Raw genomic sequence first — 67,322 nt, 5'->3', positions numbered from 1 at the left:
GTACGAATTACTGTAGAAAGAAGGATGTATCCAAAAGAGGTAATGTTATAAATCTTCCGCGGATAACATTATACAACAAAGGAGATCTTGATATGCCATTCGTATTAAAACATTAACAGTTTCCCGTTAGAACAACTTTTGCATAGACAATTAACAAATCTCAGAGCCAGACATTCGAAAAAGTCAGTTTATTTAATAATCATGGGCAGTTATACACTGCATTGTCATGATGAAAGTCCAAACACAGAATCAAAATTCAATGCAATACTGATGAAAATTTAATTCCAAAAATTGTTTTTACTGAAGTTTTACAGTAAAAGTGCAAGTTTAAAAAGTATTTGTGTGTTAATTTCAAAGCCAAACAGAACAAAATTGTATTATGTAACGAATAACTCTAACGCAACATGAAACATAATTTACTTTTAATTATTACGTTTAACTATTTTTTTACTATGGTAAATTACTCTCTGTAATGTAAAATAGTTAGTTCTATAATGGATATGTACCAATTCCCATGAAAATAAAAATCTGTTTAAATTGTACAGGCAGAGCCACAAAGAGGCTATCATGTAGCGCAGGCCCGGGGGTTGCCGAGCGAAGCGAGCAGGAGGAAAAGCCTCCTAGTAATCAACATATATACGGGATTTCATTTTTTTGAGTTTGGGGGTTACAATTCTCAGGAGGAAACTGGCTTGATGATGGTGGGACTTTGACTGTAGTATCTGACAACCCTGGTCACGAATTTGATGACTTTAGACTTGACTCAAAAAAATCAAAAAAGACTTGAAACTCAACTTGGACTTGCACAGCAATGACTTCAATTTGAACTTTGACTTCCACCTCATGACTTGAGAAGACTCAAGATCCTTTCCAAATAAGTTTGTGTGCCAGTATTTCAATGAAGGCAGAGAGAAGGAGATGGAAACATATGCTCCCCTGTTTATATGATTTAACTACAAAAATTATAGTTAAGAACTGCAATATGCAAAACATGTGGGATAAACATTTTGGATAAATATGCAACAGCCTCAAACTTAATTCGATATTTTAGGCTACAAAAATAATGCTAAGTTTGATTTATATTGTAATTTAAAAAATATATATACATACATATGCTCTATTATCTTTTATATTGTTGGTTAATTGTTGTGCAAGTTTAATTGCTTTATTGATTCTAACCTAAATGTATTAGTTATTACATCTTTCACTTGTGGCAATCAACTTTTGTTACCTGTCCTACTACACTTGCTGAACAAACAGGCCCAGGCCTAATGATACTCAGTTATGTTTACCTCTGTTATAAGTCACTTTGGATAAAAGCACCTGCCAAGCAAATAAATGTAAATATAATTAGCATTAGCGAGCTAGGGGTAAGTCACAGATAAACTTAAGCAATTCCAGCTATTTAATTTTTCTATATTTTAGTTTGTGTCTACTGCATGCTCAAACAAGACTGTGTGGCTGCTCAGGAATGGCAACACAGAGAGCTTGTTGACTTCTCTCAAACCAAGAAGGTTGACTTTATTAAAAAAAAGATAAACCGATATGCCAGACGTGGCCAGTCTCAATAACATGATGCATAGATAAACAAGCTTCGGCTGTGGAGTGGCGTTTTATACTCAGGAATTTTTTTGTTAAGCCATGCGCTGCAAGTTTGATTTTATTAATGTTAATTCAGCAAAATCACATATGCCGTATGCGAGCCCACATTGCGTGTACTGAATGTCAAAGCAGTAGTGTGCAATTTGTGATGTGTTATGAAAAAAGATAAACAGATATACCTGATATGTTCAGTCTCAATAACATGACAATGTGGCAACTCATTCAAAAAAGAATTTGTCAGAAAATAGATCAAGTCCAAAAAATAAATGCACAATAAGCTGAATAGGGGGAAGGATATATAAACAACCTATGTAAGTGTCTCTCCCTTTCTATGCATGCGATTCTTCTTGTGCCAGAAAACAAGGAGTAGAGCTCAGATACATTAAGTGCTAAGGATATGAGCAACCATGGAGCACCACATGGAATAATCCTGTCTTGTTTTCTCTTCACTGTATAGACCTCTGACTATAAATATAACAGCAGGTCATGTCAGTTGCAGAAATTATAAGATGATTCTGTACTTATAGGGTGTATTGATAAAGGGCATGAGATGAGACAGAGGAGAGCAGTCAGGTTGAGAACTTTGTTTCCTCGTGCAAAAAAGAATTGTCTGCACCTTAACATTACCAAATTAACCGCACTAAAGAGCCTGTATGTCTGGTCACTATTCAAGTAGTGGATATAGAGGTGGTCCTCTCCAACAAGTACTTGTGGGTACACATCAATGACAGGTTGAACTGGTCTCAGAACACATAAGAACTATAGAAAAAAGGGCAGAGCAGACTCTTCTTCCTTAGGAGACAGAGTTCCTTTAATGTGGGATTGACATCCTTCACATCTTCTACAACTCTGTGATGGCCGGCATGGTGTGCTGGGCTGGAGAGTTCACTTCAAGAGAGGCCCACCAGATTAACAAGCTAATTAAAAGGGCAGACTCAGTTATGGGACACACTCTGGACCCCCAGTGGTCGTAGCAAAGGAGAGAATTAAAACAAAACCAAGTGCCATTATGAACAATGCTGCACATCCTCTCTTTGACACACCAACACTGAGAACTTCCAGCCAATGACTTATTTAGTAGAAGTGTGTGAAAAGACGGGGGCTGCTTCATACCAACAGCAATACGCCTGCATAGTGCCCTACTGTGACCGCCAAGTCAGAAGTTTTCTTTCTTTTTAGTCATTCTGGTTCAGACCATAATGTGTTTGTGTGTATATTTATGTATTTATTCATTGAAAGCGCATCTGTAAAATGCTAAATCCCCCCTGGGAACAAATAAAGATCTGTGTATCTATCTATCTAAATCATTTTCAGAGGTTGTGTCCTTTAGGACATCGGGGGTGAAACATGTCAAATGTCCATTATAATCGAGAATATTTAGACTTTAATCATTTAAACTGAAGCACACATTTCAATATTTCAATATCTGACGTAACTTTTCTTGTTTATTGTGCACTTCTACCACATGAAATAAATCATTACATTTGTTATGAACACCCTGAATGAGGGCGACCTACTCTCGTTTGGGCTGTATTTATGTATTGCTGTAAAATGATTTTTCATTCTTTCTTTTCCCAGTCTCAAGGTATTTGAACTGCTATAGACTGACCGATAGAAATATGCACAAGTATAATGCATTCCGTAGTTATACGAAAAATAAGACAACATACCTGAACATTTACGCGAAACACACAGAGTAAAGCCGTCTGAATTTAATTAATTGGTCAATCTCTTGTTAGGCAAGTGAAAAAAGAGCGTAGGAACCATAAAACAATTGTCGTATGTTGCCGGAGGAAGCATTATCTGTGCAACACTAATGGCATGTGTGACTCTTGCCCGCCCTTGGGAGTATCAAAGATGGCGGCGTCTTTGTTGCACTGTGCGCGACGAGCCTCAGTTTTGAAGATTCGATGTGTCTTTCGAGTAAGGCATGGAGACTAATGAAATGTCGTCGTCATGTATGTTAGCGTCCCAAGGGAACGCACTGTCATATAACTTTGGTTTAACTAAAATGCGTTTTTTTTGGTCAAACGATACGCAAAGAAATTGCGCTTATTATTACACGTTAGACGTCACTGATAACAGTTTTGTGGACAGTCGTGCTTTTCTCAGACAGTTTTAAAGGCTGCCGCCCTCTCATTACTTTTTGTACCCAATGAGCAAATAGCATGAGAGACTGACTGGTTGAGCCTCCAGTCGGATCCGCGCGTCTGCGTAGTGGGCGTTGTAGGTTTTGATTTCTTCGTCGATTAGATAGATAGATAGATAGATAGATAGACAGTCTTCGGCTCTGGAGTGGTGTTTTGTACTCAGGATTTTCTGTTAGGCCACGCGCTGCAAGTTCGATTTTATTAATGTTAATTCAGCGAAATCGTATATGACGTATGCGAGTCCGCTTGCATGTAATGAATGTCAAAGCAGTAGTATGCAATTTGTGATGAGTTCTGAGGCATCGCATTTATATTATGATTAATGATTCCTGTATTGACGACAGTGGACTGTTAAAACCAACAGAATTCAAATTGTAACAATTTTGGCACTGCTATCTTCTGCCGAAATTACTGTATTAGGTGAGAAGTTGCAGCTATTTAACTGTTACTGTCACTAGAGCGCCATCTAGGGATATGTTATTCGTACTGATCAAGGCCATAGTATTTTTCTTTTTTGCTATTGTTACGTAGGACAAGGATTGGCTCCAGCAGACCCCCGTGACCCTGTTAGGATATAGCGGGTTGGATTACGGATCGATAGATTGACACGTTTATATGTTTGTAAGGTCATAACTGTCACGCGTTGAGAGTACTCAGTGAAACATTTACTTGCGTGTACTAGTTAACGTATATCATGACACAAGCCTTTGGCGCCATGATTAGTGAGTAGTAAATGCCTTACCTCAAAACCTCTGTCTTCATCATCTGAAAAACCCCGGAGCAAATTATTAGGTACACTTTATTAATACTGGGAAGGGCATCCTCTTGTTCTCAAAACAGCTTAACTTCTTTGTGGCATGGATTCAACAAAATTCCTTTATGATTCTGGTCCAAGTTGACATGATTGATTCGTGTAATTTCTGCAGACTTGTCAGCTGCACATTCATGCTGCGAATCTCCCATCCTACCACATCTCAAAAGCTTGCTGTTGGATTAAGATCTGGTGACTGGCGAACACTGAATTCATTGTCATGTTCATGAATCCAGTTTGAGGCGATTTTTGCATTGTGACATGGTGTATTATCATACTGGAAGTTGCCATTAGGAGATGTGTAAACTGAGGTCACAAAGGGATGCACAGAGGGTTGCCAGATACCATAATAGCCAAAGGAGGACACCAAAGGCAGGACAGTAGGACATGTTGAAAGTTTCAGTCGTGGGATATCCTAACAATGGAGGGTAGGGTTTAGGGTCCCCCTTATGCTTTTGTGCACAAATACATACATTATATCTGTGAGGTGTGGGGTTTATGGTGATGTCTCTCTTGGAGTTTCTAGCGCTGATAGAATGTAAAGTGTTGATGTGAAAATGCCTGCCAGACGGAGGACATGAGGCCAGAACGGAGGAAATGTCATCCATTTGTCAAAAGTCTGAAAGCCCTATATACACATGGTCAGCAACAATACTAAAATAAGCTGTGACATTCAAAAGATGATGGATTGATTTGTATTAACCAACCAAAAGTGTGCCAAAAAAATATTCCCCACACTATTACACTACCACCACCAGCCCAGAGAGTCGACACAAGGCAGGTTGAGTGCATGGATTCATACTGTTGTTGGCAACTTCTGACCCTATCATCTGTGTACTTCAGCAGAAATTGAGATTCATCAGACCAGGGTACATTTTTCCAGCCTTCAACCGTCTCTGCATAAAAAGCATAAAGGAGTTAAACCAGACGTGGTCTTCTGATGTAGCCCATCTACCTCAAGGTTCAATGTGTTGTGTATTCTGAGATGCTTTTCTGCTCACCACATTTGTATGATGTGATTATCTGAATTACCATAGCCTTTCTGTCAGCTTGAACCAGTGTGTCCACTCTCCTCTGACCAACAAGGTATTTCCGTCCACAGAACTGCCACTCACTGGATGTTTCTTTGCACCTTTCTGAGAAAACTATAGTCTAGGGACTGTTGTGTGTGAAAAGCCTGTCTGGCACCAGCTTATCATGTCATGGTTGAAATCACAGAGATCACATTTTCCCCATTCTAGTGTTTGATTTGAACATGAACTGAAGCTCCTTTCTTATATTTGCATGCTTTTGTGCATTGTTCTGCTTCCACAAGAATGCATGGACAAGCAGCTGTACCGAGGTTCCTAATACTTTGCTCAGTGAGTATATTTGTGTTGAATTGATTTGCTTTACTTTTCTGAATAAGCACACATTAAAAAAAACGACAGTCTGAAAATTTCACTTTTGACCCCACGTCAGCAAGCCTTTAATATGAAAGTTAAGAAAACATACTTCATTTTGTTTTTAAGCAGTCACGTGAAATTTACCAGTTCCTAATGATGTGTGGATTAAAGTACCATTAACTTTGATGACCCAGCTCATACATGTTCCATTTTGCTTCCTCATGTGTAGGTCTGTTTCTTCGCCAGTGACACCCATCCGATCCCTGAGCCCAAAATTGCTGCTAAGCACCCTTACAAAGTGGACCTGGAGGCAGGAAAACGCTACTCTTGGTGTGCATGTGGACACAGCATGAAGCAGGTATGAGGAATGGGACATAGTGTAAACCATTGTTTAAATAGGGTTTAGCAGGTGGAGAAGAAGATGACTCCACTTCATTTTTGGACAGGCAATCCTGTCTAAGATTTACATTCGATTCATTTTTTGTTGAATATATGCTTTTTAGGGACACACATCAGTGCACTGTTTTAAACAACCAAATAGAATATGGAGGTACATTCTCAGCCGGCCAGAGCGCATGAAGTCCAGTTTCTGGTGGGATACCTTTTCAGTTCATTTTAAGGCTCTTCCTCTCTGTTTCCTATAGCTGCAGTTATTTCCAGTTTGCTGTAAATGGACAGACTGTTTACTGTCCCAATGACTTTGCATCATTTTAAGAACTACAAAATGTTTTTTTTTCAATTATTTTATATTTTAAAAATGCAGTGCAGTTTCATTGATAGTGATACAGGGTGGGCACTGGCAGGTGAATAACTCACTCATGTTCAACCAGTGAGTTAGTGGGAGAAATTGAACGAGCAGCCTTGTAATTTACAGTTCCTTTTTACAATCAATATAACAGTTTTTATTGGAGTAACTGTGAATCGCTCTACAGATAGTTAGTATTACTTTTGCAGAGACAATCGGAAATTTACATCAATTCAATTAACATATGCTTTTATCCAAATCGACTAACAAAAGAGGTCAACATAATCATGTAAACATCAGGATGTGGGTAATTACAAATATTTGAAGTAAAAGTACATAATGCATTGTGTCCTTTTTATTTCTGCACTGTTAGATGTGCTATCTTGTTTCATTAATGTTTCCAAAAATTCAGCATTTCAAAAAAATCCACTCACCACTTCCATGTAAAATCTGTTAATTGATTAGATGGTGGGTGGTAGATAGTCAGAGAAAGGCTTGTGTTGCCCCTCTTGCAGGGTAGTGCTAAAATAGTTAATAGTAAATGTGAAGCCACATAATTCTGAATGTTTATAATTGTGGATGTATAATAAAAAGAAAAAGTATTTGGAAGATATATAAATTTGTTGATGTGGGATTGGATTTCATTACATTACATTACAGGCACATTTCAAATCGGGGCTTCCATTACTTTTATTTTAGTCATTTTTATTTCATTTCAGGAAATAAGATGTGCAAATTACTGTTTCAAAATGGTAAAATACCAAAGTCAAATTGAAATTGAGAAGGATGGGTGAAACTACCTTCTGAAAATCACTTACACATCTTTTCCTCCTCCTCCCCTCCTAGCCTTTCTGTGATGGGACCCACAAAAAGCAAGCTCCTGGATTATCTCCTGTCCGTTTCACGCTAGATGAAGCCAAGACAGTGTGGCTGTGTGGGTGTAAAAGGACTCAGAATGCACCATACTGCGATGGGACCCACAAGAGTGATTTGGTGCAGAGCAATGAAAGTGGCTTGCCCTGACAAGCCTCCAGGACCAAGCATGCACAGTTATCAATGTTAGAAAGCGTTCCGTTTCAGAAGTATCCATGTACAGTATTCACACATTGCCAACATGTCAAGATTGCTCTGATCTCCATGGTCCCTGCATTTTTTGATTATTGTTTGCACAACTACAGGCACTTTCTTGAATGTTAACGAAATAAAAAAAGGAAATCAGTGTTTCACCATCTGAAAGGTTTGCAAAATGTAAAGGTGCTCTGCAAGAAAAGAAAAAAATGTGATGTGGTGTCTGTGCTAAAAATAGTTCTGCTTGCAAGTTTCCTGTGTCTGATACGTGGTCTCAAGTAATGTCCCTGTATATTGAGTCTGTTGTGCATCTGTTGATAATAAAATCAATTGTTTAAAAACACAATATTTAAAGAATTAATCCACAAAGATGCTTTTTTATTTCAGTATACAAAAAAAGTATTTCATACTTGCTCACTGGGGCAGGGGGTAGTTTTCTTTGATTACATTTACAAAGCAGTATAATTATACATTTTTTTCCAATAACAATATAGGCTAAACACCATATATTACACTACATTTAACATAATACGGGATGCAGCAACAGTTATTTTGGTTGTACCTTTTTTTTTGTACATACATAGAAAGCTGTTTCTAGAACAGGAGGGTATTTTCATGACAATGTAATGTGGCTGATAGAACTTGATCAATCCAAGCTCCTAAAGAATGTACTTGTCTGTCTGAACTTTAGCTTTTGTAAGTTACTGGTGCCACTGATAGGGAAGTCACAACCTGGGCTGAAATTAAGTTCTGCCTGCACTGTGGAAAAGAAAGATACAAGAAACAGTTTCTTACTAATTGCAGCTGAAAAATATATCAAGCAAAAGGCAGGTGATAAACCGACACTGACAAAAAAAAAAAAAAAATTGAGGTATTTCCTCTGTTATGCCAGGCATACTGAAATAGGGCATAAACTTTTTTTTTTTATTTAAACAGACTAGGGAATAATCTATTTGAAAGTAGGTCATTTCAGGATAGGCTGGTACATTTCAAGACATGCCTTGCAGAAAAATGTCTCACTGCTATGACAGCTGCTAATTTGCTGTGATAAGCAATCATAAGCCACACCTTTATACAACAGCATATAGGTACAGTTTACACTTTTCTTGTTCTTAGACAATAATTGGTGTGTGCTTTTCCTTCATTGGTATTAAGTTTGTTGTCATTTCCTTTTCCAATCTTGATTTTTTTTCTTCTATTCCTTCCTTGAAAATTCACATATTCCAGGAAAAAAAAATATGGCACTTAAGAATTAAGTATAGTTCTATCTCTCTGGCTGGCACAAGGAACATGCAGTATAAATCCGAGAGCTAATTGGATCTATGTGGATGGGAGCCAATAATGCAGTAGTCGGTATGTGTTTTAAAAGCATTAGAATGTATCCATAGGCACCAAGCTTAACAAGCATGGTCTTCCACGTCCCAAGTGAAGCAGCACAGAGCCTGCCACCTGCCAGCCTTTTTGTATCTTTGTACTTCACCTCAACCTTGTTGGCTTGAACATTGGAAACTGTTCTCTCACACAACAGCAACAAGTAGCCTGCAATATACAAATTGTAATATTTCTGTGTGGTTTGGTATAATCATGTCCAGCTATATTAATTTTCAGTTAGTCATTACTAGTAATAGCACCCAGCCCTCACCAGTTGGGTGACAAAAATTTTGCTCTTTGTGTGCATATGTAAGCCGTGTGTATGCACTAGTGTACAGTACTTGTATATACTGGTATATACAGATGTATGCATAAACACTAACATAATTTATATAAATATATATATATATATATATATATATATATATATATATATATATATATATATATATATATACATACATACACACACAGTACATACTATATATATAGTATGTATATATATATATGAGTTCAGAGACCTGTGTGTTATATAAAAGAGTCTCTACACATTAAGCAGATTACTATACAATACAGACTCATGCTGGCAGGTTGTCTCACTTCAATAACTGTCTGGATGCATGTCTGGTTACTTCTGATCGCCAAATTGTCCAGATAAAACTGTTTATGTGCACAAATTTCCTCACGTTTTTATCAGACGGTCTTCACTATCTCGTCTGTTGCTGCCAGTTTAATCTTGGGATATAAAAATACCTAGATGGATGAACACAAGCCAACATCTTGAGATGCACAGTGCTGCACAAACATACTCCCTTGGGATACAGAAATGTTGCTGACGTTTTAAAGATTGATCACAGTCTTTCTTTATGATGCCACAGTGTTAAACGCTTCCTTTAGCACAGATTCTCCATTCTACACCTGTTCTGAAGAGTTAGCTCTGAGCAAACTTGTGGAAGGCAAGGATGAGTCAAGCAGTATGGCCCCTTCACAGGGTTTCCTCCTTTTACCTTCACACCAGTTGCAAAAGGCACAGCATTCACATCACAAGTGATGAACCTGTGACATGTGGGATGTTTTGACCGCATACAACATACCACTCACACTGTGGTACTTAATATCCCACTCTGCACTTCCTTTTTTAATAGGAGAAAAACCCAAAAGAAAAAAAAAACAACTATTAGCAAACAGAAAAGCAAAGCGATACACTTCTCCTTCCAGTCAGTCCATTTAAATTAGAAGAGAAGAAAGCCGGCATTGAATTAAAAATGATCCAAGTAGTATATGATACAATCCAACAACATTTTCCCCACCACTCCGGGCAGATGTCTTAGGTGAGAGGTGATGTTACTGCTGTGGTTGTCCCACCAGTGCTGACAGTCATTTTACGCCCACGGCCTGTGGAAGGTGACAGCTGGCGGCAGTTCAAGGAGCCATTGAGCAGAGGCGGTGTGCTGTTAGTGGTGTTGTTTGGCGCTGGTGCAGAAACTGGAAGAGGAGGTGTACTGTGGTGGGGACTGGGTGATGTCCGGTGGAGCCCAGGGCTGGGCAGCGGAGAGGATGTGGATGGCATAGTAGCTGGGCTGTTTGCTTTGTCACTGACTGAATCACTCTCTGAGTTGGCACTGGTGTTCATGCCATCTGAGTTGGTGGCAGGCTGCCTGGAGAGTTTGATTCGCTTGCAAGTAGGCTGAACTCTGTACTTAAGTGGTAGTGGGCCATTCTGTGTACAAAAGGAAACAGAGTTAGAACCAGATATTAAAATGACTATTGGACTAACAAAATGATCATTTTACAATAACCCTTCCTTTAATCAGTCATGTGCTGCCTTAACATTTGAATCCATATCAGATGAGAAAACTAACTGATATTAGAGTTATATCCAGCTAGCTGATATACACAACATGCAGGATGATGGAAACCACATTTGCACTTCATTTTTTTGGTCTTAGTTATGTAGCTTCTTAACAATATCTTTGACACTATTGTCAAATTATTATATTCTGTTCTGGTATTGTGCTGCTAATGATGCGTGCCCCGGGCAATGGCTGCTGCCGAACTAAAGTTTATGTCAATAGATGCACTTTTGTCACATTGTATTCAAACTTTAAAGTAATCACTTGATGATGAACTGTTAAGGAAAGGGGGTGTAGAGGGCACAAATCATATTGACATCCTTTGTACAACATACAGTATGTGTGATTTCCATGGTCACTCTCATTATTTGCTGTGTCCAACACACTGCAGCCATTTTATGGAATAAAGTGGTAAGGATCAAGCTCAAACCATATGTGAAGAGATCCTATAATAATAGAAAGGGAATCTATCCAGACATTAACATGGACAAACTAAATGCCAGAGTAGAGTGCATGATTACTTCACTGATGTCTTTATCCAAGACGACTTCCAACATTTGAAAGATACAATTGGTTTAATTTCTTTTGGTTTTCCTGATGGAACACAAGCAGGTGAAGTGACCTGCTCATGGTCAGACAATGTCAGAAGAGGGATCTGAACCCACAGCCTCAGAGTTTGAAGTCCAAAGCCTTACTTATTACTGTGCCAGACCACCTGCCTATAATTCCATATCATATACCTCTTGGCTAATTTAGAGACTTAACAGTGAAAGCTAATCATTTCTGATAAACGCAGTGTGGCTAATGATGTGTTATTTGGCACCAGTGTTTCCATCCTAATAAAATGTCTTAAAAGAGCAGTGAGAATTATGTTCCCTTCTTTTTGAGGGTTGAATCATGAAAAAGTCAAAAGAGGGAAGCTTATGAGTAGAAAAGAGAAAGGAGGTAACATTTTCACAATCCTCCACAAATTGTTACGGAAATACTGCGACAATATAGCAAAAAAACAAGCAGGGGAATAAGAGAGACACAGTGAGATACCTCTGTTGTGGAAAAAAATCAGACTAAAGTTTTCACAGTAGATATTTAGTAATCCTTATCCTTCGTTTTATTTAATCATATGTTATACCCACACTTACACACAGCACTGTGGACAAGAACCAAAATGTACAGCAGGTGACATCTTTGTTCTCTGTGCTAAACAATTAGATCACTCTTTATTAATTGCCAAGTAAACGTGTCTAAACAGTTTCTCACTTAGCAATAAAAAGTTTTTCATCACACTTCTTCGGCACAACACTTACAACAGGTAAATTACATAAGCCAGCATTAAATAAACTACCTGACAAGTACAAGAATGTTACAAGAAAACTATTGGAGCAGTAAAAATGCAAGATAGGGAAAATAAAGAATTATGGAAAAGGTGCAAAGATTTTGTCAAACAAAGAGAGAGAACAAGACATCAACATCCGTACAAAGACTATGAAACTGTATGGGGAAAAAGTAGCACATAAGAAGCTAACAAACAAACAAACAAACAAAAAGATGTTGCATGGCAAACAGTAAAAGACGTATCACCAGCTTAGGTACAATTGTATAAAAAGAGACTGGTGAAAGAAATAAAAGGCTCAAGATAAGACTGTAGAGAGGAAGAAAATATAACACACTCACTTTGACAGTGTGAAACGGCAAGGAAAATAATGAAAGAGGCAGTTTAATAGTCAAAAGATAACCAAAAATAAGGTTTTACATAGAATAAAACCCTTGGGAAAAGCAACACCAGTGGAACAATAAATACCACAAAAGAAGAATTATGGAGGTCAAGAAATAAAACTGTCAGTACAAGAAGGTGGTACAGAAAAATGGAATCTTAGAGGATTGTGTGAATAAGGTAAAAGAATGTGTGCTTATGAAAAGGGAAGACAATTTTCAATGGTGGGAAAAGAAGAGAATTATAAATAAGGACATGTCAGACCGACGGTTAAATGAAGGAAAATAATTATGAAAATGGAAGAGGCTGAAGAATGTATTCCTTCAAATGAAAGAAACAGAAAATGTGGAGCGAAAGTGATGACACAGTAAATCCATGACCAAAGAGTAACTTTGCACATTATATACTGTGTAATGGTTCTTTTTTTAAGCAAAGGAAAAGAAGATGTAGGATTAAAATGGACAGAAGTCTCAAAGGTGTAGAAAAAAAAAGAAAATCTTGTGCCCAGGAAATTAATTCTTAGGGTACAAGTGGTTAAAGGAAGGACCTTTGATTGAATTTTAGTTGCTACATAGAAACTAAGAGTCTTTGTAGTGAGCAGTCAAGTATATGGTGAAGGTTATGCAGTCCAGAGACAATGTTATGAAAGTAACATTGACACATGGAATAAATTACCGTACATACTCGCGTTTAAGTTCTCCCGCAGGTAAGTCCGGGCTTGATTTTAACATCTAATTTCTGGTATTTTATAATGTTGGTCGTATAAGTCGAATGCGGGAAACTCACACTATTGGTACAAGAGATTATGATATGCTAACGCCCAACCGAGAGAGTAACCACGGAGCACACAGCCTCTTTTTCTATGCATTGTGCCTACGTGACCACACGGTAATACCCAAACTATTCCGAAGCGACGTTTGCACAGTTTTGTGTTTTTGTATTTCACACCATCATACACCTTTATCATAAGAGCATCCCTTATCTACAATGGAGCGTTCAATCAGAAGAAAATATGAAGCTGGTTTTAAATTAAATGTCATTGAAGTGGCAAAAGAAATTGTTAACTGTGCTGCTGCAACAAAATTCAATGTATCTGAGAAACTGGGGTGAGATTGCAGGAAGCAAGAAGATGTTAAAAAAAACAAACAAAAACTAAGTGTCGGATTTTTTAATGGGCGTATAAGTCGGGGTCTGTATTTATGAACGATTTTTCGGGTTTCAAGATCCAACTTACGCGAGTATGTAGGGAACTTACTAGTGTGGTGGTGGAAAGTATGACTTTAGAGATCTTCCGATCTCAGTTTGATGTTATTGTAGACAATGTAGGTGAATAGGATGGACAAGCTTGTTGGGGTAAGTGGTCTGCTCTCGTTTCAGTTATTCTAATGTTCTAAAGAGGAAATGAACCTGAAACTCCGAAAGGTTTTTCTACAGTGGCTGCTTACAAATGTGAACCCCAGAGTGAGGGTATCATTAAACGCCTACCATTAGGAGCTGCCGAGATAAAGGTTTCGTAGGTGAGTTTCAGCAAAGAGATGCTAGTAGGGAAACAGTTTATGTAGAGAAAGATCAGTAAGGAGAAAAAAAGTTTGACTGTGCTTTTGTGATGGACCACTGGAACACCTTCTCACCTTGAAGTAAACTGCCTCTGTACCGCCCCCACCCACAATGGCCTATTCCAAGGTCTGTATGTTAGCTTGATTATTTTTGTTCTTTTCTGGAACTAAAAACATGTCAGGGTCTGATTTTCTTTTTCACTGCAGGATCTTTTTTTGCCTTTTTTGAAGAATGCAATAAAAACAGGGTTGGGGGGCAGCACTTAAGTAGCAGTAACAAAGTGCCCTTAAGGGAAAGTTATACACAACAGAATCTCTTTTGAAGGGTTGAAAGGCTACTTCCTGCAACAATGTGGAAATACTTTTGTGAGGAAGCTAACAGGTTACAGAATTTATTTCTGGCGATAAAGGTGCACTTCTCGTCACACACTGGCATGCATCACCAGCTCTGGAGCCTTTGTGATCATGGTTCAAAACCACAGCACTGATAATTACAAAACCAAAATCAGTGCACTACAGCCTTGCATGTTCCAAACAGCTGTGTTTTCAGCCTGTACCAATTCAAATAGTGAGGAGCTGAAACAGATCTCTCATAGCAGACCATTCATGGTAATTCAGACTAGAAAATCCACAGTCCATGGAAAAGTACCTTATAGTAGGGGGACATCCCCATTGGTATTAACTGGCTGCACTTTTAAACTCCTTATTTTGTATTTATTAAAATAAAATCAAAAGAGAGTAAAACTGAGGGAATTCAGGAAAGGAAAGAATAATGTTTCCACAAAGTATTTAGGAGAAGGGTGCTTTGGGCCAGTTTGTCTGGAGGGAGTCTTCGTTAATTGGTCATGACGTACAGCATATAAACAAACTGTACCACATCTGCACAAGGCAGTATTGCTTTCATTCTGGTGCTTGCTGGACAGATGAATATTTAGTGGAGGAAGGTAGCGATTAATTCCCTTTACACACATGTGGTTCACATTAGACGCTTATAAGCTCTCTAAAACGAGTCTTTCAGAATGGACAGAGGCACCCATCCAAACTGAAAAGCTGCGATAATATTTTGCAGGAACAGCAGAACGTCTCAGGAGCTATTGTTTCGACTGGGATTTGTGCTCTCCGGCACGTTGCAGTTATAAAATGACACATGGTCCCTTTGCCAACCTTTGAAGCCTCACATAGCCCCAGTGAATTTATTTCTGTGATCACTAAGCTGCAGTTTTTACTACCTTGGAGTCTGATTGTGTCAGATCCCAATAGCCTCATAACAAGCCGCCCTGTCACTTTTTTTGCGCTAATGAGCCATACCAGGCTGTATTTTGTTCCTCACTGTCCTCACAAAGTGGCAACAAACAAGTGAGGATCATGTGGGGATTATGAAATAAAGTAGGAGAGCAGAGAAAATTGATATTCTGTTGTCTGCTGTCTTTTTATTTTATATTATTCACATAGCGTACATTAGAAATCTGTACTAAAACAAAAAACATTGTTTGCAGCATTTTCTTACTTTTCCCCAAGCCCTACTAGTTTCAATATTTCTTGAAATGTATCTTTGCGATTATCTGAAGGAGGAAATGGAGCAGTTCATAGATTTTTTGACAAATGACTTTAACACTTAAAAAGATAGGAGTTTCCATTTAAAAAAAAAAAAAAGAGTAGAAGTCCATACAAGATTTGAAAATACATAGCAATCAACTGGTACAAAAAAATACTAAAAGTATATGGTGGATATACAAATAATTAGGCACTGTCACATTTCATATTTTGTTTTATGATGTATTTACTTACTTTGATTTTTTTTGTACCACTCATTAGAGCATAAACTTTGATAATGTCAAATTGAAAGGGAAATTTTACATCAAATCATTATAAATATTAAAAAAACAGTAATATAATTAAATGCAATGATCAGAAAATAAAGTAAATGACTACATACAGTATCTCTGATCCTGCCATGAGTCAATAGCTGAGACAAGTGCCTTTCTTATAAATTACAGTCATGACACAAAGATAAACGTAAATCTGGACCCTGAAATGTTTGGCTATTCTTACTTTCAAAAGTTGCTTAAGCCAAATGTGGAAAGTTGGTGAAATGATGCTCCAGCCATGCCTAATGGTACAAATGGTGTTTTCATAATAAAGCACAGTGTTATTGTTTTCTCAACAGATCCATCCATACATCCATCCATTATCCAATCCGCTAAAACTTAACACAGGGTTACGGAGGTCTGCTGGAGCCAATCCCAGCCAACACAGGGCACAAGGCAGGAACAAATCCTGGGCAGGGTGCCAGCCCACCTTCTCAACAGATCACAAATTTGTATTCAACACAGAATCAAGAGTCTCCCGCATGTCTTCTTGTAGTGTAACCCATTTCATATGAATTTTGTTTTGGAAAAGGTCCAGTTTTAAAAAAGCATCTGAACACTTTGTAGTAAAACATGTACAGTTTGTATATTGAGCGTAAGCCCCTTGCTGTCCTTACTGACAAATCCTTGAGTTGCCCATATGTCCAGTTTCAGAGTACTTCCTTTTCTATAAAGACTTACAGTGGAGCTAGATTTTCTCTGTTTCATTTTTCATGAGTTGTGCTGAGCATTTCTATTGTGTCAGATATGCATTGAGTCGTCATGATGTTGTATTTTTTGGATTTTAGAGACACAGGTGCTTACACTGAGCCTCACTGCACACAGGTTGACTTTGATCATTATAAGCTTCTATAGATAAATGGATGACTTTGATCATTGTAAGCTTCTATAGATTAATGGATGTTTATCAGCTCATCAGGTGTCAGGACATTTTGCTTTTCATTAAGTTTCCAATTAAATATATTTAATACAAATTCCATGATGTAAAATATACAAAAAGGCCAAGGGGGTACTGTTTATATTGACTTTATGTGTTTAAAAGTTTACCAATGGGTACAGAGTTCTGATTCGCCCTGTGTGATATCTGATTCAGTCATAGATTTCATTTAACCACACTACTGCAGGCAAGGGTGCAGTAAATATATTCTGCCAATCTAAACCATCTACAGAGGATACACACACACACACACACGTACACACGTACACACACGGCATCAACTGAAGATCAGCACTGCAGATTAAGAGACAAACTGTAGAAATGAGAGGCATCGCTGTTATGTTTGGGATTTTACACTCAAGATATTAACTTCTGTCACTTATGTCACGTAATGGCTATGCATGGATTAAATACATTTGTATTTATTTGTCAGGTGATTTTAACCACAGTGACTTTCAAATCACAAGTGTAAGGTACAGTTGTTCTCTGTATTTCTAAATTGTGAGCATTGGCCTCTTATGCTAATTGTCCAGATTCACACAATGAAGTTCTGGTGGGGATTGAACTTGAAATCTTGTGCATTAAAAGCCAATACCTTGGCTATTCAAAAGTAAACATATTAGTTTATTTAACACCAACTGGGAAATTAGTTAGTTGGACAACACTACAAAACAAACATGAACACCATCCCAAGTTACTTAGAGGTATATACAATTGTTTATATCTTTCTTTTGATGGAGCACTGGTAATTTAAGTGAATACCTTATTATTTACATTGTGAGTGATTTGTGGGGACATAATCTTTGAGCTTGTGTAAAGCCAGTGCAACACTTTAGCTACTAGACCTGACCTAAAAACAAATACAGTGATGTCAGAATATATAGGGCAGCAATCTGCACACACAGCATACATTTTTTGTGGCAAACTCTGTTTCACTGGCAGCAAAAATGCTTAAAAAATCATTATGTATTTTTCACTATATCTACCAGATTAGTTGGCAAAAACAAATCTACATTCTGAACTCAGAAATGATAAAAAGAAAAACAGATTACCCTTGGTAGCGCAAGAATAATTAATTGTTTTGTTGTGGTACAAAATGTCATTTTTAATGTCCAATTTGGGCCAGCACACATTGACTTTCCGCCAATTAGAGATTTATCCCCTCTGTTTCTGTTGTTTTTGTGTCAATCCACACTTCTCATCAATTACTCATTCAACTTTTCCTTAATATGTTCACTCTTTTTTTGTTTCCAACTCAGCATTTTTTTTTTTACTCCATCACACATTTTTATGTGGATATCAATATTGTATCACATATGGCAGCAGGAAAGAGCTCTTTTAAAATATATAGTCTGTTGCATGTCAGTGTTTAAAATGTCAGAATTTAAAATGTTCATAGCCATTGCATGATGGATGCTTTTCCAAGCTGTAAAACAGACAGTTCACTTTTGCAATGCTGTTGCAATTGCAGGCCACAGCTGTTCAGGGGATGGAGATACCTGCAGGGTGTTTGACGGGACACCACAATAAGGCATGTCATGGGTCCCATTCTTTCTTTATCTTGTGGTCATCTATTGGCTGATAAAAGTACATCTGCCATCTTTTTGTGTACTTGGTTTTCAGTGGGTATGGTATTTTGGTATGCTTGATGGTCATTTCTGAGCCAGGGGCAGTATCGTTGGGAGATATATGGGTGGCACAGCTCATGAGCTCCAGTTCTTCTTATGGTTGTCTTCCTCCAGCATCATGCCTGCCTTCTTTGTTTAGATCTACTGTTTTAAAAATTTCAAAACTACTTGGCACTGAACTCTTTTTTTATACCCATCCATCCATTATCCATCCCGCTATATCCTAACTACAGGGTCACGGGTGTCTGCTGGATCTAATCCCAGCCACCACGGGGTGCAATGCAGGAAACAAGTCCTGGGCAGGGTGCCAACCCACCGCAGGACACACACAAACACACCAAGCACACACTAGTGACAATTTAGAATCGCCAATCCACCTAACCTGCATGTCTTTGGATTGTGGGAGGAAACCCACGCAGACACGGGGAGAACATGAAAACTCCACACAGGGAGGACCCGGGAAGCGAACCCAGGTCTCCTTACTGTGAGGCAGCAGCACTACCACTGTGCCACCGTGCCACCCTTTTTATACCCATGTATACTCTAAATGCTTCCAGGTGAAATGCAGACATACCAAATTACTTTTATACATCGTGTCAGAGCCAATCTTAGAAAGTTAATGTTAATAATAAAAACATATATTATAAATATACTGCATATATATTCATTTAAATAGAATGAAAGTTTCAAAGGTGCAGAAGCAGGTAGTTTTCTGACCATACATCATAGTGTGCTGTTTGTGATAACACAAATACATGTGCCTTAAACAGAAATATCATACAAAAGAAGTGTGTGTATTATCATTTTTTCCTTCATTTTTGTGTGAACTGTTTGCCTTGAATCTCACTAAAATGTTTAAAGACAAAAAGACACTTGGACTATGGAATTGTTTTGCACATGCACCATACTCAATCCTCAAACCTTTCCAGTAGATGCATTTTGGAACTATTTAAAATACAATTGACAAATATAGCAATATATAGAAAATAACACTCACAAGTGCTCATTGAAGAAATAAATATACTGTTTATATGTATGTCCACTCAACCATTTACAGAATCAGTTTTTTTACTTTGTGGGTGAAATGGAGCTGGAGCTCATTCTGACACTATCAAGCACAGACAGGAATTAACTGTGTACATCGCACCAGAACATCACATTATACACCCAGGAGAACACAAACTCACTAACACGGGGCCAGTTTAGAATACACATCTTTGTAATAGGCAATGATAGGGCTGTGAATTTGGTACGCAAAACTTTCAACACAGACTCTGATTCTGACTTCTCAATTTATAGCACCCCTGTGTCTGTCTCCTTAATTTATGGCACCACTGACTACGTCTCCAATTCTGACTCCTCACTTTGTAATTAGACTAATATATTTATTATGTTGATTGACAGAAAAAAACATAGAACATACAAGGCATTTCATCAGGGTACTTTTTAGTACTCTAACCTGTTAAAATTTGGGTTTAAAGTTTGTAGTGATGCCGCTGTGGCTTTTTTACATTACTTATCAAATACAGTAATAGTTATAAAATTAAGAAGAGGCTACATTTTTACCAAAACGCTATTAGAAAAAAATAGTTTAATTGATTTAATATAAATGAAATTGAAAATTTTAACACATTACATATTACAATTTACATTTACCATATATACTCACGAATAAGTCGGTCTTGAAACCCGAAAAATCGATCATAAAATCAGTCCCCGACTTATACGCCTGTTCAAAAATACAACACTTAAATTTTTTTTACATCTACTTGTTTCCTCCAATCTCGCATCAGTTTCTCAGACACATCAAATTTTGTTGCTGCAACGCAGTTACCAATTTCTTTTGCCACTTCAATGACTTATAATTTAAAACCAGCTTCATAATTTCTTCTGATCGAATGCTCTATTGTACATAAGGGATGCTCTTATGATAAAGGTGCATAAGAGTGTGAGATACAAAAAACACAAAACAGTGTAAACATCGATTTGGAATAGTTTGGGTATTACCGTGTGGTCACGTAGGCAGTGTGCTCCGTGGTTACTCTCTCAGGTGGGTGTTAGCATATCATAATCTCTTGCACCAATAACGTGAGTTTTCTGCATTCAACTTATATGACCAATATTATAAAATACTGGAAATTATACGGTAAAATCAAGACCCGACTTATCTACGGGAGAACTTAAATGCGAGTATATACGGTAGTCGGAGTTGGTACATTTTAACCAACTTAGAATCCCGTACCCCAATAATTGCTTCCGATTCAGACTCCGAATCCATAACATTCGATTGTGACCAGTCTACATGAGACAACATATATTAATTAATTCAGAGGTCACCACTCTTACACAACATTGACTTGGAGTGAGTTTATTTTGGCTTTTTTGATGCTGATCAACATAAATAGACTTATAACTGTCAAAGTCAAAACAGATCTCTGCAAAGTGGTCTAAATTATTTACATCTGGAAAAGTCAAAAATAATTTATAGCATAAATATTCCCCCAGTTTAATATGACACATCTACATCACTCTGGTGGGCTGGCACCTTGCCCGGGATTTGTTCCTGCCTTGCACCCTGTGCTGGCTGGGATTGGCTCCAACAGACCCCCGTGACCCTGTGTTAAGATATAGCGGGTTGGAAAATGACTGACTGACTGACATCTACATCATCACTGACGAAGCCAATTGGTTTTAGAAGTCACATAATTAGTTCAATGGTGTTTTTCAGTAGCAAAGGGGTTTTGATTGATTATAGTATAAATGCACCTGTATGTGGAAGGGCCAACTTGTGGCATGGCAAGACACCTATGATAAGCATGAATGAGTAACAAGTTACAGTGGATAACTTTGGAGAGAGACTGTGCATACAACATCTGCTTTACCAGTCACAGCTTTATGAAAGAATGGCAAAGAGAAAGCCACTGCTTTAAAAAAAAAACACACATGATATCTTGGCTAGAGTTTGTTAGAAGGCGCACTGGGGACTTTGAAGTCGGCTAGAAGAAATTTCTATGGTCTGATGAGCGAGACAACAACCTCAACATAAAATGAAAGCTACAGTAGGAATGGCGTAAAAACAACAATGTTAATGGAGCGACAAAATCAGTGTCCAGATCTCAAGCCAACTGAAAATTTGTGCTTGGCCTTTAAAAAGACTATTCACTCGTGATCTCCATGACGCATGACAGAGCTTGAGCAGTTTTTCAAAGAAGAATGAGGGGAAAATGGCAGTGTCCAGATGTACAAGGCCCATGCATGCACACAGACCAAGGCTATCATGGATACCAAAAGTCATTCAGTCATTTTCCAACCCGCTATATCCTAACTACAGGGTCATGGGGATCTGATGGAGCCAATCCCAGCCAACACAGGGCGCAAGGCAGGAACAAATCCCGGGCAGGGCACCAACCCACCGCAGGACGCACACATACACACACCCACAACAAGCACACACTAGAGACAATTTAGAATTGCCAATACACCTAACCTTCATGTCTTTGAACTGTGGGAGGAAACCGGAGCACCCGGAGGAAACCCACGCAGACATAGGGAGAACATGCAAACTCCACACAGGGAGGACCCGTTACCAAAAGTGCATCTACTAAATAATGAGATTAATTATTTTGTGTTTTTAAATTCATAATTAATTTAGCCCATTTTGCCGAGATCTGCTTCACAGAGACAAAGAGTCCTTTTCTGTTTTCTGTTCAGCCAAACATTACTGCGATTCAGTGTTTTATAATAATTCATTCCTTTTATAGGCACTGTATGTATATATAATAATAAATAAATATAATGTATATAGTACATACATACATATATACACACATACACACACTATATATATTACATTAGATGTTTTAAAAAACAGTCTTGATTTAGTGTCTTACTGGTGCTCAGAAAATTGGGAAGTATTGAGATGGACAACCCCTGCGTTTTCCTTAGTTCTTTTGCCACACTGCCTTACTCTTCTTCCTCACAGGATGGAATGGTTGAAGGAGATAACTAGAGGTCCTTACTCTACAATTCTGCTTAATTGCTCTTATGGAAGCCTTCAGTTTATTGCTCCCAAGTTCTTTTTCTTGTATGTGCTTTACAGGTTATTAACTGTTGTTTTTTTTTTTTGGTGGGGGACATTTCCTTCATTAATGTTTTTCATAGTCAGAGAGGCGAGATTGTGTTGTTTTGGACATGTGCAGAGGAGCGATGCTGGGTATATTGGGAAAAGGATGTTAATGATAGAGTTGCCAGGTAAGAGGAAAAGAGGAAGGCCTAAGAGAAGGTTTATGGATGTGCTGAGAGAGAACATGCAGGTAGTGGGTGTAACAGAGCAAGATGATGAGGACAGGAAGATATGGAAGAAGATGATCCACTGTGGCAACCCCTAACAGGAACAGCCAAAAGAAGTAGGCTTCATTAATGTTTTTAATACTAGAGCCTGATTTGTTTGTCACACCTTTTTGTGTTTTGACCTGCCTCTTGGGTTTCAGACAAAACTTTTCTTTATTCTTTACTGTGGTTTCTGTCCCATCTGCTCATCCAGGCCTGTAACCCCAGTCTTATTTCAGACTCACTTTACAGGATTGGTGCCCCATGTTGTAGTCCTCTTTTCTGGCTTTTTCAGCAGGGAAGATAGTGCCCGAAGGTACACAATGTGCCTGGAAATACCACTTATTTTCCAATTGCTTTGAGATATTGTGCATTTTGTTCTTGCCCTGCCACTGTACAACATTAAAATAAAATAACTAATTGATCTAGGAGGTCTGAAAATGAGCCATCCAAGTGTCAGTTTCTTTCATCTCAGCAAGTCCTGACAATGTGCCAGTTTAGAGTCTAATCTTGCCAGATCTCAGTAGCTTCCACTTTTAACCTCATTAGATCTAACGATATCTTCCAACTGGCTGGAAAGTGAATTACTTTATGTTATATATTTTATACTGGCTATTATTCCTGCAAGAATTCATCACAATTGTTTTCACTTAAGATGTGTCTGTCCATAGATTTTCACAACCAGCTGGATACCCTTCAAAAAGATGGCTTGAGTGGATGTACTAAATACGTCCATCTGCCTCGTCAACAAAATATTCTGCCAGTTCTTTATCTAAAATGTCATCCAGTTTTCCATGGTGATACTAAATTAATCTGAATCCCAGTTTAATTACTAATTTGGAGTGATTCACCAAACATTCAGTCAACCATGGTATAAGTGTAGAAGAATTTTCATACAAGATTAACATACCCGTCTCCAAGTGTAGATGTAGGCAATGTCCATTAGTGTGTAGTAGTCTTTCAATGGCTCATCTTCATACAAGACCTCAATCTGGAAGAAGGGAGGTAAAGTGCATACAGAGATATTCAGTTAAAACCTTATTTGAGTAAAAAGTGACATTGTATGCTGAAAATTGGTTAATGGATATCATGGATAAAAATTGAATATCTCCTGCAAGCTCAAAAATTTGACACTGTTAAAAAAATATCAGAATTTCTTGCATCCCTTTTTTATGCCCTGGTAGAACAGTAATAACACGGTACAAGACCGGTACTGAAATAAAAGATACTCACTCTGTAAGTGCTAGGAATATCCATCTTACTACGAAGGAACTTTGCAAGGTGCATTACTGTCATAGCAGCTGGACATCGAAGAAACCGTTTGCTATTCACCTGACAAGATGGACACACAAAAGTTAGTAAAGTGTGTGGAACTGTGAGAATGTAGACTAGTCTCGCCTTGAGACCCAAAATCAATTTAAAATCATGGTTTAAATTTCACTTATTGAAAGAACATTTTAATGAAATCTTATTTTCCATTTTCCAAGAAAAAAAAAATCAAGTTATTTTGACATGGCAAGAATCTTTGCATTTTACAGATATTGTCCAGGGTCAAAAAACTTTAAATATGATCTTACCCTTTCTTTTTCCGTCTCATTTATTTCTGCTGCTGATTTCTTTTCATTTCTGAGAATAAAATAAAAAATTCTACTAAAGCTTGGGTGTTATTTTTTTCTGAATTCCAATCACAGAAAAGCACCATGATTCCAATTTTGATAGAATGCTTATTAGAAACCAGTTACCTGCTTGTATATGCTGATGTCTTTATGCCAATTACATGATGATAAAATAAGAGATTAAACATTACTGTTTAAATTGTCTGTAAACATGGACAAATCTATTAATTGTCAGGACCCAGAGTTTCAAGTACAGGATCTTACAGAGACATAGCCTAACCAACACATATCACCACCACCACCACCACCAATATAGCTAATTAATGACAGACCTTACATTTATTTATTTTATTACCCAAGGAATATGGGAAAGACTGATAGTACCCTGAGAAACTCAAGTATAATATTGAAACTTCACACACATACGATGTGTGAAGTACAAGTCAAGGAAGGTTATACTTAAGTTATATAACTCACTACTGAAGCATCATCTGAGGTACTGTGTGCAGTTTTGGTCTCCATATTACAAAAAAGAAGACAAAGTATGACCAGAGAAGGTCCAGAGACGAGCAACTAAGCTGATTCCCCGTACTGAGAGGTATGAGGTATGAGCTATGAGAAGAGATTGATGGATTTGAATCATTTCCGTTTAGGCAAACAGAGATTAAGATGTGACATGATTGAAGTGTTTACACTTATAAAAGGAATTAGTACAGTTGCTTTAAATTAATTCTTCAACAAGAACACAGGGACATGGAAAGTTGTTAAGGGCAGATTTTGCCCACATGTTAGAAAGTTTTTCTTCAAAAAGAGAACCATAGACACATGGAATACATTTCCAAGTAGTGTGGTGTAGAAGAGGACCTTCGGGACCTTTAAATCTCGACTCAAGGTTACTTTGCTGAATCTAGGTGAACAGGATGGATGAGCTTATTGGGCTAAATGGCCAGCTCTCGTTACAATTGTTCAAATGTTCTAACCGCCCCTAACGTCAACCACTGGTCCCTAGAGCTGTGAGGTAGCACTACACTAGACAGTTGTATCAACACTGTCTTTTCACAATCAGAAATGAACAGCATATCAATCACATCCTTTAAGGATTTTATGTGTGGGAAGATTGCATTTTCTATTATTTATTGTTTTCAATTCTTTGCCAATAAAGAGCAACTCACAGAAACACACTACACCACCATCTGCAGACTTTTTGATTAGGAGAAAATGATATAGCAAATCCATCATTAATCCACGCAACTAAAGCCATGTAATTTATATGTGCTGCAGCTTTTCATGGCTTTCTTCATAGATTTCAGTGAAGGGACTTGCATGTCCCAAAGAATCCACAGAGCTATGTTGACTGGAGTTTTGTACTTCTGGTAGGTTAACTTTGGCTAGGAAATGGGGCCAGACAAAGAGCAGCTCAAAAATACAATCAAATAATTCAATACTTCAATTAAAAACAAAAGTAATACTGTCCAAAATAGAGATATCAGCACCCATAGCTGGGCTGATGTTGCCCAATGAGCAGTTCTAGTTAATTTTGATGCCTACATACTATTTAGTCTCAACCTGAAGAAGTTGCCTGGAACTATTGTTTAGGTTTACAGACCACAAGGCGAGGTTTAGATGTCAGGTGAAAAGAATGGATGGGGTCACTCCAGAGAGATGTTATTTTCCAAACTCTTGTCACTTTATCAACATGTGACATTTATTAAACTGGAGACAGAGGCTGAGCTGGAGCTGTGCATCAACATTTGGGAAGTTATCTTGTTATATGAAATGGGCCACATGAAGCTTGCAGAAGAAAAACGTACCTGAGCTTCAGAGTGTAAGATGTGAAACATCATTACCCAGCACTGAGGCAGCCATCACTTGTGATAAAAGTTGTAACATACCAACCAGATATAATTGGACTGACATTCATGGACTGTATTAAATCTGGAACTAGATTTCTTGATCTGGGATGACTTTGCTTCTACTCTGAAGTTGCACTGCGGTAGTGTAGAGGGATGATCACAAGCACCCAGCTGGATGCCATGTACTCAGAGTTTGTGATGTTGAATGACAGGGATGCCTCAAGGCAAGTTCGAGTTACCCAGAGGAAATCTTTGACAGTTGCAGAGATGTTTGTTCTTAAAAGTATTTGACCTTCTTAGAAATGATGAGAAATTTGCTCTAAAAGGTAATATCCAATAAATTTGTGGTCCTCCTCCACAGTCATATTATATATATTTTATCATCTGATGAAGACTACACAAAAGAAATACTGAGTCCCCGCATGGGCATAATCTTCACATTTTCTGCTCTTGGGATGCATACTGACTCGCTTTTCACTAACTCCAGTCAGTAAGATTCAAATCATTTAAGTTAATATTAATGGTAAATGTATCATAGTTTTTACTTAGTTTGAACATGAATATAAATAATGTAGCTTTAGCAAAGATGATGAAAGATTCCTTTCCATCCCTATACGTTAAAGATAATGGAATGTTCTTAATGTTAGCTCTGTGTAAAAACAGTATATAGCTCTTAGATTGAAGTTGGACACACTGTTACATGCAGTGTGAATTGACTCTGATGGTGGTGGCTGCAAGAACTGCAGCTAACAGGTGCTTAGTGTGTGTCATAAAGACAACTTTAGCTCTCACTGGTGGACAATGTGACATTAGGAGAAGATGGTGGCCAAAGCACAGGTCATGGTGTGGGATGAGTTTCATGATGCCATGGAATATGCATCAGAATTTTCAAAAGGCTCCTGTAAAGTTGTTTGATGTGCCAGGAATAATGATGAGAAGTAAAAGATAATATGCACTCCTGTCAGTCAGAGTGGGAAACACTGAACAACTGAGGTCAGCTTGGGAAATGAATTGATTAATACTGTATATGTAACTTGTAAAGCCAGGATACAAGTCCCCTTCAGAAAATGTCATTTCAAAGCAGTCTGGTGGGGGGAGCTAGGTACCTCTCTGTGCATGAGATCCCCATGGAGGTTGAGAAGCACCACAGTGATTAGGTTGCAGTGTTAGAGGGGCACTAGTTGGCAGTACTGAGGATGGTAGATATTACTGGGTGTCTTCTGAATAGACAATATGAGAGCGGTGGTCACAGTTTTCAAAATGGGGACCCAAAGCTGTGCTCTGACTAGGAGAATTCTCACTCCTTAGCCTTTCTGGAAAAGCCTTCTGCCATGGAATCTATGGAGGTTTGTTTTCTTCAGTATCCAGCCACCTGTTATAAATAACTGTTGTATAGTTTTTTGATTTTTCTAACTTCCTTTTGTAACTTTTTCCGGCCTTTTTTTATTGTAAAACACTATTGCATGTATGAAAATGTGCTACAGAAATAATTTTTTTTTTATCTTTGCATGACTATTGGAGGAGTGATGGGAGTTTACCAGTTCTAACTGCATGTCTTTTGTGGATATGTAGAGAAATTATTAGAACATTCTTTGGGAGGTGTCGCAACATTCTCAAGTTATGGAGTCAGAGTTACATATGATTTTGTCCCCTGTAATTACACCCACATCAAGATTATTTGTATCAAGTTAGATGTTTCCACCAAAGGTGACTAACTCACCCACCAACCCAAACCCAACTTCGTTATTGTAATTTTCATGAACTGAACATTAAGTCACAAACCAGGATGAAGTCTATGCAGTTTGGACACCCGAGGTTGCCACTCTGCATCTCCTCTGTTTGTCAGCGACATGATCCTGATGATAAAGTTGACTGTGGACTGGAATGGAATGCAATTAAGTAGAGTCAACAACATCAATTCTGAAGTCATGGCTCTGTCCTGGAAAAAGTGGCTTCTTCTGCTATTGTATGCCATTTTTCTTTTTGTATGTATTTTAAACTTAATTTTGTTTCATTCTGCTATTTTTATTTCTGCTGGGCATTGCACACTGATGATGTCCTCTGGTTTTCAGTTACTGCATGTGCAACAAGCAACACACATAATAGTATGTCATGTCACAGTGGCCATTTTGCATTAAAGCACTAAAGCCTATTGTGGTTCAATTGTGTGAACTTTTACCCACAGGAAATGCACATCGGCAGCATTTCAGGGAAGAACTATTTGGAGACAGCAATATAATTGGTGCAGAACTGGTTTAGGTCTCCGAGCTTGACTTGATTTTCGCAATTTAGTTAGTCAGATCTTTATGGAAAATCAGCCTTTGCATGTTGAAAAGGGCTAAGAGTGGATTTAGTGATGTCAGTCAACAATAATATGTGTAGATCTAATGGTCAGACCACCACCTAAGAATCGTCTTAGATCACCATAAATAAAGGATTATTGGTGCAGCTGCATTTTACTACTCCTTGGAAAAGAAAACCTCACTTGAGTCATGAGCACTACACAGTGATAAAAAAAAAATCAGAATGTGTGTTTGTGTGTGTGTTTGTGTGAACAAAATAAGGTTCCTCATCGGGCTTACAAGGCTTAATCTTTCAGACAGAAGGAGAAACTTAACAACCTTGAATGACTATGGTGTAAAGATTCTACTTTTCTAGACCAACAATTTTCAACCGGTGTTTTCTAAAAGGTCCACAAATGTGCTGCATGGTTTTTTAAAACAAAGTCATTAAATACTTCTTTAAAGAAATAAAACACACATTTTATACCAATTTACATAATTTATATATCACTTTAATAATATACATGCACTATATGTGAAATATAAAGAAAGCCCCAGAGAGGGCTGGGCAGTCTAATGGTCTGGAACCCCTGCAGATTTTATTTTTTTCTCTCCAGCCGTCTGGAGTTTTTTTTTTTCTGTCCTCCCTGGCGATTGGACCTTACTCTTATTCTATGTTAATTAGTGTTGTCTTATTTTAATTCTTACTTTGTCTTTTTTTTTAATCTTTTCTTCATCATATAAAGCACTTTGAGCTACATTATTTGTATGAAAATGTGCTATATAAATAAATGTTGTTGTTATAATTTCATGCAATTATAACTCAACTTGTTAAAAATGTGTATACTTCATATTATTTCATATAATCAATTTATATGAGCATACACATTACGTTTATGTTGCATGCGCACCGTGCTGTGTAATTATTCTAATGAATGCGTCTTATTTTTGGGCACATCTAGTGACTCTATTTATGCCCCAATATACAGCAGTTGAATTTGATCACTCATCCACACGTATAATAATAATAATAATAATAATAATAATAATAATAATAAATTCTTTACATTTATATAGTGATGGGCGGCACGGTGGCGCAGTGGTAGCGCTGCTGCCTCGCAGTTAGGAGACCCAGGTTCGCTTCCCGGGTCCTCCCTACGTGGAGTTTGCATGTTCTCCCCGTGTCTGCGTGGGTTTCCTCCGGCGCTCGGTTTCCTCCCACAATCCAAAGACATGCAGGTTAGGTGGATTGGCGATTCTGAATTGGCCCTAGTGTGTGCTTGGTGTGTGGGTGTGTTTGTGTGTGTCCTGCGGTGGGTTGGCACCCTGCCCAGGATTGGTTCCTGCCTTGTGCCCTGTGTTGGCTGGGATTGGCTCCAGCAGACCCCCGTGACCCTATTCGGATTCAGCGGGTTAGAAAATGGATGGATGGATAGATAGTGATTTTCTCTCTACAAAGCTCTTTGCAAAAAGCTTGCAGGGACGACCAGAGATGTGAACCCGTGGTCACCTTACTGCGAAGCAGCACCAGTACCACCTGCTCATAATACAAGTAAATGCACCGGATAATTTTGAATATTATTTATATATATTATTAAAAAAGATTTTTTAAAAAGCCACTTTGGAGCAAAAAAAGGATAAGGTAATATCTATTTGTTGTTAGATCGGTAAAAATATATTTTTTGGTGTGCCTCAGGATTTTAGTCATTAATTATGGAGATGGTTGAAAAATCACAGTTCCAGACTGATAATAAAGATAAGCCCCAAACTCCTTCCATGGAAATTCAAGAAGAATTCAAGAATTTAAGAAAAGGAAAATTGCTCAAGATCTCACCACCACAATGCAAAGCATAAAATAGGGGAGGCCTGCACCTTCCACAGATAATCACGACAACAAAAAGTTCCCCACACATGCAAAAACATGTTGTTATACTAAAACAAGTGGTGTTTTCCAGTTTGGTGCATGATTTATTATTTTTAATAAGACTGGACTACTCATCCAAAATGTGTGAGTTTGCTCTTTATGTTAATTCCTAATGTAATCAAGACATAAAAGCTGCTATGTTTGTCGAAAAGCAGACAAACAAGAATTTACTGGAGGTAACTGGGAAGAAGAAACATCAGAAAAAAAAAATGAATCTAGTAAAAATAGCTAAGCCAAAAATCAAAGTCAGGAGCAAGTAATCAACACTCAGAAACACAAAAGTAAAACTAGTAACACACTAAAGTCTCTTTAGGTATCTGCAAAGGTCACATAACATGTAGTGCCGACCTTCAAACCCATTGCAACGGGGTCAAATGCTGTGACCTCCATGAACATGCTCCCGAGTTACATCCCAGTAATGGGGATTACGAAAATGGCACCCATAAAGAGTAAAAATAACTAATAGCCCTTATAAACAATGAACAAAAATAAAAAAGTGATATTAAATGAAAAGTTCTCAGACCTCTGATACCTTTATCTAGATACCAAACATGACACCTGCAGCCAGACAAGTTACGAAAATTAAAACAGAGGCTGTTTCTTTGAGATTAAGAAATGAAAGAAAGGTGCATTGCATTTACATTAGTCCCCAGTTTATTCAGGAAAAAAAGACAAGGGTTATCCCCACACAAAAAACAACAATACAACATAAGGTTAGAAACAAAATGTGAAGGCTGTTCTGCTAAAACATTGTCTTTCTAACCTTCTTTTTACAGTGTGTGAATAACCTTAATCTTTTTTATTTTATCCCTTTGGCAGATGCATGCTGCCTCAGCCATTCACTAAGTTCATTTTGTTATTCAGGGTGTGTGTGAAGGCTTGTAAACGGTACAAGGACTCTAAAGTCAATTCACAGACCCAGAAACAATCCGATGGCACAGATTGTGACAGGGTTTTATATAATGGTACTCACTTTTTGCCCTCATGAAACTCTATCGAAAGGCTAATAATTTCATCGTCTGTGATAATCCTCTTCTCCTCCTCCTGAACCTCGCCCCTGTCCTCATTTGAGCCATTAGAAGCTGGAAGGTAAACACATGCATCTAGTTAACACAAAGTACACCGCTTAGGGGAAAAAATACATACTGTTTGTACTCGACACCTACCATCTGCTGTGGGGTTAGCGGCATAGAAGTCCCTCCTCCTCTTCATCTCATCTGTACAAGAAATGGAAAATAAAAAGATGTTATGCAGTGGAGATCTGACCAGTTTATTGTGTTAGTATGTTGCTTCATCCCAGGTTGAGCTCATTACAAAAGGAACAATGGGGGATGCCAGGCAAACAAACACAAAGATATGTGTAAAGGTGGGCCTTTGGGGTGAAGGTACAATTACTGACAGCCCACAGCCAGAGGAGGATTAGAGTTTAACTCCAAACTGTATAGCACCCCACCATCATTATACTTAACTAGCTGTGTAAGCCCGTGCTGTAAAATGCCCGGGATCCTAGAGACTATTGAAATCGTCAGAAAAAAAAAAATGGAAATGTAGAAGTGTCAGGTAATTGAAAGGAACTACTCTGGGCATCTCTCTCCTAGGAGGTTTCGTTTTGCTGACGTGCTCGCATCGCTTGTGTATTAGCGGTGGGAGGAAAAGTAAAAGGGATACCAGTTTGCCGATGTTAGCAGCTAAGCGACTTTGTCTTTCTTCAGAGTTTTCATTTTGCTGACGTGCAGGTCTTCACTTGTGTTATTAGCGGCTAAGCGAGTTTTCTGTTTCCTCGGAAGCGGAACCCTTATTCCGACTCCACCTCTTACCTCTGGGCCGGACAGACAGACACGCACACTTCCATGCATAGACGTTTATATATAAGATATTTCTCTTTAAAGGAATCCTCCATCCAAAAATGATATATTTACAATTGTAGACAAATGTGTTGGTACCCCTACATGAAAAAAGAAGAACCCACAATTGCCTATGAAATTTGGCAAACGTAACTGGCACCCATCATTGTTTTTTCCATATTAACAAATATCAGACTTTGCTTTAGAGTTTTGATTTAACAAAATACTTCAAATAATAACACAAATGAAAATGGTATGGAAACAAATGATGGGACCCTTAACCTAATATTTTGTTGCACAAAGTTTAGAGGCCATCACTGTGGACAAGTGATTCCTGCAGCTCTCGATGAGAACTTCTGCATGCGTTCACAGGTCGTTTGGCCCACTCTTCCTGAGTAAACGGCTTTAGCTGTGTCCACTTTGAAGGGAGCCTTCTCCAGACCGCATGTTTCAGTTCTTTCCAATAGATGTTCAATAGGAAGGCCACTTCAGAATAGTCCAGTGTTTTGTTCTTAGGCATTTTTGGGTTCTTTTAGCTGTGCGTTTTGGACACTTAATCTGTTGCGAGGATTCATGACCTGTGACTGAGACCAAGCTTTCTGACACTGGGCAGTATGTTTTGCTCCAGAATGTCTTGGTAGCCTTGAGATTTCATTGTTCCCTGCACAGACTCACGACACCTCGTGCCAGATGCAGCAAAGCACCCCCAAAACAAAACCAAGACACTTCTACAATAGGTCTGGTGTCCTTTTCTTTGAAAGCTTAATTTTTTCATCTGTTGACAAACAGCTCAAAGTGAAACATGCAGAAAAGCTCAGATTTTGTCTCATCAGTCCAAAGAACATTCTCCCAGTAGCATTGGGAGTTGTCAATATGCATTTCAGCAAATTCTAGTCTGTCTTTTTTATGTCGTATGCCCAAAGCACAGGCATTTTTGTGAAAATATTGTAATACAGATACTTCTGGAAAATCTGTGCACATCATAAAAAGGAAATAAATAAGACTTTTGACCAAAGAAGGAGCGCGAGATCGGCGGATATACAGTTCAAAAAGGCAATCCCATGTGATTTGCATTTCCTTGTTTATGATGTGTGCTGATTTTTCATGAAGTATCTAACAATATTTTAGGAAAAATGATTGCATTTTGCAAGTTTTGAGCACACAACTGGATTAACTGTGGGTTATATGACATGTGCAATATAAGATTTGCTTTGCTTTTTTTCTTTGTTTGCCATTGTACAGCATTTGTCACTATTTGCTTGTATTATATCATGATCTTTTCTTTTATCTCTGATCTGAATGAAAACATGAGATTAAATATTCTCTGCCATCACTACAAATTACATGGGGATAAGTAATTTATAAAAAAAAATTATATATATATATATATAGTTTTGGTTGGAGTATTCCTTTAAAATGAATCCATGCGTCTGATCATGAGACTATGATAAGCCATGTCTGTGCCACTTAGGTACTGCAACTTAGGCCGTCGAGATGTCACTCTGCTTGGTTTCTGCTAGCTGGACAGCTATGACTTTGTCATTATCATGGCTTCCACATACATATTTATTTAACAATGGGGCTAGCCTACCTTTAAATAGCCCAGGGACCAGCTTATATACTATGTCTTGCAAGGTTTTGTCCGATCTATAAACAAAACAAAAACAATACCATTTATCAAAAAGAGGAAAAAAAAACAGAAAAATAATATTTTTCAAATAAAACATATATGGTGTCTTGCATAATGACCACAATCTTAAGACAATGAACACGTGCATTACAGTTGTGCTCCACAGAAGAAGCAGGCTCACCTGATGCTGAGGAGAGGTCGGGTTTTGTGAACCTGTACATCGCACATTGGACAGTACTTGTTTGTTTCCAGGTAGCCAACTATGCAGGTCTTACAAACTGTTGGAACAGTAAAAGAATTAAAGTGGAGGAGGACCACAAGACAAATAGTTAATTCTTACAAAGCCGACTCACACTCTTTATTGAAGTGGCATTTCAACCAACATTAGTACAACATATTGTTCCGTAAAAGCTGCTTAAATAAAATTGATACAAAACAGCATAATTGTTTAAAGAATATATATATATATATATTTCACACTGTATAAGGTAATAGAATAGTACACAAGGAGATCAAAATTAATTAGTGATATTGCTTATAAATAAACATTCTGTTTTCAGCAAATGTTCCAAATATTCTGCCCTGATTTTCAATCTATTTTTACAAAGGGTTGTTGGCTCAAAGTGGTATGTGAATTGTCAAATGTTGAATAACACAAAGATTATCAGCACAAAAGAAAATACCACAGACAGAGTAGAGGAAACGCCTAAGAAAATGAAAGGTACAAATTGGATGGAAGACTTCAGCTTCTGCACAGGTATGGCCACTCAGATAATGGATTGATTAACATCCAATTTCATACTTATACGCATATGAAAATGTCTGAAGTGCAGCCTTTGAGACAAATCATGTTGGACTTTTGCACCTTTTTGCAACAATCTTCTTCTTTTCTCACTTCTATGTGGGGTTGATGTGCTTGATAGACCTTCTACAAACACTTCGGTCCTGCACCTCCTCACCAGTCAGATCTTCTTATACTTTATCCATCCTCCTCCACTTTGGCCTCCCTCACTTTATCTTCCCCTGTACTTCAATTCCCATCTCTCTTTTACCCAAACTGTCTCTCCTCATCACATGCCTATGCCACTTCAAACTACGTTCCTGGCTTCCCTGCAGTTTCTTGGTTGTAGAGTGCAGTGATAAAGCTACAGTCCACAAGAAAATTAATGAAGGATATAGGGGAGAGATGGAAAAGAACCGCAGAACTATCATATGTATCAGGGAACATTATAAAGACTATTATTATAAAGTGGGAAAAAATTTTGGTACTACCATGATGTGGAAAAAAATCCAAATGTCCTTACAAAACTGACTGCCAAGTAAGGAGAAATTGCATTAAGGAAGCCTCAAAGCAGGCCAAAGACAACCCTAAAGTGACTCTTTCCTGTAGAAAACCTAAACAGGGCTGCTCTACACAAGAGCTGTTCTCACAATAGGGCTAAACTTGAATTACCCTGCAAATGAAACTAGCAGGTGTGCTAAGTTGCTAGAGTTCTGTCCGAGACAGATGCACTGTGATAGTTAAAGAAGAAGGAGCTTCCATTCCATTCGGCTCATGCACTCAATGAAAGCATTTGTTTTCCTAATAATGATCTAGTTGTTTTGTACCTAAATTCTATTAGTTACAACATCTTATTAAAGATGAAAAAGGTCTGACATGATTTGTCTTGACTTCGGCCTTTACATCAAAATATTTAAAATAAAGTGAGTAGATTATTGACATTTGGATATTTATGCTGTGAATGTAAACAAAACGAGATATTTTACTATAAAACAATAGCAATTACATCCTATTTTTAAAGTTGTGGGTTAAAAACTGAAAACAGTACTTATTATGAAATTAATTACAACATTATAAAGTACAGTATTTCTCTGATTTTCTGCATTATTACATATTTTTGTAGTGATTGTTATCAGACCCTCAGCTATAAGTTTCTTATATATTAGCCAACATGAAATATTGATACTTTAATTGCGGAATATGAAATGCTGTGTATGAAAGATTAATTGCCTCCCTAACTAGTTCTACTAACTCTAACGGCAATAATTAGAAGTACACAGACATTATTAGTCAGTTTCTCACAGCGTAGTGGACCGATTTTGACTGAGCCTTCCTTGCTCAAATGCTGCACCTCAATGGCATTTCTGATCCTTCAAAAATGAACTGAACTGTTCACATCAGGTTTCACAACAAAATACCAACAGTTTCTGTCATTCCTAAACTTCAAATTTCTTTTACTTCATCCACTTTAATGTAGAATTTCTTGTGTGTTTTGGATCATTGTCTTTTCTTGTAGCAGTTCACCTTTAGCTCAGGAGTGCAGTCATGAAGATCTGATGCCAGTAATTGTCTACAAATGGTGACATTACAGCCTACATTTATGGTAAAAGCCGATGTAATTTAAATTGACGGACTGTACTGATCCTAATCACTGCTCTGACTGGGTTGAGTTTCTTTGGAGGCAGTGATGTGTCATTTTCACACCTGAAAATTTTATATTTTTTATTTTGATAATGAAAGAACCACTGAAATTTATTGTCATATTTTTATTCCTCAGATTCTTCTCTATATATGGCTATAACAACCAAAAAGACCCAATCAATGCCACTGTGAAAAATGTGCTATAATGCAGAAAATACTTTTGATAGAACTGGGCATACATATGTGTGCTTTTTGTATTTTACTAAATTACTTTATAGTACTAAATGTGACAATATATAATCAACCGATAGATCGATAACAGATGCATATCATATTTTTTATATATATATATATATATATACATATATATATATATATATATATATATATATATATATATATATATATATATACACATACATATACACACGTGCGCACAAGGGACGTTCAAAATGTTTCCACACTTTTTTTAACTCTATTAAGAATTTCAAAAACAAATGACATCACCTTTCTACATAGTCACCTTTGTTTGCCATGCAATTTTCCCAGCGTCGTATCAACTTTTTAATGCCCAATTGCTACTCCTCCCGCCTTCACCGTTTCCAATGAAAATATAAAAGTGCAGAAACTTTTTGAATGTACCTTGTATATTTTTATATGCTTTATTAATCCCAGTGGGAAAACTGTCTTTTTGCATGACCTTTAGAGGTAAGAGCGCAGGGTCAACTATTATACAGCGCCCCGAAGCAATTTTCAGGTTAAGGGCCTTGCTCAAGGGCCCAGTGGAATAGGATCCCTTCTGGTAGTAATGGAATTTGAACTAGCAACCTTCCAGATACCAGTGCAGAACCTTAGCCACAGAGATACCACTCCACCCTATATAATAATAGATATGAAAGGCACCACATAACAAATACATAGAGCAGTACCATATAAAAGATGAATAGTTAGACAGAAAGAAATTAGACATTATGTGAAAGGTGCTACAGTATAAATCAGATAGATAGAATAAATAAATACCAAATAAACTATTTATTGACCCAGAGAGGAAGTTTACTATTATATCTGATTTAGCAAACTGTATAAAAAACCAAAGTATTACTTCTTAAAGCTACAGCCCTTCTTTAGTGCCTCTTCTCTAAGTAATGTTTTGTTACTCCTAAGGCTTTTAGCACTTAATTCACTTTGCATGAAAAAGTCATTCCTTGAAGTACTTGTGTCCGATTTTTTTATTTTTTAAATTACTTCCAGTAGGGTCTACACAAATGAAAAGAACAGTTAATTAGTTTCATGGTGCTGTCAGAGAGCAGATTTCATTCTTAGCCACAGTGGTCTACCTACAAGAGTGTAAGCACTCCACTATGGTCGTGGCGTCAATGAAGTAGCCCCCACAGAGAGCACACATTAGGTGCGGATTGAGCTCGGTGATTTTAATCCGAGTTGTTCTGTGCATTTTCTCCAGCTTGGGGGATCTAAAAAATAAAAATGAAAATAAATACATAAATAGATGAAAGGAAAGGAACTACTACACATAAGCTACAACACATATAAAGCATTCACAGTGCAGGCCATAACAAAGCAAGAAGCTTTTAGTATTAACAGGACACAAATAAAGTAGCATTATTGGCATTTCCAGTTAAGATATTATCAAAATATGAACACATATAGCTTTGTTTCTATGTCACTGAGCATTTCCTTTCATTTTATAAAAATGCTGAAATGTGCACCCTTTGAGGGATATGCATATGCAAGTGTGCTTTTTCCCCATTGTTATGTTACTTGATGGGCCTTAATGGTATAAGGTATAAAATATAAAATCAGAAACATTGCAAAGCAGTGAGCTCTCCAACATTTTACTGACAGGGTATACTTCTGCAGATAATAAACTACTTTATAACTGAGAGTTGATGTCAGTCTCCCAGGAGAGACAAATCTCATGTTATTGGACTGGAAAAATCAATTTATGGTTTTGCGATATAAGATTATGGTATATCTAAACTAAACTGTGCATGAAAATAACTGAATTACAGCAGGAGGCTAGAAAGAACCTGATACTGTGTCTGAGAAAAACTGAAAAAGTGGTGTTTGTGCACCTTCACTAAAGCTTAGTTTAAGTATACCGTATTTAAGGGGAACACAAGTCATGTGCAAAAAAAAAAAACAAAAAAGCAAAGCCAGGCACACATCAATTATTTCAATAAATAAATAAATAAATCGTCCACTTGATAAGCTAAATAAAAGGTGTGAATTACATTGAAGCAACGTATAGTAATAGTCCACACACACGCATATAGAGTTAAATATTATCTACCTGCAGTCGTGTGCTGTGTCTTCTGTTCCTGCATTTGCCCACATTTATGGTTATTTTAACGAACCCTCTACCTTTACCTGTAACATAAATGAACACTACAGAAATTCACTAGGAATACGCTTCACTCTGCCGAGAATTAAATAAATAATTGACAATTCATTTTTTTTTTTTATAACAGCCATATCTATATCATGCCAGAAGGTTTTTTTTTTTTTTATTATTACAACCAGTCTAAATCTGAGGCTAATTTGTACCTTCTTAAGTGAACTCCTTGTCTAATTAGCTTTCTTGTTTAGCTTTTCCTGGGAAATGTGTTAGAAAAAGATAAACATCTTTGGAGAGATACCGCATTCACAGAAAAGTTAAACAAGAAGTCTAGTGAGGAGAACAAATAAAGGCTACACAACAACATTGAAGGTGAACTTAACACAGTCATGGCCGAAATTATCGGCACCCCTGGAATTTTCCCAGAAAATGCACCATTTCTCCCAGAAAATTGTTGCAATTACAAATGTTTTGGTATACACGTTTATTTCCTTTAAGTGTATTGGAAACACAAAAAAACAGACAAAAAAAGCCAAATCTGACATCATTTCACACAAAACTCAAAAACCGGGCTGGACAAAATTATTGGCACCCTCAACTTAATATTTGGTTGCACACCCTTTGGAAAAAATAACTGAAATCAAGCGCTTCCTCGAACCATCAACAAGCTTGTTACATCTCTCAACTGGAATTTCCGACCACTCTTCTTTTGCAAACTGCTCAAGGTCTCTCAGATTTGAAGGGCGCCTTCTCCCAACAGCAATTTTGAGATCTCTCCATAAGTGTTCAATCAGATTTAGATCCGGACTCATTGCTGGCCACTTCAGAACTCTCCAGCGCTTTGTCTTCAACCATTTCTGGGTGCTTTTAGGGGTATGTTTGGGGTCGTTGTCCTGCTAGAACACCCATGACCTCTGACGCAGACCCTGCTTTCTGACACTGGGCCCTACATTGCGCCCCAATATCTTTTGGTAGTCTTCAGATTTCATGATGCCTCGCACACAGTCAAGTCATCCAGTGCCAGAGACAGCAAAACATCCCCAAAACATCTTAGAACCTCCACCATGTTTGTCTGTAGGTACTGTGTTCTTTTCTTCATAGGCCTTATTCCATTTTCTGTAAATAGTAGAATGATGAGCTTTACCAAAAAGCTCTACCTTGGTCTCATCTCTCCACAAGACGTTCGCCCAGAAGGATTTTGGCTTCTTCAAGTACATTTTGGCAAACTCCAGTCTGGCTTTTTTATGTTTCTGTGTCAGCAGTGGGGTCTTCCTGGCTCTCCTGCCATAGCGTTTCATTTTGTTCAGATGTCGTCGGATAGTTCGAGCTGACACTGTTGTACCTTCAGTCTGCAGAACAGCTTGAATATGTTTTGAAGTTGATTGGGACGGTTTATCCACCATTCAGTCCATCCTTTGTTGCAGTCTTTTATCAATTTTTTTCTTCCGTCCACGTCCAGGGAGATTAGCTACGGTGCCATGTGTTGTGAACTTCTTGATTATGTTGCGCACAGTGGACAAAGGACCATGAAGATCTCTGGAGATGGACTTGTAGCCTTGAGATTGTTGATATTTTTCCACAATTTTGGTTCTCAAGTCCTCAGACAATTCTCTGCTCTTCTTTCTGTTCTCCATGCTTAGTGTGGCACACTCAGACACACAACAGAAAGGTTGAGTCAACTTTTCTCTGCTTTAACTGGCTTCAGGTGTGATTGCTGTATTGCCAGAACCTGTTTCTTGCCACGGGTGAGTTCAAACGAGCATCATATGCTTGAAATAAACCGACTTACCCACAATTTTGAAAAGGTGCCAATAATTTTGTCCAGCCTGGTTTTTGAGTTTTGTGTGAAATGATGTCAGATTTGGCTTTTTGTCTCTGTTTTTTTGAGTTGTTCCAATGCACATAAAGGAAATAAACATGTATACCAAAACAATTGTAATTGCAACAATTTTCTGGGAGAAATGGTGCATTTTCTGGGAAAATTTCAGGGGTGCCGATAATTTCGGCCATGACTGTACAACCATCCACCCCATATAGACACCTGAGTGTTCATTTAACATGGATGATTTGAATATGAAGAATTTGCCACTGACAAAAATTTTTAAAATAAAAAAGGAAAGGAAAATACATAATAAATGTATCTATTAGGTTGGATATCTGTAAATTAAAGGAAAAAAAACATGTTTTAGTCTACAAATTTATCAAGTGTGACTTATAAATCAAAGGTACACTGCAGTCATTTGCCATATAAATTTAGTTATAAAATACAGCTTAGAGTGAGCCCTGTCCACAATAATCCTCAGCTCTGCAACATCAGCCATTGAGTGTTTCAGCTCTTTAAGCACAGGTAACCGTCAGGATGGCTGGTTAGATACTATGTGCTGGTAGATGGCCTCCAGGCTGGCACCTCTCTCCTCAGCCACAACCAGTTGAATGGTTTATCTGCCTCTGCCTCTGTCACAGCATTGCATTTTTATTACTTTTCCCACACACTCTTAGGCTATAGGTTAAGCACAACAGCGAGTTTGCTGCTGCCAACCTCTGTGGTAAACATCAACACATGCCACCCTTTTTGAAGGCATTCGTCTGCGAGGTCTGGCTACTTTGACGGCTTCTTCACATCCGGTTATCCAGGGCACTGTAAGTTCTACCATTATAATCCTCCTGCATCCTGATAAACACAACGCTATGTGAGGTCTAAGGTGACGTCCACACCACTACATTTTTGTGTAAAAATGCAGACATTAGTCTCCATTTTCACCTCATGTTCACACTACCCCAGTGCTTTTAACCCCTGAAAACAGAGAATTTTCAAAACACTCTCCAGAACCGTATACTTCTGAAAATTCTGGCTCAGCACTGTAGTATGGACGGGTGAAAACAGAGCTTTGAAAACGCAGACTCAAATGAAGCTCTGACTGGTTTGTGCTTATTACGTGACCATTGCTGACTGGCTCCTGCTCATTGCAACATCTCATTGCATGACTGGTTACCCTACATGAAAGAAAATCATAATTCAACATATTGCATGAAGAGGAGTTGTCTTATAAAGCGCTTATTGAGTTGCTTACCTGTATGCATCTAAATTATGTTTTGTGCTTTTTGCTACATACATGCGCCAAAGGCAAATAATTCACAGTTTTGCAATAAATCCCATGGCTGGTGTTGAAGGACTTTTCTGCTGATGCGTGCATACCCAGTCGAGGCAAATGTCTACTGTACATAATGTGCATTTTTGGTTCTTTTAGTGTGGATGGAAATACAAATGTGGACAAATGTGTTGGTCCTCATTGAAACTGTGCTGCTGACCTCCTTAAAAGTGATTAAATGAAAAGCATGTGTCCCCTATATACCTGCATGCTTGTGATGTGTCATCAAATAAAGCACAGCAAGTGTTAAAAGAGATAAAGTATTGCTTATAATACAAAAATATCCTAAAATGGCCCCGTCCCATTTGCTGGTACACCTAGAATAGATCCTAAATAATTGGATTTGAGGGATTTTTCAAACTTGCTGTTTTCTTGAATTCGTATCACACATGTCTTCAATAGTGTAGTCATTCAGCCCATTTAAATGGAGAAAAGTAGTCAGTCTGCTCTTTGATATCATCCTGTGTCCCACAATGAACATGAACCAGAGAAAGCAAAGGAGAGAGTTGACTGAGGAGATCAGAAAAATTACAGACATGCATGTTAAAGGCAACGGCTATGAGACCATCTTCAAGCACACCTTGATGTTCCTGTGACAACAGTTGTAAATATGATTGAGAACTTTAAGGTTCATGGGACTGCAGCCTCCCTGGACACAGCTACAAGAGGAAAATCGACCCCAGAATGGGCAGAAGGGTAGTGAGAACAGTAAACAAAAAGCCAAGGACAACTTCCAAAGAGATACAAGTTGAACTCCAAGGTTGAGTTCCATCAGTGTCTGATCGCACCAGCCATCACTTTTTTGAGTGGCAGTGGGCTCAATGGAAGAAGATCCCAGAGGACTCCAAATAAAAAGCCAGACTGGAATTTGCTAAACTGCATATTGACAAGCCACAATGCTTCTGGAAGAATGTCCTTTGGAGAGATGAAACAAAATTGGAGCTTTTTGGCAAGCCACATTAGTGATATGTGCACAGATAAAAACATGAAGCATTCAAAGAAAAAGAAAAAAATCCCCACAGCTACTGTGAAAAAATGGAGGAGGCTCAGTTATGTTTTGCGGTTGCCTTGCCGCGTCTGGCACAGCATGTCTTGAGTTTGTGCAGGGAACAATGAAATATCAAGACTACCAAGACATTCTGGAGCAAAATGTTCTGTCCAGTGTCAGAAAGCTCTGCCTCCGATGCAGGTCATGGACCCTCCAATAGGATAATGAGCCAAAACAGACAGCTAAAAGCGCCCAAGAATGGCTACAAACAAAACATTGGACTATTCTGAAGAGGCCTTCTATGAGCCCTGATTTGAATCCTATGGAACATCGATGGAAAGAACTGAGAAATGCAGTTGGGGGAAGACCCCCTTCAAACCTGATGCAGCTGGAGCAGTTTTCTCTGGACACGTGAGCCAAACGACCTGTGGACGGGTGCAGAAGTTCTCATCGAGAGCTGCAGGAATCACTTGTTTGAAGTGATGGCCTCTAAAGGTTGTATGACAAAACATTAGGTTAAGAGTCCCATCATTTTTGTTTGTATTATTTTCACGTGTGTTATTATTTGAAATATTTTATTCAATCAAAACTCTAAAGCAAAGTTTGATTTTTTTAAAATATGGAATAAACAATGATGGATACCAATTACTTAGGGCAATTTCAAGTAATCTGATAGGTAATTGTGGGTTCTTTTTTCTTCATGGAGGGATACCAACAAATTTGTCCATGTCCGTACTTTGGTAAACAATGTGAAAATACTAGAGTGGACAGAGATAGTGTTTTTAAATGAAACCACAGTACTGTGGTCATAGCCTAAGAGTGGTGGACACTACCTCTAGGAAAATGAATATCTTCTCTGGGTCAAAGTTAATAATTTTCAGTCTTGTATACAGTCAAATATTGATGTTGATGAGAAGTAAGCTGGTTTTATCCCTTGTGGGTTTTGCACCCTCCCATATGAACCAGATTCATTTTCTGAGGGTTGCTAGTTACACATACTGTGCCCACACACTCGGTCAGCACCCTGAGAACATGATCGTGCCTCCATCTGTATTGGCCCTGGCTCTGGGCTAAGTTATAAGAGGACAGTGATGGGTTACCTCTTGTTGCTAAGCATTATTTGTTTATCCTCCTTTAATCCCCACATATGGAGGTTTTGCAGATGAGGGTAACAAATCATAAATGGATCTCAACAGATCTAACCCAGGTTAGTCTCTGCCTAATGGTCTCCCATTTTGTCAAATCTCCTTGAGAAAGTCTGCCTGGCTTTCTCCTTTGCAATAATGTATATACTGTCAGGGATGCCAGGGGCAACGACCCGGCCGGGACGCCGTGAGGGACCGGAAGAGGGTGAAAGCCCACCCTGGATCATGTGGGGGCCGCCTTCCTGGTTGTTCTGGGGGCCACGGGTTGAGGGCATGGAAGCCCTACCCTGTAGGGGCCCGTGGTCACCGCCAGGAGGCGCCCCAATGCCTTTGGGGACCTGTTGCCCCAGCACTTCCGCCACACCAGGAAGTGCCGGGGGGAAGATATGGGATGATACCCGGAGAGCTGCCGGGAGGACAGCCGGCACTCCCGCCACGCTGGGACGTGGCCAAGGGAGGAATGCCGGGAACACCTGGTGCTCCTCCGGGAACGGTATAAAAGGGGCCGTCTCCATTTATTCAGCGCTGGAGTCGGGAGGAGGCAGGACGAAGCACAGAGGAGGTGTGGAGACGGCCCAAAGAGAGGCATTGTGGCCAGGACTGAGTGTGTTGGGGTGTATTGTGCACTGAACTGGGTCTGTGTGATCAATTTAATAACCGTAAATATTGTAAATAAACGTGTGGTGGTTGTGTAACAACATGTCCGCCTGTCTGTGTCCGGGTTGGCTCCACAATACGTATTAGTATATACAGTGCATGCAGAAAGTATTTCTGTAATACTTCAGTTTACTATTTTTAACGATTTTGCTAAAATCTCTAAAAATCCTGTTTTCACTTTGTCATTCTGGAGTACTGAGTGTTGCTTAATGAGGGAAAAAAATAATTTAAATGATTTTAGTATAAGACAGTAACATGGCCTGCGGTGGGTTGGCACCCTGCCTGGAGTTTGTTTCCTGCCTTGTGCCCTGTGTTGGCTGGGATTGGCTCCAGCAGACCCCCGTGACCCTGTAATTAGGATATAGCGGGTTGTATAATGGATGGGTGGATGGACAGCAACATGGCAAAATGTGAAAAAAGTGAAGGGGTCTTCATGCTTTCTGAAGTCACTGCATATAGTTACAGTATGTATAAAGGAGCAAGAGTATGTTTTAGTAGTTAAAACATTTATGGTAGTAGGATTGATTTGGTGGGCTGCCCCGCCTTTTCAAATGGTAAGCAAACAAGCATAGTGTGAACACAGCAGGTGTGCTATCAAGCGTTAGACTTGAAAACGTGAAAACAGCTAAGTGCTTGGAGAAGCAGAGCGATGTGGTGTAGTTGGAGAAGGAAGGTAAAGCAAAATCTGTTTAAAAAAAAAAAAAAAATAAGCACATTATGTATAAAGTGACATTACAGTCCAGGCTTTCAAGCACTCTGTAACAGTACAGAGTGTCACAGCTCGGACTGCCACAGACCCCCGTGGTTGCTCATTTTCAACTTAACCGTTTTTGTAATGGGAGATTCCCGCATTTAATGGAAGTAACTTGTTTTAGATTAAATATACTTCTGTTCATAGTGTTACGTCAAAAAAACAAAAACAAACTTGTGTGCTTTACTTTCTAAAGTATCTCAAAACGTTACGCACCCTTACTGAAACGTCAGCATTTGTTGAAATAAAGGATTCGATGAAAAGACATTGCGTCAGAAATGTTCCACCTTTAAGGAGATATTGTAACTTGACAATTTGTAATTAAAAACAAACGGTTCATTTTAGGAATAACAATATTACAAATAAAAACCTTTTAGTTTCTTGGTTGCAGGCAGTAAGTGTACACAGTTTTTTCTACTGGAAGTGCCAAATGTGTTTAGCTTTCACAAGTTGTGTCCAAAGGTCACTGGCTGTCGCCTGCCATAGTGCGATTCTGTTTGGGCCCTAAATAAAAATCGGCTATCCTCTGGCTGACGTCTAGTTAGCTGCATGCTGCAGAGATAGTCAGGGTCCACAAATACCTAACAGTCTACGCAGGATTTAATTGTTGTTAAGGTTCAGCTGAGTGGAGGCATAGAAAAGAATCTCAAAAGCAGCACATACATCATGATACACTGTGAAAGCCATCATTAGTAAGTAGTAGAAATATGGCACCACTGAGACATTGTGAACACCAAGACAGTCTTACAAAATTGATGACTGGGCAAACAGAAAGCTCAGCAGGGAGGCTACCAAGAGACCAGTGGCAATCTTGAAAGAGTGGCAAGGCATGTTCGGAGTAAATAGCCACCACCTGCATATTACAACTAGTTTGTGTACAGTATATTCTCCACAAGTCTGAGATCTGGGGCTGGGAAGGCAAGATGAAGGTAAACAACAACAACGTTTTATGGTCTGATGAAGCCATGGAGAAACATTCTGGCCGGTTTCAAAAGATATTACTTGGCACAAAGTTAACAGAACCTATCATTTAAGAATCACATGGTGGTGGTGGTGGTGGCGGCGGCAACATCAAGCTTTGAAGCTGAGGGAGGAGCCTCTGGTCAGAATATTGGGGAATGCCAATAGATCCAAATATCGGGACACTGGAACCCAGAAAGCTAAAGAAGAATTTCACTTTGCAACATGAAAATGATCTGAAGCAAAAAAACCTACTTAATCAAGGAATGGCTTTAAAAAAAAGGAAGGGAATGACACACCCGACAGCAAAACTGTAGATTCGCCTAAAGACCCTTAGACACTTGTGCAAAGGTGGGATAAATTAGAAAAAAACAAGTCAATTCAAACGGGAACACTGCTAGAATCAAAGCCAATCGGGCTTTCGACAAGTGTCTGTGACAAGGTGGGCCCACTTGTGTAACTGGGCATTTGAAGTTTTTATTCTTAATTAATTTTTCTAAAAGAAATCTCTTTTTAGGTTACAGATCTCATTGAAGGTGAAGAAAGAGCTGACAAAATTGGTCTAAATTTCATCCTTTACATCTGTAAAATGTGAAAAAGTGTGTGAAAATGTTTTTTTTGTAATTTTCTTTGTGTAATTGTACAATGTATATTGGAACAGACCAGGGGCTAGATAGATAGATAGATAGATAGATAGATAGATAGATAGATAGATAGATGAAAGGCACTATATGATAGATAGATAGATAGATAGATAGATAGATAGATAGATAGATAGATAGATAGATAGATAGATAGATAGATAGATAGAACTGCAAGGCACTATATGATAGATAGATAGATAGATAGATAGATAGATAGATAGATAGATAGATAGATAGATAGATAGATACTTTGGGGAATCGGTGCAAGAAGGCTTTATTAATCCCAAGGGATAGAAATTCACATAATCCAGCAGCAGTATACTGATACAAAGAAACAATATTAAATTAAATAGTAATAAAAATGAAAAAAATTAAAATAAAATTAATGTTAGCATTTACTCCCCCGGGTGGAATTGAAGAATCGCATAGTGTGAGGGAGGAACGATCTCTTCAGTCTGTCAGTGGAGCAGGACGGTGACAAAAGTCTGTCACTGAAGCTACTCCTCTGCCTGGAGATGACACTGTTCAGTGGATGCAGTGGATTCTTCATGATTGACAGGAGTTTGCTTAGTGCCCGTTGCTCTGCCACAGATGTTAAACTGTCCAACTTTACTCCTACAATAGAGCCTGCCTTCTTAACAAGTTTGTCCAGGCGTGAGGCGTCTTTCATCTTTATGCTGCCACCCCAGCACACCACCGCGTAGAAGAGGGCACTCGCCACAACCGTCTGGTAGAACATCTGCAGCATCTTACTGCAGATGTTGAAGGATGCCAACCTTCTCAGAAAGTATAGTCTGCTCTGACCTTTCTTACATAGAGCTATGCTGATTGGCCACTCCGAGTTGGCTATGTGTAAGTTACTAGGCCCTGGTGGTCTACTCCAATCCCAGGGGGCCGTAATGGCTGCAGGTTTTCATAATTAGTGTCTAGTTTTTCTTGCCAATTAACATCTTTTGCCTTCATTTTAATTGTCTTCCTTTTTAAGACTCGGGCCCCTTAATTGTTTCTATTTTCCTTAGATATTATCCAAACAAAAATGAGATATTAAACAAACCAACACATGACCAACTAACCTGTATCCATCACACAATATCTAAAAACCAGTAACAGCATACGGCACAATAACGTGTAGTGAATCCACTTGACTTGAGCGTTCCTAGTTTTCATCCTCTTTCTCTGTACGTTTACCATTCGTTTGTTCAGAGGTTGATGCGCTTGCTTCTTCCTGAGCAGCTCCTCTTTTCTCCACGCTAGCGGCCCACTTCTTCTCTTCTTTCGTTGGCATCTTTTTGCGTTCAAACTGATTAAGTCAGTGTTTGTGTTGCAATTACTTAGTAGGTTTTCTTTAATTTTTCACTTAAGCTGGCACTTAAGTCTTCAATCTGCCTCAAGAATGATTAAAGATATGAAGAGTTAGGGAAAGTGATGACAAAGGTGGTAGGGAATGAGAATGGCGCCTGTACGCATGCGCCGCACGGCCACCCTGCTGCCCACTGCCGAGAGTCGATTGTACAATAAAATAAAATAAAAATAAAAAGAGGAATAACCTTGGTGGTCAATCATCACCCTGAAAGTGGATAGTAGACGTCACGTAGTATATGTGTACTAAATTTCAGGTCAATAGTTCAAACAGTTTGCCAGCTACAGGTGATTTAAAATCCTGGACAGACAAACAGGACAGCCACGGTCGATTATTATATAAAGAGATAAAGAAAGGTGAAGATCTCAGGAATGTCTATCTGCTCAGGTCCACAAAACATTCTGCTGGTCCTCTTAGAAAATGCTGTGGCAGAATGAGAGCATCAATGGGCCATGGAGTTAAACAACAGGTTTAAATAACAACACAAATCCTAATAATTAAAACATGAGTCGGAGTTTGAGGTCCCAACTTAGTTGGTCATCTGCTGGCTCACTTCACATCTCATTTCTGTTTACATCAGATTAGCTAAACCTTATCAATTGCAAGGGGAAATTTAATCCATACAGCAGCAGAAGCATAAAAAACAAGGATAAAGACTCACAGAACAGATAACACAGCAAATCGGTCAATAAATAAAATGTATATTGTGCAGATATTTCACAATGAGCTAAGTATGTCCAAGGAAGCATTAAATTGCCCAATAGCAGTAGGCTGAAAAAATCCCCAGAGGCGCTTCTTATAAATCACCATGGGGAACTGTGTCTGTGGCTAAAAGGGGCATCCGGGTTTGACACAGCAGCTTCCAGCGAGTCCAGGGTGGGCCCTCTGATGAAGCAGGCTGTCCTGATAAGTTTGTCCAGGCCTTGTGCATCTTTTAAGCTCAAGTTGCTTCCCTAGGAGTCCACAGTACAGAACAACACACTGGCTACACTCTTAAAAGTGAAGGTGCTAGAGCAGTTCTTCATAGCGATGCCATAGGGGAACCACTGTTTGTTTCAAAAAAGACTCATCCAAGTGAAGGTTCCAGAAAGAACCTTAATTTATTTATTTAGATTTGTAACAGGCTCCATACAGTAAATAACCTCGACTAGACTGTCACAGATTTGTGAAATACCAACGGGTCACATGCTGCATACGTACAGTTAGTCACACAAGGTTTTCATAATCTGTCAGTGTCATGCTAGGGAGCCTACATACAGTACACTAGCCAGACATTAAAGATTTCAGGGGGGTTTTTCTACATATTTGGAAGTTTTTCAAAGAACCAACTTATATGCAAAGAACGCTTCCTCGAATGAAAGGGTGCTTATTCAGGCAATATTACAAATGCGCTCTTAAAAATGAAGGTGCCAGAGTGGTTCTAGATGGGAGATAATGAGAAAATTGTGTTGATATGAGATTACATTTGGAGTATAATTGTTTAAAGATATTTATATATAAACTCTCTAAAATATTTAATCCCATACATTGTCTAAACATTAAAAACTGTAAGTTAGAGAGAGTAGAAAGTGGTGGTTGTCATGTAAAGGTGCCACAGAGAAAATTTTTTCTAACTTGGAAGTGCTATATATATACCCCGATCTACATACTCTCAAATAGACAAACGACACGCAGTGGCGCAATGGAAGAGGCTTCGCCTCTAGCGCCGACGTCCGAGGTTCGATACTGAGAGGGGGTGCACTGAGTGTGTACGCCTGATGACCCCAAAATTAAGGCGAAACACGTGTCGTGTACTCTTTGCATTATTTCACAGTAAAACTAAAATATATATATATATTATATATATATAATGTGTGTGTGTGTGTGTGTGTATATATATATGTGTGTGTATATATATATATATACAGTATATATAATATATATATATGTATATATATATGTATATAATATGGTGTGTGTATATATATATAATATATATATATATATATATATATATATATATTTATATATAATGTGTGTGTGTGTATATATATATATATATATATATATATATATATATATATATATATATAATGTGTGTGTGTGTACATATTGCCCAGAGGGGATTGGGTGGTCTCGTGGTCTGGAACCCCTACAGATTTTATTTTTTTTTCCTTCAGCTTTTGGAGTTTTTTGTTTGTTTTTTCTGTCCACCCTGGCCATCGGACCTTACTTATTCTATGTTAATTAATGTTGACTTATGTTCATTTTTTATTGTGTCTTCTATTTTTCTATTCATTTTGTAACGCACTTTGAGCTACATTTTTTTGTATGAATATGTGCTATATAAATAAATGTTGATTGATTGATTGATTGATTGATGCCACAGGGGAACGGTTTTTGGTTTCCAAAAGACCCACCCACAAGAAGATTCTACTTTCATTTATTTACATCCGTAACAGGCTTCATAAAGTAAATAACCACAAATAGATGGTAACAGGTTTGTGAAATACCAATGGCTCCCGATTTTAAAAAAAGACTGAAGGAGGTTCCAGGTTTTCTTAAATCTGTTTTTGTCCTACAGCCCACCATACATTAAAATTTTTCTACATATTAGGAAGTTTTTCAAAGCACAATGAACCAACTTCATATGCAAAGAACCCAATGGTACTTGATCAAGCAAAGGAGCTTTGAGTAACCACACAAACATAATAAAGAACCATAAAAGAACCAAGATTTTTAAGAGTGTGCGATTGACTAATAGAACATTTCCAGTAGCTTGCTGCATACATCAAACAGTTCAAGGAAAAAAAGAAGCAATTCATAGGACTAGGCAATTAAAATGAAGGCAAAAGAAGTACATTAACAGCAGAAATTGGTCACCGATTAAGAAAGTGGCAGGAAAATCTGAAACTGCGGCCCTCCAGGATCAAAGCTGGACACCCCTGGTCCAGATAGTTCTTGCCTAAACTGGACTAAGTGTGTTCAACAAAAGGATGGAGATTAAAAAAAATAATAATAATTGCTTCTAAATAACAATGTTAACTCATAGAGGAAAAATCACTTCACACATACAGTGCCCAATTTGGGAATTGAACCTCAGCCCCTGGAGGTTTAAGGCAAAGTCTGTAGCCTGTGTGGGGTACAATTAAAGAAATTTGAAAAAACATTTTAAAAACAAGACATAAATCTTGTATAACTTTCTCGAAAAAGAAGGTTTAAATTTAGTATTTTTTTGAGCCTAAAATGCAGAGTGTAGAAAAAAAGCATTCCAGTAAACAGAATTAATAATCTAATATGTAAAATGGAATTAGCCATATAAAACAATGTTAAGAATACCTGCATTTTGACACATTTTGCGTATAGAATCCCCTGTCTGTCTGTCTGTCTGTCTCTGTATTACCCCTCACTCTCCCTGTAGAACAGGCCGCCTGTCCTGCCCCCAATTCAATCCTCAACGCGACCCTGCGCGGTGGGCCGTGCACGATTGGATAATCTGCCTAATTGGAGATTAAAGTGCAATTCATTAGAGGCTGGACAGGCCAGGGGGCCGGAGAGCTGGTGCGCCTGTGGCGGTAATACGGTCAGCATTCCAGCGCATTTTCTCTTCCACAAAAAGAGCTGCTACCCCAAAGGGTTTGTTTTTTTAAACTAATGTTCCCGGGATTCCAATTTCAAATGGCCAGCGCCGATTTTTCCGACGGGAACGGGATGTTGATACACTCCTCCAGTGTACATGACGGCAATGCAGTCCACAGAAGGCAGCGAGTGCGTGACGTCGAGGCTCTCCTCCAGCCCTGCTGACACGTAATCAATTTAACGCGACCGGGTAATTATATGCATTATAGGGCTTTACAGCGGATAATCGACCTTTCAGGAGTACAATTATGTATTGTTTCAGTCATTCCCGTGCATTCAGTCAGGCACACATTAAGCTAAGTGATGAGAATAGGTAATATGCAGCACATTTTAACAACCAGCAGCCGGGGACGCTTTCTGTCCATCTTAGTGAAACTTGGGAGTGGGCGCTTTATGCATGCATGTCTGAAACTGTCGTATACCAGTCTCCCAGTAGCGGGACAAGTAACGCGTCCCCATAAGAGGGTCGAGCGAGACAGGGAAGCTTCTGGAATCGAAGTCCATTTTATTAAAAAAAAAAAAAACAAAAAACGGTAAAGTCAGTGCAACCCCCGCGAAAACACCCTTAAATATGAAGGTGCCAGAGTGGTTAATTATGCCAACCATCCATATGAAGGTTCCAGAAAGAACCTTTACTTAGATCCGTGGCATGCTCCGTACAGTATAATCATGTATAAATGGTAACAGATTTGTGAAATACACAAATAACACAGGCTAAATCCAAGTGTTCTTAATGTGTTAGCGTCCTGCTTGGTGGAGTGCTACTCATATCTCACAACACACACACACACACAACACATTAGAACGTTTTTCAAAGCGCTGAGCCAACTTCATATGCTATGAATCCGTCCCAGAATGAAATGGGGTTTTGTCAAGAAATAGTTATATGAGGAACCACACAATCCAAAGAAGAATCATAAAGTGCCATCAAAGAAATAGTATTTTGGATACTGTGACATATGAGCATGGGTAAGGCGCTATATAAATAAAATGTATTATTATGATTATATACTAAACAGCACCTTTACTTTGTAATCACCGATACTGTATGTATTACGGTTAGATTGGTTGACTTAATTTTAGATCACTTATTTGGCAACTCACAACAAGAGACACAATTGATTACATTTCTTTTGTTTTTTAACAATTGGAGTACAGGCAGATGAAGTGACTTGCTCAATGGTATCGGTAGCTGGATTTCAACCTACAGCCGCACAGTTTGAAGTCCAAAGCTTTAACAACTACCCCACAATGCTTTCCTTCGTAGTGAACGTCACGAAAATGTGCATCACCTAAACCGTATAAAGATAAATAAATAAGTTTAAATCTGTAATATTGAGCATCACTCAAATGCACATTATCTGAACAGTATAGCAATATTAATGAATATTCACGCTTTTACGTTCGCTGGGCTGCACACTCATCGCTGGGATTTGCCCCGCCGCCATTCCGACCTCGCTGTCTGTAATAATCTGACACGCTTCTTTCACCTCACGAGCTGCATTCCAGATTAAATTCTGATTAGGTTTTCATGGCTAGACTACTTTGAACTCATACAAGTACAGTATGCCAGGCCAAGCAAAGGTTAGTTATCCCACTAAATTGAAAAGTCAGAGGAGTCTGTAGAGGTCCAGAGCTTTTAAAACGGATTATTACTGCAACTGTTCTTTCAAAGAGTGCACAAGCTCGTAGTACTTATAGGTAAACAGTTGCTCGTGACTATTGCGTTTTATTAAAAAAAAAAAGTAAAGTATCATCTTACACTCTTAAACAATAAAATTGCCAAAGTGTTTTTCAGAACGATGCCATTATAGGGGGGCTATTTTTAGTTCCCAAAAGACCCATCAACATGAAGGTTTCAGAAAGACCTTTAATTTATTAAGATCCGTTACAGATTCCTTGAGCAAATGGTAGCAAATCTGTAGGTCCCTATTTTTAAAAGGACTCCATATACTGCATACAATCACACAGGCTAAGCTCAGGTTTTCTTGATCTGTTAGTACCCTGAAAGGCCAGTCTGTATATCAGAGCCCAAAGAACCAACTTTCACATGCGAAGGAACCTGTGGATGAACACAATTGTCCAACAAGGAACCACACAATCCAGTAACCAGAACCACACCTCTGTTATATCCTCCTAGGCAGCCTACTGTATGTTAAAAATTCCTGTTTTGTTCACGTTTCTGGAGCCTTACCAAAGCCTAATTTTATAATATTATTATTTGGCCGAAACCTTCGCCCAAGGCGAATATCAACATTTGAGATTCAATTTTATATTATATTATATTCAGACAGGTCAAGTTACATATTCACGATTTGAACTCGCAACTTCGGGATTTGAAGTCCAAAGCTTTACGTCACAAAATGTAACGGTTTTTTGTCAACCAATGGTAATGAATTCTGCAAAGGTGTCGTAAAATAAACAGGTTTTTTTAAGAGTGTACACACTGAAAATGTGACAGGTATATGATTTGCATATTTCTTGTGTTTCGAAATTCGAATCGATTAACATTGGGTTTTTATTTTATTTTTATTATTTTTTTTTTTTTGCCTATTACTTCCCATTGTCGCCTCTTTACAATTATACTCTCAGTTATTTTAAGTGTGCGCCTTGAAACTTCATATAACTCGCCACTTCGCCAGAGTTTTATTTACATGCACACTAATAAAATTGTTTAATTACTCTGCTGAATGTTAAGAACACCAAATTGTGTTTTCTTTTTCAACGAACGCGTGCCCTACAATAAACACTGGAACTTGTGAATGTAACCAAAAGGTGGAACCCCACAGGTGAAACTGACACAGAATGAGGGACGCAGTTACACCTGAAACCTACCCCAGAAGTAGCAAGTGAACGGCAGGAACACACCCAGGGCGGGACGTTGATACGCTATAAGCAGTCCACACTTCATATTGGGCCAAATTAAACTTGATACGAATTAACATGCACATCGACTGAGACGCCCATCCCAGCCCAGCTACAAGTTCTGTCATCCCAAGAAGGCAACTGAGAGAGCGATAACCCATCTGGTTTATGGAGTGAAGCGTTGCTTATCCGTAACATCCAAAATGTCAGATATAAGCTACTGTAACACCTAAGGCACTTTTAAAGGAGGCGTATTCTCCATCCACGGTTTTAATAATGGGGAGAAAGTGAAGACTGGAGGATATTAAAAATGAAAAAGCGCGTGCCCGCGTTACAAGTTACATGGCAAGTGCACGGAATAAAATGCCTTCAATCAAAGACAACCGCAAAGACACAAAAACCCACAGGGGCGTGAAATCCGGGACGCCGCTGCAAGTAAACCTCTTTAACACAATCAAATCGTGCATTTGCATGACAAAGAGAGCCAATTACAGCATCGTCTAATCAAAAATGAATGCAATTAACTATCGGAACAGCATGGTGCGGCTAACGTGCAATTGAAGGCTGACATGCATACCGTATACTTCATATGAGACAACGGCAGCCCTCGCAGCGAATAGGGGGGTGTGAAACCATATTGCTTACAAGCATATTAAGTGTCCATTACTCATCTTTCATTGCTTCGGCGTTAGAGGCGCGTGTGCTCTACTGCCTGCTACATTCTAATACAGGAGGGCGACATTTTATGAGGAGGATAATGAAGAACATACGCCCAATGATGTACAATGAGAACCGGTTATCCTATTATTGAATCCGTTTTGACTCCACTCGACATTGCCCCTGCTAAACTTTCTTCAATAGATGATTAATTGGCTCACCCCCTTTTCTGGTTCGTCACACATTTTAACAGACCGTGTACGACAATGGCAATGAAACTTCAGCAATGCCTAATCTTTAATGGTGTGGGGTAGAACCTACAACGTCAGAAGAAAAATATGTCGTTTAAAAAATATTGACCGCTGTTATGTGATTCCTTTAGAATATATATATATTTTTTACTGCGACTTAAGCGAAGCATAACCAATCCTTGAATAACCTTGTGCAACATCGCAAAAAGTATTTGATAAAGTGGATTAGCAGCACTTCGGAAGAAGAAGTTACTTACAGTCGGCCTAGGCCCCGATTGAGCCACCTAATTTACTTGAATTCTAAATGCATTATTAAATAATTCGGATACCATTTTGAGATGTATTGTTGGCTAAGGGGCTATTTAAAACAAAGGATTCTGTACACTCTTAAACGTAAAGGCGAAAAAAGTGGTTCTTCGAGGCGATGCCATCCTCCTGAAGGTTCCAGAAAGAATATTTATGTATACAGATCTGCGGTAGGCTGGCGCCCTCCCCGGGGTTTGTTTCCTGCCTTGCGCCCTGTGTTGGCTGGGATTGGCTCCAGCAGACCCCCGTGACCCTGTAGTTAGGATATAGCGGACTGGATAATGAATGGTTGGACAATAACAGATTTCACGGATAACCATGAAGAGATAAAAGAATTGTGAAATATCAGTAGGTTCCAGGACTCTCGCCGAATACAATAATTTTCTTGATCAACACTCTTAAAAAATCCTGCTTCTTTAATGACATTATACGGTTCTTTATTGGGTTGTGCGATTCCTCGTAGAACCTTTGCTTGACAAAGCGCCATTTCATTCTCGGGTTCTCCGCATATTTAAATAGAGTTGGTTCTTTGTGCTTTGAAAAACTTCCTAATATGAAAAAACCCGACATCTTAAATGTATGGTAGGCTACATATAGCAGGACACTAACTATTAAGAAGATTATTGTATGGAAAAAGAGTCCTATATAAATCACCTGCAAGCATCTTTTCATGGTTATTAACTGCATAGAGCCTGTTATGAATCTAAATAAATAAAGTGTTCTTTCTGGAACATTCATGTGGATGGGAGATTTGGTAACCAAAAATGATATCGCTCTGAAAAACCACACTGGCACCTTTATTTGTAAAGAGTGTTTTATATATATTAACAAGTCCAGTTTTATCCACATTTCCAAAGCCGAAAGAACCAATTTTATAGGCAGAGAAACTTTTTTTAAATGAAATGGATCATTTTTCAAGCAATGGGACCACACAACCCCGTAAAATGCAATTTTAGAACCGTTATTTTTAAGAGTGGCAACCGTTCAGCTTATTGAATCCAAACCTTCACAGACTTTAAACCATGTAAACCCTTGTGTCAATTTGTGAACTTATTGTTCGAAAGAGACATTTTAACCAAAAATGGCAAAAAAAAAAGTCTATTAATTCGCTTGGCCAATTGGACATTGCGAATTGATTTTCATAAATGGCATAAAAACACGCCACTTAAACATAATGCGCTTAAGTCGTACTGAACTGTTAAATTAGGAGTAGGAACTCGCCTTTTGATGAGCGGGTTGATTTATTTTCAGATACTTTTTTACCCCCAAATCTTTGTACCTTTGCTCTCTTTCCAAAAGCCTTTTCAAATCCCCCCCAACAAATTACTCAGATATTTGTGCAATTTCATGTTTTACCAGACAGCTTGCAGCATTAATCTCAGTTAGCATGTTATCGAAAAAAAAGAAGAGGATGCAAAAAAAAAAAAAAAGAACAATGTTTTATCGATCCTTCTTACAATTTAAAGTTGTTAAGTGCAAAAACCAAACGCTTCTGGCGATCCTTTGGTTTGTAGCTTTGACAGGTCGAGAAGCTCTCGGAAATAAGTCAATAAAGAGACGCACCGCCATTCTCTCAAATGCCGGTTAGATGGTTGCCTTTCAGGTTGTACTCGCATCTCTTTTTTTCCCTCCTTCATCATTCAACGTTTATTTTACAACCACACGTCAGGTACAGTTTAGGTTAGGCTTAGAACACGACGATCACGTGTAGCTCCGGCACTTGACTGCCAGGGCGGCCTCGGAGACCGACGCCCACACACGACCCCTGAGTAGTGGAAGCCGCCTCCATGCCCGCTACAACAAGCAGGGGTCGCTAGTTGGGGGCAAAAACTAGAGACTCGGAAAATCCTAGCTGGAAAGCTGGCTGTAGGGAGGAGGGTTCGCACGCATGCCTTAGCAATTCGTTATCGGTATTTTTTTTTTCCCTCCCAGCTATTTAAAATAGTGCTGAGTAAGGACTTCGACTTTACCATTGCACCTGCCGTGCCCCTCCGCGTTAGCCCCCCAGCCCCGACAGTGTTATGGCCTCAGATAGGATTGATTTTTAATCTACAAGTGTAATATTTCAAGAAAAAAAGAATACATTTACAGCAATAACAAAACAGAACAAATTAGTATACAGAAACTGTTGTGTGAAAAATTAATAATTCTCTTTTGTTTAAGACTTTTGTACAAATATAAACGTTTCTGAGAGTAAACACAGTGCAAGATCCACTTAGACAAAAAAAAATAAATGAAAGTTTATTACATCTGTAAACAGCTTGCTCCTAGTAAGTCTTTCATATAATGTGTTTCAAATCTTTTTATTATTTTACAGAAATCTCAAGGGGCCATAAACTGAAATGGACCAACAAAGAGTTCAAAAAGCAAGCTCTTCAAGGACACAGTGATTAGTGTCAGTTTGAAAATGAAAAGAGTAAATAAACCTAAATCATAAAGCACTGGGTTTCTTTAAAATAAGAAAACCACTGAAATGGATGAGCACTTTTATAGACTCTATTTGTAACAGTCCTATGTTGGTAAGATATTACAGAATATCACAAGAACGCTTTTGGGACGCAAGCCTTTCCAAATAAAAAGATAAAATGTTCAGTTCACTCAGTTGGACACATCAGGTAACTGGGATGTCAGCTACGGTTACAATGAAGGCGCGGAGACCCCATAGTAATAATAATAATAATAATAATAATAATAATAATAATAATAATAATAATAATGCTGACTTTTTAATTCTGTGTGAAAACATTCTGAAGCTGGTCATTGAAGCATTAAGTTTATTACATCAGTTATGTATGGTAACACACCTGTTTATCCTTGCATAATAATATAAAAACGGATCTAATAATAATGATAATAACAACAACAACACCCCCTCCTAAGGCCTTAGAAATTAGAAAACAGAATCGCGGCTAACAGAAATAATTGGAATACTGGGCGGCTTTCCTCACTGGTTTGACAGCAAAGACGGCACCGACACGTAAGACGCCCTTACCGTTTCTTCGTTTCCTTTTTAATATGCGTGTTTTGATTTTTTCTGTTGAACGCGACTCATTTCGAAGAGTGCATGAATGATAAGGCCATGCAGCACAACAACAGTTGTTTACAACACGCAGTAACAATGAAGACAATAAGGAGATGCACGATGAAGGTAGTTTCCAAGGCACGTCGTATTTTGTCTGCACGCTCCCAATGAGCACCAAAACGTTGTATTATTTCACTGCGCTGCAGCGACCCCTACTGATTCAATTAGGTTAAGGCGTACTACCAGAACACTTGAAAGATTTTTTTAAAATATTTGTAGTTATCCTCCCCCCACCGCAGCAACTACAGTTCTAAATGAACTATTTTAAAATAACTGCATTTAACGGCTACCTACACTTTTAAAAATAAAGGTGATAAAGTATTTTTCGGAGCGATTCCACAGGGGTTTCTCCAAAAAATCATCCATATTAAGGTTCAAGAAAGACCCTTTATTTATTTAGGTCCGTAAACGTTTTCATAAATAACCATAAAAGAAAGATAACAAATTTGTGCAACACCATTGGGTTCATGATTTTTGAGGCGACTCTTGCTGCGCATAACACAGACTTAATTCAAGTTTCCCTGATCTGTTCGTAGACTCTTAAAATACTGGTTCTTTCATGGTACTATATATGGTTCCTTATTTGGTTGTGTGATTCTTCGTAAAATCACTGCTGGACAACGCATATGAAGTTGGTACTTCTTAATATATAGAAAAGACAGAAATCTTTAAATGTATGGTAGGCTGCTTATATACAGTAGCAGGACACCAACAAATTACAAAAAAACAGAACTTAAGTCTGTGTTGTTGTATCCGGCGGGAGTCCATATAAAATCAGGACCAACTGGTGTTTCACAAATAAGTTTACCAAACTATTCGAGTTTTCCTGTTCCAGATCTAAACAAATATATATTCTTTCTAGACCCTTCATGTTGATGGGTCTTTTTGGAACCAAAAACGGTTCCCCTATGGCATCACTCTGAAGAACCGCTCTGGCACCTCCACTTTTAAGAGTGTAACCTACAACCCATTAAAAATCTCACTTTTGTCCACATACTAGAAACGTTTTCAAATCACAAACAACCAACTTTACATACTAAGGCGTCTTCCCAGAATGAAATGGTACTTTGTCAAGCAATGATCCTACAAGAGTACCCAGCAAAGTGTGTAACGAACACATTTACATATATATTGCATTTTTATTTTCAATAGTATAAATCAAATAACTTATTTATATTGCTCATTTGCAGTGGCTGTGCAGGGCCCCCCACCTACATAAGTCAACAAGGGTTTGAGGAGGACACTGCAAAAATATTGCGAAGGCATAGGGAAAATTTTGTCTGAACTTCTAAAACTGCATATGCCTGGGCTGATTATCCATCCGTGTATTTAAACAATGCATCAAAGAATATCTGGTATTTATATTTAAAAGAAGAACAACTTACAAGTGTAAGGTTCAAAGTTTAAGGTGACAACCTACGTCAGCGCGTGTTGTATTTCCGCAAAGCCTAATGCATACAACGTGCTTTACGAGCTCGCACCTTTATCTTAAAATACATCACATGTGGGTTAGTATTTCAAACTATTCTGCAAGGCAAGAGTTTTTTTTTTTTTTTTTTGTTGTTGTTGCTTTTTTTCAACCAAACAAACAATAGGGGCTCATAAATTTACTCGGGTTAACTCTCATTACTCTAAATATGGATATTATTGTCGGTTATTTTAAATATGTGCCCAAATCATCAGGATAACGCCGTCGTGTCCACATATCCGCAAAGAAAATTCAAATCCGGGACACCAGAGCCAGATCCAACGCAGATGGACCGATCAGATGGCTCTCTTCCCCTCTCTGTCGCCCAGTTTTTTAAAGACAGTTACAATATTTAATTCTGAAACTAAACTGAAGACCTACCAGGCATCGCGCACTTCTAGTCAGTTTACTAGACGACAACCCTACGCTGCTCGTTTTTGTGTTTGTGCTTTAAAATGCTGAAATACAAAACTTCAAGGGGGGTTTGTGGGGGAGTACCCCACGTTATTTGGGTGTGCGCATACTGGCGACTTTGTGCTGATCTGTAAGTAGCTTGATAAACGTCGATGAGCCGTCATTATTCATAAACAAGTGTAGCCATAAATTAGAGTTCCAATTTAAAAACTTATAAAGCACACCACTGCTTTGCCCTTTAAATTATTTCCTTTTTCTCCTAGAAAACTTCGTACAGTTTCTAATCGTGTAAAAACAGGTTTTTAACTCATTATGCTGTAGGAGTATGTGCCTACTTGTAATCAATAAATACATATTGACACCAATAGATGAACTGATTTTAAAATGGAGAAAATAAATCAGCTCCACTACTACACGTGTACAAATTAGAAAGGCAGGCCGCGTACTGCAGTACATAAGAAGGTGCAATCTGGAAATCCAAGAGGTAGCTTTGGTTGAACATTAACTGCGCTAAAAGTACATAATGCATTCAATAGTTCCTAAAATATATGCATTTTAAACTCTGCGGATCATTTGGAACTGCGTAGTGAATTGAAATGGATAACTTCTTAATACTGTTGATAGTTGAAGATTACTTGAAATAGGAGCGTGAGATTCACTTTTCAAAACAGTGTACAACACGTGCATCGATCACAAATGGATTTTACTTTTTAATTGCATGTGATTTGTCAAAATTCGCTCGTTTAACTCTACTTTTGTCAGTGAAGTGGCTCGACGCAAAACACTTACAGCTGTCCTGGTGCCAAGAGGTTACAGTAATTGCCAATTAAGAACATTTCTTTTGTTGTTTGCCAAAAATATGCAAATATTAATTTACGCGAATTTTATTAACATAATAAAGCCTAACCGTATCCGGGTGTGTACTTTTTGCCTAGTTGTGTTTTATTGTTAAAAAAATCTTAATCCGTTTAGGGTGAAGTGCTCACGTCTGCTCCAGATCTACATTAGACGACAGTTGGAAATAAGTTCTAAAATTCCATGGACAAAACTGCCTTCTTCTACAGTTGAGAGGAAGTTGTTCTGCCCCATGTGCAGTTTCGAATCCTATATTTTCTCACCTGTCCGTGTGGAAATTATCTTTTGTTTTTAACTTGTTTTTGCGGCTTGTTGTTCATGTCATTGTAAGCCCCGGACTCGAGCAGCAAGCAGGTCGTTTTAAAACATTTTAATCAGGATCCTGAAGGGCTGATCAAAGTCACTTATATGCAGACGTTATCTATACACTTTACAGATTAAGAAGCACTGATTATCGAGGATTTAACTCTTGCCGGTTTCGAAAACGGAACCTAAATTATAATGCGACCGAAAACCCGACAATTAAAAAGATACGACCAAGAGCTCGGAATCCCCGGCATACCCGCTGCTAACCTGCGAGCAAAAACCTGCCCCTTACCATCATGTAGGGCCAAAATATCAGTCTGACCCAAGACATGAAAGTTGCAGCTACTATATTCGAGCGATCGAGACGAAACAGAAGCTTTTAAAACAAAGAAAGCACAAAGATCGGCGCATAAAATAAATCGAATCCGAAGCGGCCATCTTGAAAGCAAATGAGCAGATAGGATGTCAAGAGACGCAGATCGCACCAGTTATTTTCGTTTAAGATCTCACCATCGCGTACCCGCCGAAGTACGGGGTTACCAAGGACAGACGAGTTGAAATATTTTTAAGGTTGCACCCACCTGGTTTTGCAGAAAAACCTGCCGTTTTGATGTGCGAAAATCCGGAATAGAAAGAGTGCTTTTCGCGTTGTATAGTAGGACGCCACAAAATGGCTTTTTTTTTTTCAGAGCCTGAAGACGGACTGCCCCATTTAGTCACGTGGCCGTTCCTTCTTCTGCCCAAAGATTGTAAACGAGAGACAGGATTTTTGTTTTTGTTTTGTTTTGTTGTGCTTTCACCCACGGACTGCGTAAAAACGTAATCGCAACCAGGTTGTCGAGTAAGCTGGAGTATTTTTTAACACGTTGAATAACCGCGAGAATATTACGCTTAGTCTCCTGGGTATTTCCAATAATCTCCACACTACACCCATCTGCATGGCAATGACAAAACAGCACCGCTGCTCCTGTACGGGTATATATATATTTATATATATATATATATATATATATATATATATATATATATATATATATATATATATATATAACAAAAAACTTCCCTCTTGTGAAAACGACTGTACCCCTTCATATTTCAATACGATCAGTTAAAGCGATTCAGAATATAACGTGCTCAGCCTGCTTATATTTCACAATGTTACCGCTATACTTCGCAGCGGCGGCACTGTAGTATCACGAATAGCCATAACACAAAGAACCAAAAAAATGAATACAGAAAATAGATATTCGTATCATGCTTACCTCGAAACGGCTCGAACTGGCGTAGATTTACACATTAAAAAAAAACTGTGTTGACCTTGCATATGTAGTGTGATAAAATGTCACACGGGAGAACCACAACTCATTAGCAGGTAGTATTGAATGGTTCAAGCAGAAAGGAAAATTCAAGTTGTGTTTATTTAAAGAAAGCGTGAGGAAGCTTTCGGGTTGGAGAAGTACTAAAGACATTATTTTAATTCAGTACGACTGACCACACAATCAAGATCATTAAGCTGACGAGTCTTCACGCACGTTTATACGTTTATTTAAAAATCTCGATGTTAATACTGAACAAATTAGCACCCGCGCATAGATCCGCAAGGTTCAGAAGTTTCGTTTTATTCAGTCGCAGGGTCACTAGTTGAAGAGATGCTATCTGGCTTTATATATATGCGCCGAAAGATTCTTTCACGTGTTTTATATTATTGGTTAAATATGTACACTTTCACGAAGTGCATTTCACTATTTCGAATTCTCCATGTAATTCTTCCACGGAGCTTCTTAGTTGATCGGCAACCACAGCTGAACTGCACAGTTATGCGGAAGATCGCGTCCTTGTAGTCGTTTGGGTGGAAAATGCGAATATTTATCCTCCACAGTCAGGAGGTAACCTTCATTACTCCAGATACTATCATAGCGGACAAAATAAATCATTTCAATGTTTTTGCTTTTTAACGAATGTAGGAATTCAGCCACTAATTAAAACACGGCCTAACGGTACGGACCTGACAAGTTCTGCCACCAAAGAGTTCTCTTTCTGCTCCACGGTTATTTACCTCGATCGTGTTAAAGATAAACTGGAGAAGCTTCTGTTTCATGTGTGCACCAATGTCTGCGCTGTGTACCAGTGCCAAAAAAGTAATCGTGTTATAAAACAAATTTTAAAAAGCCTCGTTGTCTATTCTCCTTTCGCTTCTGGATGTTACGGTTCGAAAAGTCAGCTGACTCCTCTGACCACACCGCCTAATGCGCGTTGAACGGTGCAAATCCCCGGGAGTTCGCATTCTTAGGACTTGACACACATTCACGTCTCGAACCTGCGGTTTTCTTGCGGTAGTCAGCCGTGACTATCAGCCTGTTATAGTCAGTGCGGTGATACATTCGGTGAATTCTGTTTGCTAAGCAACATCGCAGCCGACCGAGGGAGACACTTTTTTCTAGAACTCCCACCATTTCGTCGCGCACCTTGATAGATGGAAGATTACTTTATTCCTTTCAGCCGTTATACATTTCACCACGTCATTTTCATATGAAGAATTCAAACACGCGCTTATGCATACTCCGAAAGCACGGAAGTTAGGTTAACAACGTGCATAAAAATGAAAAGAAAACTGACATTTTTTTTTCGCAATTAGACCACACATCCCTTCCCGGGCCCCGTACTTAATGGCTTCGAGCTCAGTGTAACTCTGTCTGCTTATTCGTGTTTTTTTATCATGTCGGTAGTACGAGCTGAACCGACAGAATCCAGGTTTAATGGCTACGTATACGTGTGGCGTGTGAAGCTGTACAAATCGGACGATATAGTGGCTTTTTAACCTTGAATACTCGCCCACTGGGTGCGAACTAGATGGCTCTCGCGTCCTCTAAAATACTCGAGGCTGAGCCGAGTTGCTTTTTGAGATCCGAGCGTTACAAACACAAGCATGCTTACGGTGGCACTTGGCTGACACGCAACGGGCATTTCCATTTTCGTACTTGTTGCGGCTATGTCGCAGACTACAAGGTAACGCTTTATAGAGAGTCGTGCGGGTTTGTGGCAATTAAAAAAAAAGATCAATTAATTAGTCGGTGTTACATAGCTTCCTACATAACGAGCAGCAGCCTATCGGAAAGCGCCACACGAAACAATCGGGAGCAATAGACACCAAAGGAAGACACTGAACGCGGTAATAAATTAAGTAAATACTTGGGGGCCCAGAAAAGACGTATATAAAAATAGTTATGAGGGGAAACGACATCATATTGAATTGTTGAGATATTTATTTTAATATATTATTACCTGAATGGATTTTGGTCTACTTAACATTAATCCCAAATTCTCCTTCTTTATTGCAGACTTTGTAGTGCATATTAATATTACTGTTCTTAGCAGTACTAGTATTTCGTTCTTTTTTTAAGTGAAGTAGTTCTTTTAAATAAACTCAGGTTACACAGAAAATGTTAAAGGACTTTCAAAGAACACGAACAAACCTTGTTTCGCGTTCATCGGTCAGTCCATTTGTAAAGGCTAACAGTACACTTCAGTCAACTTCAGTTAATAATACTGCGCAATGTTGAAGTGGCATACACTTTTTTTAATCGGACTCTTTTTGTAATTTAGCATGTCAACTAACGTTGTATCCGTAGAGATGTACAACGTTGTTTATCGTGTGTAACTTACAGAAAATTAAGAAAAAAAAAATGTATTCTATCTATCTATCTATCTATCTATTATACAGTGCCTTTCCTATCTATCTATCTATCTATCTATCTATCTATCTATCTATCTATCTATCTATCTATCTATCTATCTATTATACAGTGCCTTTCCTATCTATCTATCTATCTATCTATCTATCTATCTATCTATCCCACGTATTAATAACACTGAGCGAAATACGGTATCCAGCGAATACAATTGTGTTCTCCCCTGATGAGTTCTCTGCTCTTTTCATTTGTAATAATCACACATTTTACTTATATAGGACCTTTGCAGGGCTCAATGTTCTTCACAAAAAAATTAAAGGAATATTATTGGATTAAAAACAAAAATATAACTAATATGAAACATTAAACACCAAAAATACATGAAGATGAAGACAAGTGTAGTACAAATGTCAAATACAAGCACGTTGAGTGCGAAAAACATGCTTGTGAGTAAGGCTGCTCTTAAGTGTCGAAGTTTAACAGATTTAGTTTATCTAAAGAGATTCTAGTCTCATCTAATGAAACGCTGCTGTAACCGAATTCCGCGACCGTGTTACCTGCATGTTATCTGATAAATTCATAATGATTGTTAGGATTATGAGACAACTCTGAATTTTCTATTTTGGAAGAGTAGCTTGATAAATAAACGTTGACGCAGTAATGTTTCTGTTTTGACGCGAACTGGACTGCGCGCACAAGTGAGGCGGAGCCTGTTCGCCCCCTCTCTCTCTCTCTCTCTCTCCTCCTCTCGGTGCCTCACTCTGTGTCTCTTTCTGTCGGTGCTTCACTCTCGCTCGCCCTCACTCTCTCCCACTCTCTCTCTCGCTCTCTCACTTAAGACACTTCCCAACACGAAAACTGCTTTTTAACGGCAACAAATATTTCTGTAATTTCTTTCGGGGCAAGATGTTTTTAAGTTACGCTAGCCACTTAACGTCTTTGTCGACACTCTTGTTTCTTGTGTTCCTCTTATTAGTATTTTTTTTTTTACTTATAAGCAATCCGAGACCCATGCGCACGTCACTTCTCTCAGTTCCGCCGCGGTGACCTGGTGAATACCGGATTTGACGAGATTCATCACTTGTATCATTAGAGCGGACCTTTTAATTAATATCAGTACAGTTTATTGGACAAACGTGCAGTCATGAAGTCGGAGAAGTTTGGTGGACATCACTCAAACTGCAGGGAGTCGAAGTGAATTTAATACAAAGAACAT

At 38.5% G+C, this 67,322-nt stretch overlaps 2 protein-coding genes across 5 annotated transcripts; one reads left to right on the top strand and one right to left on the bottom strand.

The window, feature by feature from the left end:
• The first annotated feature begins 3,399 nt into the window (after positions 1–3,399).
• LOC120517981 (CDGSH iron-sulfur domain-containing protein 3, mitochondrial-like) lies at positions 3,400–8,107 on the top strand. The gene is made up of 3 exons (XM_039740525.1): positions 3,400–3,525; positions 6,178–6,306; positions 7,540–8,107. The coding sequence occupies exons 1-3, from the start codon at positions 3,424–3,426 to the stop codon at positions 7,714–7,716; spliced, it is 408 nt and encodes a 135-aa protein (XP_039596459.1). The 5' UTR covers positions 3,400–3,423; the 3' UTR covers positions 7,717–8,107.
• A 1,774-nt stretch (positions 8,108–9,881) lies between these two features.
• Positions 9,882–63,139, bottom strand: LOC120517979 (polycomb group RING finger protein 2-like). Of its 4 annotated transcripts, none has more exons than XM_039740522.1 (11): positions 62,999–63,139; positions 38,897–38,991; positions 37,927–38,057; positions 34,345–34,441; positions 34,125–34,180; positions 31,856–31,906; positions 31,663–31,771; positions 24,592–24,640; positions 24,248–24,346; positions 23,925–24,005; positions 9,882–10,852 (listed from the first exon to the last, which is right to left on the bottom strand). In XM_039740522.1, exons 2-11 carry the CDS (start codon positions 38,938–38,940, stop codon positions 10,460–10,462), a joined length of 1,110 nt encoding a protein of 369 aa, XP_039596456.1. In that variant the 5' UTR covers positions 38,941–38,991; positions 62,999–63,139; the 3' UTR covers positions 9,882–10,459. The 4 variants fall into 4 exon arrangements, with proteins under 4 accessions (XP_039596456.1, XP_039596454.1, XP_039596457.1 ...); XM_039740520.1 differs by having other exon boundaries at positions 38,897–38,973; positions 62,999–63,138; XM_039740523.1 differs by lacking the exon at positions 62,999–63,139 and adding an exon at positions 59,285–59,367 and having other exon boundaries at positions 38,897–38,973.
• Positions 63,140–67,322: the final 4,183 nt, after the last annotated feature.

This window comes from Polypterus senegalus, chromosome 17 (assembly GCF_016835505.1).
Source record: "Polypterus senegalus isolate Bchr_013 chromosome 17, ASM1683550v1, whole genome shotgun sequence".
Taxonomy (NCBI): Eukaryota; Metazoa; Chordata; class Cladistia; order Polypteriformes; family Polypteridae; genus Polypterus; species Polypterus senegalus.
Note: the sequence above shows the minus strand (reverse complement) of the source record. Positions and strands in the feature narration are given on the sequence as shown.

What these genes read in the sequence shown, in the direction of transcription:
- LOC120517979 (XM_039740522.1), bottom strand. Translation starts at nt 38,940, where the DNA reads ATGTGGGCAAATGCAGGAACAGAAGACACAGCACACGACTGCAG. An exon ending in GGTCCCTGGGCTATTTAAAG is followed by an intron (nt 31,907 to 34,124) that starts GTAGGCTAGCCC and finishes TTTCTTGTACAG; the next exon opens with ATGAGATGAAGAGGAGGAGG. An exon ending in ACATCTACACTTGGAGACGG is followed by an intron (nt 10,853 to 23,924) that starts GTATGTTAATCT and finishes TTTTGTACACAG; the next exon opens with AATGGCCCACTACCACTTAA.
- LOC120517981 (XM_039740525.1), top strand. Translation starts at nt 3,424, where the DNA reads ATGTGTGACTCTTGCCCGCCCTTGGGAGTATCAAAGATGGCGGCGTCT. An exon ending in AGATTCGATGTGTCTTTCGA is followed by an intron (nt 3,526 to 6,177) that starts GTAAGGCATGGA and finishes CCTCATGTGTAG; the next exon opens with GTCTGTTTCTTCGCCAGTGA. An exon ending in GTGGACACAGCATGAAGCAG is followed by an intron (nt 6,307 to 7,539) that starts GTATGAGGAATG and finishes CTCCCCTCCTAG; the next exon opens with CCTTTCTGTGATGGGACCCA.